The following is a 72,089-nucleotide window of genomic DNA, read 5'->3' on the forward strand; positions in this document are numbered from 1 at the left end:
CTTCTCTTAACCTCTGTGGTGTCACAATGCATTCCAAGCCCTTTTAGGCCACTTGATTTCACAATGAACCATTTGATTCTTGGCCTTCATGGTGTCATAATGGTTCCTTGCTTCTATAGGTCTCCATGCTGTCAGAGTTCATCCGTGGTCCTTTTGCGCCCCCTGGTGTCAAAAGGGATTCTTAGATTCTTAGCCGGCATTGGGTCACAATGGATCCTTGCTTCTCTTTACGCCTGTGGTGTCACAATGCATCCCATGCCCTTTTAGGCCACTTGATGTCACAATGAATCATTTGATTCTTGGCCTCCATGGTGGCATAATTGTACCAGGTTTTAATTGGGCCCCATGCTTTCACAACACATCCCTGCCCCTTTAAGGCCCATTAGTGTCAAAAGGGATCATTAGATTGTTAGCCTGCTTTGGGTCACAGTGGTTCCTTGTTTCTCTTAACCTCTGTGGTGTCACAATGCATCCCATGCCCTTTTAGGCCACTTGATGTCAGAATGAATCATTTGATTCTTGGCCTCCATGGTGTCATAATGGTTCCTTGTTTCTATTGGGCCCCATGCTGTCACAATTCATCCCTGGCCCTTTTACGCCCCCTGGTGTCAAATGGGATCCTGGGATTATTAGCCTCCATTGGTTCACAATGGTTCCTTGCTTCTCTTAACCTCTGTGGTGTCACAATGCATTCCAAGCCCTTTTAGGCCACTTGATGTCACAATGAACAATTTGATTCTTGGCCTCCATGGTGGCGTAATTGTACCAGGTTTTAATTGGTCCCCATGATTTCACAATACATCCCTGCCCCTTTTAGGCCCATTAGTGCCAAAGGGATCATTAGATTGTTAGCCTGCATTGGGTCAAAATGGTTCCTTGTTTCTCTTAACCTCTGTGGTGTCACAATGCATCCCATGCCCTTTTAGGCCACTTGATGTCACAATGAACCATTTGATTCTTGGCCTCCATGGTGTCATAATGGTTCCTTGTTTCTTTTGGGCCCCATGCTGTCACAATTCATCCCTGGCCCTTTTACGCCCCCTGGTTTTCAAATGGGATCCTGGGATTATTAGCCTCCATTGGGTCACAATGGATCCTTGCTTCTCTTAACCCCTGTGGTGTCACAATGCATCCCATGCCCTTTTAGGCCACTTGATGTCACAATGAATCATTTGATTCTTGGCCTCCACGGTGGCATAATAGATCCTTGCTTCTATAGGTTCCCATGCTGTCAGAGTTCATCCGTGGTCCTTTTGCGCCCCTTGGTGTCAAAAGGGATTCTTAGATTATTAGCCTGCATTGGGTCACAATGGTTCCTTGCTTCTCTTAACCCCTGTGGTGTCACAATGCATCCCATGCCCTTTTAGGCCACTTGATGTCACAATGAATCATTTGATTCTTGGCCTCCATGGTGGCATAATAGATCCTTGCTTCTATTGGTCCCCGTGCTGTAACAATCCATCCCTGGCCCTTTTTATACCCCCTGGTGCCACAAGGGATCATGAGATTGTTAGCCTGCATTGGGTCACAATGGTTCCTTGCTTCTCTTAACCTCTGTGCTGTCACAATGCATTCCAAGCCCTTTTAGGCCACTTGATGTCACAATGAACCATTTGATTCTTGGCCTTCATGGTGTCATAATGGTTCCTTGCTTCTATAGGTCCCCATGCTGTCAGAGTTCATCCGTGGTCCTTTTGCGCCCCCTGGTGTCAAAAGGGATTCTTAGATTGTTAGCCTGCATTGGGTCACAATGGTTCCTTGTTTCTCTTAACCCCTGTGGTGTCACAATGCATCGCATGCCCTTTTAGGCCACTTGATGTCACAATGAACAATTTGATTCTTGGCCTCCATGGTGTCATAATGGTTCCTTGTTTCTATTGGGCCCCATGCTGTCACAATTCATCCCTGCCCCTTTTACGCCCCCTGGTGTCAAATGGGATCCTGGGATTATTAGCCTCCATTGGGTCACAATGGATCCTTGCTTCTCTTAACCTCTGTGGTGTCACAATGCATTCCAAGCCCTTTTAGGCCACTTGGTCTTACAATGAACCATTTGATTCTAGGCCTCCATGGTGTCATAATGGTTCCTTGCTTCTATAGGTCCCCATGCTGTCAGAGTTCATCCGTGGTCCTTTTGCGCCCCCTGGTGACAAAAGGGATTCTTAGATTGTTAGCCTTCATTGGGTCACAATGGTTCCTTACTTCTCTTAACCCCTGTGGTGTCACAATGCATCCCATGCCCTTTTAGGCCACTTGATGTCACGATGAAACATTTGATTCTTGGCCTCCATGGTGTCATAATGGTTCCTTGTTTCTATTGGGCCCCATGCTGTCACAATTCATCCCTGGCCCTTTTACGCCCCCTGGTGTCAAATGGGATCCTGGGATTATTAGCCTCCATTGGGTCACAATGGATCCTTGCTTCTCTTAACCCCTGTGCTGTCACAATGCATCCCATGCCCTTTTAGGCCACTTGATGTCACAATGAATCATTTGATTCTTGGCCTCCATGGTGGCATAATAGATCCTTGCTTCTATTGGTCCCCGTGCTGTAACAATCCATCCCTGGCCCTTTTTATACCCCCTGGTGCCACAAGGGATCATTAGATTCTTAGCCTGCATTGGGTCACAATGGATCCTTGCTTCTCTTTACGCCTGTGGTGTCACAATGCATCCCATGCCCTTTTAGGCCACTTGATGTCACAATGAACCATTTGATTCTTGGCCTTCATGGTGTCATAATGGTTCCTTGCTTCTATAGGTCCCCATGCTGTCAGAGTTCATCCGTGGTCCTTTTGCGCCCCCTGGTGTCAAAAGGGATTCTTAGATTGCTAGCCTGCATTGGGTCACAATGGATCCTTGCTTCTCTTAACCCCTGTGGTGTCACAATTCATCCCATGCCCTTTTAGGCCTCTTGATGTCACAATGAATCATTTGATTCTTGGCCTCCCTGGTGCCATAATTGTACCAGGTTTTAATCGGGCCCCATGCTTTCACAATTAATACCTGCCCCTTTTAGGCCCATTGGTGTCAAAAGGGATCATTAGATTGTTAGCCTGCATTGGGTCACAATGGATCCTTGTTTCTCTTAACCTCTGTGGTGTCACAATGCATCCCATGCCCTTTGAGACCACATGATGTCACAATGAACCATTTGATTTTTGGCCTCCATGGTGGCATAATAGATCCTTGATTCTATTGGTCCCCGTGCTGCAATAATTCATCCCTGGCCTTTTTAGGCCCATTGGTGTCACAAGGGATCATTAGATTGTTAGCCTGCATTGGGTCACAATGGTTCCTTGTTTCTCTTAACCTCTGTGGTGTCACAATGCATCCCATGCCCTTTTAGGCCACTTGATGTCACAATGAATCATTTGATGCTTGGCCTCCATGGTGTCATAATGGTTCCTTGTTTCTATTGGGCCCCATGCTGTCACAATTCATCCCTGCCCCTTTTACGCCCCCTGGTGTCAAATGGGATCCTGGGATTATTAGCCTCCATTGGATCACAATGGATCCTTGCTTCTCTTAACCCCTGTGGTGTCACAATGCATCCCATGCCCTTTTAGGCCACTTGATGTCACAATGAATCATTTGATTCTTGGCCTCCACTGTGGCATAATAGATCCTTGCTTCTATTGGTCCCCGTGCTGTAACAATCCATCCCTGGCCCTTTTAGGCCCATTAGTGTCAAAAGGGATCATTAAATTGTTAGCCTGCATTGGGTCACAATGGTTCCTTGTTTCTCTCAACCTCTGTGGTGTCACAATGCATCCCATGCCCTTTTAGGCCACTTGATGTCACAATGAATCATTTGATGCTTGGCCTCTACTGTGGCATAATAGATCCTTGCTTCTATTGGTCCCCGTGCTGTAACAATCCATCCCTGGCCCTCTTTATACCCCCTGGTGCCACAAGGGATCATTAGATTGTTAGCCTGCATTGGATCACAATGGATCCTTGCTTCTCTTAACCCCTGTGGTGTCACAATGCATCCCATGCCCTTTTAGGCCGCATGATGTCACAATGAATTATTTGATTCTTGGCCTCCATGGTTGCATAATAGATCCTTGCTTCTATTGGTCTCCGTGCTGCAATAATTCATCCCTGGCCCTTTTACGCCCCCTGGTGTCAAATGGGATCCTGGGATTATTAGCCTCCATTGGGTCACAATGGATCCTTGCTTCTCTTAACCCCTGTGGTGTCACAATGCATCCCATGCCCTTTTAGGCCACTTGATGTCACAATGAACCATTTGATTCTTGGCCTTCATGGTGTCATAATGGTTCCTTGCTTCTATAGGGCCCCATGCTGTCAGCGTTCATCCGTGGTCCTTTTGTGCCCCCTGGTGTCAAAAGGGATTCTTAGATTGTTAGCCTGCATTGGGTCACAATGGTTCCTTGCTTCTCTTGACCCCTGAGGTGTCACAATGCATCCCATGCCATTTTAGGCCACTTGATGTCACAATGAATCATTTGATTCTTGGCCTCCATGGTGGCGTAATTGTACCAGGTTTTAATTGGGCCCCATGCTTTCACAATACATCCCTGCCCATTTTAGGCCCATTAGTGTCAAAAGGGATCATTAGATTGTTAGCCTGCATTGGGTCACAATGGTTCCTTGTTTCTCTTAACCTCTGTGGTGTCACAATGCATCCCATGCCCTTTTAGGCCACTTGATGTCACAATGAATCATTTGATGCTTGGCCTCCATGGTGTCATAATGGTTCCTTGTTTCTATTGGGCACCATGCTGTCACAATTCATCCCTGGCCCTTTTACGCCCCCTGGTGTCAATTGGGATCCTGGGATTATTAGCCTCCATTGGATCACAATTGATCCTTGCTTCTCTTAACCCCTGTGGTGTCACAATGCATCCCATGCCCTTTTAGGCCACTTGATGTCACAATGAATCATTTGATTCTTGGCCTCCATGGTGCCATAATTGTACCAGGTTTTAATTGGGCCCCATGCTTTCACAATTAATCCCTGCCCCTTTTACGCCCCCTGGTGTCAAAAGGGATTCTTAGATTGTTAGCCTGCATTGGGTCACAATGGATCCTTGCTTCTCTTAACCCCTGTGGTGTCACAATGCATCCCATGCCATTTTAGGCCACTTGATGTCACAATGAATCATTTGATTCTTGGCATCCATGGTGGCATAATAGATCCTTGCTTCTATTGGTCCCCGTGCTGTAACAATCCATCCCTGGCCCTTTTTATACCCCCTGGTACCACAAATGATCATGAGATTGTTAGCCTGCATTGGGTCACAATGGTTCCTTGCTTCTCTTAACCTCTGTGGTGTCACAATGCATTCCAAGCCCTTTTAGGCCACTTGATGTCACAATTAATTATTTGATTCTTGGCCTCCATGGTGGCATAATAGATCCTTGATTCTATTGGTCCCCGTGCTGCAATAATTCATCCCTGGCCCTTTTAGGCCCATTGGTGTCACAAGGGATTCTTAGATTGTTAGCCTGCATTGGGTCACAATGGTTCCTTGATTCTCTTAACCTCTGTGGTGTCACAATGCATTCCAAGCCCTTTTGGGCCACTTGATGTCACAATGAATCATTTGATTCTTGGCCTCCATGGTGCCATAATTGTACCAGGTTTTAATTGGGCCCCATGCTGTCACAATTCATCCCTGGCCCTTTTACGCCCCCTGGTGTCAAATGGGATCCTGGGATTATTAGCCTCCATTGGATCACAATGGATCCTTGCTTCTCTTAACCCCTGTGGTGTCACAATGCATCCCATGCCCTTTTAGGCCACTTGATGTCACAATGAATCACTTGATTCTTGGCCTCCACGGTGGCATAATAGATCCTTGCTTCTATTGGTCCCCGTGCTGTAACAATCCATCCCTGGCCCTTTTTATACCCCCTGGTGCCACAAGGGATCATGAGATTGTTAGCCTGCATTGGGTCACAATGGTTTCTTGCTTCTCTTAACCTCTGTGGTGTCACAATGCATTCCAAGCCCTTTTAGGCCACTTGATGTCACAATGAACCATTTGATTCTTGGCCTTCATGGTGTCATAATGGTTCCTTGCTTCTATAGGTCCCCATGCTGTCAGAGTTCATCCGTGGTCCTTTTTCGCCCCCTGGTGTCAAAAGGGATTCTTAGATTGTTAGCCTGCATTGGGTCACAATGGTTCCTTGCTTCTCTTTACCCCTGTGGTGTCACAATGCATCCCATGCCCTTTTAGGCCACTTGGTGTTACAATGAATCATTTGATTCTTGGCCTCTATGGTGTCATAATATTTCCATGTTTTTACTGTGCCCCATGCTTTCACTATTCATCCCTGGCCCTATTACAACCCCTGGTGTCACAATGGATTATTAGATTGTTAGCCTGCATTGGGTCACAGTGGTTTCTTGCTTCTCTTAACCCCTGTGTTGTCACAATGCATCCCATGTCCTTTTAGGCCACTTGATGTCACAATGAATCATTTGATTCTTGGCCTCCATGGTGTCATAATGGTTCCTTGTTTCTATTGGGCCCCATGCTGTCACAATTCATCCCTGGCCCTTTTACGCCCCCTGGTGTCAAATGGGATCCTGGGATTATTAGCCTCCATTGGGTCACAATGGTTCCTTGTTTCTCTTAACCCCTGTGGTGTCACAATGCATCCCATGCCCTTTTAGGCCACTTGGTGTTACAATGAATTATTTGATTCATGGCCTCTATGGTGTCATAATATTTCCATGTTTTTATTGAGCCCCATGCTTTCACAATTCATCCCTGGGCCTATTACAACCCCTGGTGTGACAATGGATCACTAGATTGTTAGCCTGCAATGGGTCACAATCGTTCCTTGCTTCTCTTAACCCCTGTGGTGTCACAATGCATCCCATGCCCTTTTAGGCCACTTGATGTCACAATGAATCATTTGATTCTTGGCCTCCATGGTGGCATAATTGTACCAGGTTTTACTTGGGCCCCGTGCTTTCACAATTCATCCCTGCCCCTTTTAGGCACATTTGTGTCACAAGGGATCATTAGTTTGTTAGCCTGCATTGGGTTACAATGGTTCCTTGTTTCTCTTAACCCCTGTGCTGTCACAATGCATCCCATGCCCTTTTAGGCCACATGATGTCACAATGAATTATTTGATTCTTGGCCTCCATGGTGTCATAATAGATCCTTGATTCTATTGGTCCCTGTGCTGTAACAATTCATCCCTGGCCCTTTTACGCCCCCTGGTGTCAAATGGGATCCTGGGATTATTAGCCTCCATTGGGTCACAATGGTTCCTTGTTTCTCTTAACCCCTGTGGTGTCACAATGCATCCCATGCCCTTTTAGGCCACTTGGTGTTACAATGAATTATTTGATTCATGGCCTCTATGGTGTCATAATATTTCCATGTTTTTATTGAACCCCATGCTTTCACAATTCATCCCTGGGCCTATTACAACCCCTGGCGTGACAATGGATCTCTAGATTGTTAGCCTGCAATGGGTCACAATGGTTCCTTGCTTCTCTTAACCCCTGTGGTGTCACAATGCATCCCATGCCCTTTTAGGCCACTTGATGTCACAATGAATCATTTGATTCTTGGCCTCCATGGCGGCATAATTGTACCAGGTTTTACTTGGGCCCCATGCTTTCACAATTCATCCCTGCCCCTTTTAGGCACATTTGTGTCACAAGGGATCATTAGTTTGTTAGCCTGCATTGGGTCACAATGGATCCTTGCTTCTCTTAACCCCTGTGCTGTCACAATGCATCCCATGACCTTTTAGGCCACATGATGTCACAATGAATTATTTGATTCTTGGCCTCCATGGTGTCATAATGGTTCCTTGATTCTATTGGTCCCCGTGCTGTAACAATTCATCCCTGGCCCTTGTAGGCCCATTGGTGTCACAAGGGATCATTAGATTGTTAGCCTGCATTGGGTCACAATGGTTCCTTGCTTCTCTTAACCTCTGTGGTGTCACAATGCATCCCATGCCCTTTTAGGCCACTTGATGTCACAATGAATCATTTGATTCTTGGCCTCCATGGTGTCATAATGGTTCCTTGTTTCTATTGCCCCCATGCTGTCACAATTCATCCCTGGCCCTTTTACGCCCCCTGGTGTCAAATGGGATCCTGGGATTATTAGCCTCCATTGGGTCACAATGGATCCTTGCTTCTCTTAACCCCTGTGGTGTCACAATGCATCCCATGCCCTTTTAGGCCACTTGATGACACAATGAATCATTTGATTCTTGGCCTCCATGGTGGCATAATAGATCCTTGCTTCTATTGGTACCCGTGCTGTAACAATCCATCCCTGGCCCTTTTTATACCCCCTGGTGCCACAAGGGATCATTAGATTGTTAGCCTGCATTGGGTCACAATGGTTCCTTGCTTCTCTTAACCTCTGTGGTGTCACAATGCATTCCAAGCCCTTTTAGGCCACTTGATGTCACAATGAACCATTTGATTCATGGCCTTCATGGTGTCATAATGGTTCCTTGCTTCTATAGGTCCCCATGCTGTCAGAGTTCATCCGTGGTCCTTTTGCGCCCCCTGATGTCAATAGGGATATTTAGATTGTTAGTCTGCTTTGGGTCACAATGGTTCCTTGCTTCTCTTAACCTCTGTGGTGTCACAATTCATCCCTGCCCCTTTTAGGCCCATTTGTGTCACAAGGGATCATTAGATTGTTAGCCTGCATTGGGTCACAATGGTTCCATGCTTCTCTTAATCCCTGTGGTGTCACAATGCATTCCAAGCCCTTTTAGGCCACTTGATGTCACAATGAAGCATTTGATTCTTGGCCTCCATGGTGGCGTGATTGTACCAGGTTTTAATTGGGCCCCATGCTTTCACAATACATCCCTGCCCCTTTTAGGCCCATTGGTGTCCAAAGGGATCATTCGATTGTTAACCGCCATTGGGTCACAATGGATCCTTGCTTCTCTTAACCCCTGTGCTGTCACAATGCATCCCATGCCCTTTTAGGCCACATGATGTCACAATGAATTATTTGATTCTTGGCCTCCATCATGGCATAATAGATCCTTGATACTATTGGTCCCCGTGCTGTAACAATTCATCCCTGGCCCTTTTAGGCCCATTGGTGCCACAAGGGATCATTAGATTGTTAGCCTGCATTGGGTCACAATGGTTCCTTGCTTCTCTTAACCTCTGTGGTGTCACAATGCATTCCAAGCCCTTTTAGGCCACTTGGTCTTACAATGAAACATTTGATTCTTGGCCTTCATGGTGTCATAATGGTTCTTTCTTTCTATTGGGCCCCATGCTGTCACAATTCATCCCTGCACGTTTTACGCCCCCTGGTGTCAAATGGGATCCCGGGATTATTAGCCTCCATTGGGTCACAATGGATCCTTGCTTCTCTTAACCCCTGTGGTGTCACAATGCATCCCATGCCCTTTTAGGCCACTTGATGTCACAATGAATCATTTGATTTTTGGCCTCCATGGTGGCATAATTGTACCAGGTTTTAATTGGGCCCCATGCTGTCACAATTCATCCCTGGCCCTTTTACGCCCCCTGGTGTCAAATGGGATCCTGGGATTATTAGCCTCCATTGGGTCACAATGGATCCTTGCTTCTCTTAAGCCCTGTGGTGTCACAATGCATCCCACGCCCTTTTAGGCCACTTGGTGTTACAATGAATCATTTGAGTCTTGGTCTCTATTGTGTCATAATATTTCCATGTTTTTATTGTGCCCCATGCTTTCACAATTCATCCCTGGCCCTATTGCAACCCCTGGTGTCACAAGGGATCATTAGATTGTTAGCCTGCATTGGGTCACAATGGTTCCTTGCTTCTCTTAACATCTGAGTTGTCACAATGCATTCCAAGCCCATTTAGGCCACTTGGTCTTACAATGAACCATTTGATTCTTGGCCTTCATGGTGTCATAATGGTTCCTTGCTTCTATAGGTCCCCATGCTGTCACAGTTCATCCGTGGTCCTTTTGCGCCCCCTGGTGTCAAAAGGGATTCTAAGATTGTTAGCCTGCCTTGGGTCACAATGGTTCCTCGCTTCTCTTAAGCCCTGTGGTGTCACAATGCATCCCATGCCCTTTTAGGCCACTTGATGTCACAATGAATCATTTGATTTTTGGCCTCCATGGTGGCCTAATTGTACCAGGTTTTAATTGGGCCCCATGCTTTCACAATTCATCCCTGGCCCTTTTAGGCTCATTGGTGTCACAAGGGACCATTAGATTGTTAGCCTCCATTGGGTAACAATGGTTCCTTGCTTCTCTTAACCTCTGTGCTGTCACAATGCATTCCATGCCCTTTTAGGCATGACTTGATGTCACAATGAATCATTCGATTCTTGGCCTCCATGGTGACATAATAGATCCTTGCTTCTATTGGTCCCCGTGCTGTAACAATCCATCTCTGGCCATTTTAGGCCCCCTGGTGTCACAAGGGATCATTAGATTGTTAGCCTGCATTGGGTCACAATGGATCCTTGCTTCTCTTAGCCCCTGTGGTGTCACAATGCATCCCATGCCCTTTTAGGCCACTTGGTGTTACAATGAATCATTTGAGTCTTGGCCTCTATTGTGTCATAATATTTCCATGTTTTTATTGTGCCCCATGCTTTCACAATGCATCCCTGGCCCTATTGCAACCCCTGGTGTCACAATGGATCATTAGATTGTTAGCCTCCATTGGGTCACAATGGTTCCTTGCTTCTCTTAACCTCTGTGGTGTCACAATGCATTCCAAGCCCTTTTAGGCCATTTGGTCTTACAATGAACCATTTGATTCTTGGCCTTCATGGTGTCATAATGGTTCCTTGCTTCTATAGGTCCCCATGCTGTCACAGTTCATCCGTGGTCCTTTTGCGCCCCCTGGTGTCAAATGTGATTCTAAGATTGTTAGCCTGCCTTGGGTCACAATGGTTCCTTGCTTCTCTTAGCCCCTGTGGTGTCACAATGCATCCCATGCCCTTTTAGGCCATTTGATGTCACAATGAATGATTTGATTCTTGGCCTCCATGGTGGCATAATTATACCAGGTTTTAATTGGGCCCCATGCTTTCACAATTCATCCCTGGCCCTTTTAGGCCCATTGGTGTCACAAGGGACCATTAGATTGTTAGCCTCCATTGGGTAACAATGGTTCCTTGCTTCTCTTAACCTCTGTGGTGTCACAATGCATTCCATGCCATTTTAGGCCACTTGATGTCAGAATGAATCATTTGATTCTTGGCCTCCATGGTGGCATAATAGTTCCTTGTTTCTATTGGGCCCCATGCTGTCACAGTTCATCCGTGGTCCTTTTGCGCCCCCTGGTGTCAAATGGGATTCTAAGATTGTTAGTCTGCCATGGGTCACAATGGATCCTTGCTTCTCTTAACCCCTGTGGTGTCACAATGCATCCCATGCCCTTTTAGGCATGGCTTGATGTCACAATGAATCATTCGATTCTTGGCCTCCATGGTGACATAATAGATCCTTGCTTCTATTGGTCCCCGTGCTGTAACAATCCATCCCTGGCCATTTTAGGACCACTGGTGTCACAAGGGATCATTAGATTGTTAGCCTGCATTGGGTCACAATGGTTCCTTGCTTCTCTTAACCTCTGTGGTGTCACAATGCATTCCAAGCCCTTTTAGGCCATTTGGTCTTACAATGAACCATTTGATTCTTGGCCTTCATGGTGTCATAATAGTTCCTTGTTTCTATTGGGCCCCATGCTGTCACAGTTCATCCGTGGTCCTTTTGCGCCCCCTGGTGTCAAATGGGATTCGAAGATTGTTAGCCTGCCTTGGGTCACAATGGATCCTTGCTTCTCTTAACCCCTGTGGTGTCACAATGCATCCCATGCCCTTTTAGGCCACTTGATGTCACAATGAATCATTTGATTTTTGGCCTCCATGGTGCCATAATTGTACCAGGTTTTAATTGGGCCCCATGATTTCACAATTCATCCCTGGCCCTTTTAGGCCCATTGGTGTCACAAGGGACCATTAGATTGTTAGCCTCCATTGGGTCACAATGGTTCCTTGCTTCTCTTAACCTCTGTGGTGTCACAATGCATTCCATGCCCTTTTAGGCCACTTGATGTCACAATGAATCATTTGATTCTTGGCCTCCATGGTGTCATAATGGTTCCTTGTTTCTATTGGGCCCCATGCGGTCACAATTCATCCCTGGCCCTTTTACGCCCCCTGGTGTCAAATGGGATCCTGGGATTATTAGCCTCCATTGGGTCACAATGGATCCTTGCTTCTCTTAACCCCTGTGGTGTCACAATGTATTCCATGCCATTTTAGGCCACTTGATGTCACAATGAATCATTTGATTCTTGGCCTCAATGGTGTCGTAATGGTTCCTTGTTTCTATTGGGCCCCATGCTGTCAGAGTTCATCCGTGGTCCTTTTGCACCCCCTGGTGTCAAAAGGGATTCTTAGATTGTTAGCCTGCCTTGGGTCACAATGGTTCCTTGCTTCTCTTAACCCCTGTGGTGTCACAATGCATCCCATGCCCTTTTAGGCCACTTGATGTCGCAATGAATCATTTGATTTTTGGCCTACATGGTGGCATAATTGTACCAGGTTTTAATTGGGCCCCATACTTTCACAATTCATCCCTGGACCTTTTAGGCCCATTGGTGTCACAAGGGACCATTAGATTGTTAGCCTCCATTGGGTCACAATGGTTCCTTGCTTGTCTTAACCTCTGTGGTGTCACAATGCATCCCATGCCCTTTTAGGCCACTTGATGTCACAATGAATCATTTGATTCTTGGCCTCCATGGTGTCATAATGGTTCCTTGTTTCTACTGGGCCCCATGCTGTCACAATTCATCCCTGGCCCTTTTACGCCCCCTGGTGTCAAATGGGATCATTAGATTGTTAGCCTGCATTGGGTCACAATGGTTCCTTGCTTCTCTTAGCCCCTGTGGTGTCACAATGCATCCCATGCCCTTTTAGGCCACTTGGTGTTACAATGAATCATTTGAGTCTTGGTCTCTATTGTGTCATAATATTTCCATGTTTTTATTGTGCCCCATGCTTTCACAATTCATCCCTGGCCCTATTGCAACCCCTGGTGTCACAATGGATCATTAGATTGTTAGCCTGCATTGGGTCTCAATGGTTCCTTGCTTCTCTTAACCTCTGTGGTGTCACAATGCATTCCAAGCCCTTTTAGGCCACTTGGTCTTACAATGAACCATTTGATTCTTGGCCTTCATGGTGTCATAATGGTTCCTTCCTTCTATAGGTCCCCATGCTGTCACAGTTCATCCGTGGTCCTTTTGCGCCCCCTGGTGTCAAAAGGGATTCTAAGATTGTTAGCCTGCCTTGGGTCACAATGGTTCCTTGCTTCTCTTAGCCCCTGTGGTGTCACAATGCATCCCATGCCCTTTAAGGCCACTTGATGTCACAATGAATCATTTGATTCTTGGCCTCCATGGTGTCATAATGGTTCCTTGTTTCTATTGGGCCCCATGCTGTCACAATTCATCCCTGGCCCTTTTACGCCCCCTGGTGTCAAATGGGATCCTGGGAGTATTAGCCTCCATTGGGTCACAATGGATCCTTGCTTCTCTTAACCTCTGTGGTGTCACAATGCATCCCATGCCCTTTTAGGCCACTTGGTGTTACAATGAATCATTTGAGTCTTGGCCTCTATTGTGTCATAATATTTCCATGTTTTTATTGTGCCCCATGCTTTCACAATTCATCCCTGGCCCTATTGCAACCCCTGGTGTCACAATGGATCATTAGATTGTTAGCCTGCATTGGGTCACAATGGTTCCTTGCTTCTCTTAACCTCTGTGGTGTCACAATGCATTCCAAGCCCTTTTAGGCCATTTGGTCTTACAATGAACCATTTGATTCTTGGCCTTCATGGTGTCATAATAGTTCCTTGTTTCTATTGGGCCCCATGCTGTCACAGTTCATCCGTGGTCCTTTTGCGCCCCCTGGTGTCAAATGGGATTCGAAGATTGTTAGCCTGCCTTGGGTCACAATGGATCCTTGCTTCTCTTAACCCCTGTGGTGTCACAATGCATCCCATGCCCTTTTAGGCCACTTGATGTCACAATGAATCATTTGATTTTTGGCCTCCATGGTGGCATAATTGTACCAGGTTTTAATTGGGCCCCATGATTTCACAATTCATCCCTGGCCCTTTTAGGCCCATTGGTGTCACAAGGGACCATTAGATTGTTAGCCTCCATTGGGTCACAATGGTTCCTTGCTTCTCTTAACCTCTGTGGTGTCACAATGCATTCCATGCCCTTTTAGGCCACTTGAGGTCACAATGAATCATTTGATTCTTCGCCTCCATGGTGTCATAATGGTTCCTTGTTTCTATTGGGCCCCATGCTGTCACAATTCATCCCTGGCCCTTTTACGCCCCCTGGTGTCAAATGGGATCCTGGGATTATTAGCCTCCATTGGGTCACAATGGATCCTTGCTTCTCTTAACCCCTGTGGTGTCACAATGTATTCCATGCCATTTTAGGCCACTTGATGTCACAATGAATCATTTGATTCTTGGCCTCAATGGTGTCGTAATGGTTCCTTGTTTCTATTGGGCCCCATGCTGTCAGAGTTCATCCGTGGTCCTTTTGCACCCCCTGGTGTCAAAAGGGATTCTTAGATTGTTAGCCTGCCTTGGGTCACAATGGTTCCTTGCTTCTCTTAACCCCTGTGGTGTCACAATGCATCCCATGCCCTTTTAGGCCACTTGATGTCACAATGAATCATTTGATTTTTGGCCTACATGGTGGCATAATTGTACCAGGTTTTAATTGGGCCCCATACTTTCACAATTCATCCCTGGACCTTTTAGGCCCATTGGTGTCACAAGGGACCATTAGATTGTTAGTCTCCATTGGGTAACAATGGTTCCTTGCTTCTCTTAACCTCTGAGGTGTCACAATGCATTCCATGCCATTTTAGGCCACTTGATGTCACAATGAATCATTTGATTCTTGGCCTCCATGGTGGCATAATGGTTCCTTGTTTCTATAGGTCCCCATGCTGTCACAGTTCATCCGTGGTCTTTTTGCGCCCCCTGGTATCAAATGGGATTCTAAGATTGTTACCCTGCCTTGGGTCACAATGATTCCTTGCTTCTCTTACCCCCTGTGGTGTCACAATGCATCCCATGCCCTTTTAGGCCACTTGAGGACACAATGAATCATTTGATTCTTGGCCTCCATGGTGTCATAATAGTTCCATGTTTTTATTGTTCCGCATGCTTTCACAATTCATCCCTGGCCCTATTGCAACCCCTGGTGTCAAATGGGATCCTGGGATTATTAGCGTCCATTGGGACACAATGGATTCTTGCTTCTCTTAACCCCTGTGGTGTCACAATGCATCCCATGCCCTTTTAGGCCACTTGATGTCACAATGAATCATTTGATTCTTGGCCTCCATGGTGACATAATAGATCCTTGCTTCTATTGGTCCCTGTGCTGTAACAATACATCCCTGGCCATTTTAGGCCCCCTAGTGTCACAAGGGATCATTAGATTGTTAGCCTGCATTGGATCACAATGGTTCCTTGCTTCTCTTAGCCCCTGTGGTGTCACAATGCATCCCATGCCCTTTTAGGCCACTTGGTGTTACAATGAATCATTTGAGTCTTGGCCTCTATTGTGTCATAATATTTCCATGTTTTTATTGTGCCCCATGCTTTCACAATTCATCCCTGGCCCTATTGCAACCCCTGGTGTCACAATGGATCATTAGATTGTTAGCCTGCATTGGGTCACAATGGTTCCATGTTTCTCTTAATCTCTGTGGTGTCACAATGCATTCCATGCCATTTTAGGCCACTTGATGTCACAATGAATCATTTCAATCTTGGCCTACATGGTGTCATAATCGTTCCTTGTTTCTATTGGGCCCCATGCTGTCACAATTCATCCCTGGCCCTTTTACGCCCCCTGGTTTCAAATGGGATCCTGGGATTATTAGCCTCCATTGGGTCACAATGGATCCTTGCTTCTCTTAACCTCTGTGGTGTCACAATGCATCCCATGCACTTTTAGGCATGACTACATGTCACAATGAACCATTTGATTCTTGGCCTTCATGGTGTCATAATAGTTCCTTGTTTCTATTGGGCCCCATGCTGTCACAGTTCATCCGTGGTCCTTTTGCGCCCCCTGGTGTCAAATGGGATTCGAAGATTGTTAGCCTGCCTTGGGTCACAATGGATCCTTGCTTCTCTTAACCCCTGTGGTGTCACAATGCATCCCATGCCCTTTTAGGCCACTTGATGTCACAATGAATCATTTGATTTTTGGCCTCCATGGTGGCATAATTGTACCAGGTTTTAATTGGGCCCCATGATTTCACAATTCATCCCTGGCCCTTTTAGGCCCATTGGTGTCACAAGGGACCATTAGATTGTTAGCCTCCATTGGGTCACAATGGTTCCTTGCTTCTCTTAACCTCTGTGGTGTCACAATGCATTCCATGCCCTTTTAGGCCACTTGATGTCACAATGAATCATTTGATTCTTGGCCTCCATGGTGTCATAATGGTTCCTTGTTTCTATTGGGCCCCATGCGGTCACAATTCATCCCTGGCCCTTTTACGCCCCCTGGTGTCAAATGGGATCCTGGGATTATTAGCCTCCATTGGGTCACAATGGATCGTTGCTTCTCTTAACCACTGTGGTGTCACAATGCATCCCATGCCCTTTTAGGCCACTTGATGTCACAATGAATCATTTGATTCTTGGCCTCCCTGGTGACATAATAGATCCTTGCTTCTATCGGTCCCCGTGCTGTAACAATTCATCCCTGGCCATTTTCGGCCCCCTGGTGTCACAAGGTATCATTAGATTGTTAGCCTGCATTGGGTCACAATGGTTCCTTGCTTCTCTTAGGCCCTGTGGTGTCACAATGCATCCCATGGCCTTTTAGGCCACTTGGTGTTACAATGAATCATTTGAGTCTTGGTCTCTATTGTGTCATAATATTTCCATGTTTTTATGGGGCCCCATGCTTTCACAATTCATCCCTGGCCCTATTGCAACCCCTGTTGCCACAATGGATCATTATATTGTTAGCCTGCCTTGGGTCACAATGATTCCTTGCTTCTCTTACCCCCTGTGGTGTCACAATGCATCCCATGCCCTTTTAGGCCACTTGAGGACACAATGAATCATTTGATTCTTGGTCTCCATGGTGTCATAATAGTTCCATGTTTTTATTGTGCCCCATGCTTTCACAATTCATCCCTGGCCCTATTGCAAACCCTGGTGTCAAATGGGATCCTGGGATTATTAGCCTCCATTGGGACACAATGGATCCTTGCTTCTCTTAACCCCTGTGGTGTCACAATGCATCCCATGCCCTTTTAGGCCACTTGGTGTTACAATGAATCATTTGAGTCTTGGCCTCTATTGTGTCATAATATTTCCATGTTTTTATTGTGCCCCATGCTTTCACAATTCATCCCTGGCCCTATTGCAACCCCTGGTGTCACAATGGATTCTAAGATTGTTAGCCTGCCTTGGGTCACAATGGTTCCTTGCTTCTCTTAACCCCTGTGGTGTCACAATGCATCCCATGCCCTTTTAGGCCACTTGATGTCACAATGAATCATTTGATTTTTGGCCTACATGGTGGCATAATTGTACCAGGTTTTAATTGGGCCCCATACTTTCACAATTCATCCCTGGCCCTTTTAGGCCCCCTGGTGTCAAATGGGATCATTAGATTGTTAGCCTGCATTGGGTCACAATGGTTCCTTGCTTCTCTTAACCCCTGTGGGGTCACAATGCATTCCAAGCCCTTTTAGGCCACTTGGTCTTACAATGAACCATTTGATTCTGGGCCTTCATGGTGTCATAATGGTTCCTTGCTTCTATAGGTCCCCATGCTGTCACAGTTCATCCGTGGTCCTTTTGCGCCCCCTGGTGTCAAAAGGGATTCTAAGATTGTTAGCCTGCATTGGGTCACAATGGTTCCTTGCTTCTCTTAGCCCCTGTGGTGTCACAATGCATCCCATGCCCTTTTAGGCCACTTGATGTCGCAATGAATCATTTGATTTTTGGCCTACATGGTGGCATAATTGTACTAGGTTTTAATTGGGCCCCATACTTTCACAATTCATCCCTGGCCCTTTTAGGCCCCTTGGTGTCACAAGGGACCTTTAGATTGTTAGCCTGCATTGGGTCACAATGGTTCCTTGCTTCTCTTAACCTCTGTGGTGTCACAATGCATTCCATGCCATTTTAGGCCACTTGATGTCACAATGAATCATTTGATTCTTGGCCTCCATGGTGTCATAATGGTTCCTTGTTTCTATTGGGCCCCATGCTGTCACAATTCATCCCTGGCCCTTTTACGCCCCCTGGTGTCAAATGGGATCCTGGGATTATTAGCCTCCATTGGGTCACAATGGATCCTTGCTTCTCTTAACCCCTGTGGTGTCACAATGCATCCCATGCCCTTCTAGGCATGACTTGATGTCACAATGAATTATTTGATTCTTGGCCTCCATGGTGACATAATAAATCCTTGCTTCTATAGGTCCCCATGCTGTCACATTTCATCCGTGGTCCTTTTGCGCCCCCTGGTGTCAAAAGGGATTCTAAGATTGTTAGCCTGCATTGGGTCACAATGGTTCCTTGCTTCTCTTAGCCCCTGTGGTGTCACAATGCATTCCAAGCCCTTTTAGGCCATTTGGTCTTACAATGAACCATTTGATTCTTGGCCTTCATGGTGTCATAATAGTTCCTTGTTTCTATTGGGCCCCATGCTGTCACAGTTCATCCGTGGTCCTTTTGCGCCCCCTGGTGTCAAATGGGATTCGAAGATTGTTAGCCTGCCTTGGGTCACAATGGATCCTTGCTTCTCTTAACCCCTGTGGTGTCACAATGCATCCCATGCCCTTTTAGGCCACTTGATGTCACAATGAATCATTTGATTTTTGGCCTCCATGGTGGCATAATTGTACCAGGTTTTAATTGGGCCCCATGATTTCACAATTCATCCCTGGCCCTTTTACGCCCCCTGGTGTCAAATGGGATCCTGGGATTATTAGCCTCCATTGGGTCACAATGGTTCCTTGCTTCTCTTAACCTCTGTGGTGTCACAATGCATCCCATGCCCTTTTAGGCCACTTGATGTCACAATGAATCATTTGATTCTTGGCCTCCATGGTGACATAATAGATCCTTGCTTCTATTGGTCCCCGTGCTGTAACAATTCATCCCTGGCCATTTTCGGCCCCCTGGTGTCACAAGGTATCATTAGATAGTTAGTCTGCATTGGGTCACAATGGTTCCTTGCTTCTCTTAGCCCCTGTGGTGTCACAATGCATCCCATGCCCTTTTAGGCCACTTGGTGTTACAATGAATCATTTGAGTCTTGGTCTCTATTGTGTCATAATATTTCCATGTTTTTATTGTGCCCCATGCTTTCACAATTCATCCCTGGCCCTATTGCAACCCCTGGTGCCACAATGGATCATTAGATTGTTAGCCTGCCTTGGGTCACAATGGTTCCTTGCTTCTCTTAACCCCTGTGGTGTCACAATGTATTCCATGTCATTTTAGGCCACTTGATGTCACAATGAATCATTTGATTCTTGGCCTCCATGGTGTCATAATGGTTCCTTGTTTCTATTGGGACCCATGCTGTCACAGTTCATCCGTGGTCCTTTTGCACCCCCTGGTGTCAAAATGGATTCTAAGATTGTTAGCCTGCCTTGGGTCACAATGGTTCCTTGCTTCTCTTAACCCCTGTGGTGTCACAATGCATCCCATGCCCTTTTAGGCCACTTGATGTCACAATGAATCATTTGATTTTTGGCCTCCATGGTGGCATAATTGTACCAGGTTTTAATTGGGCCCCATGCTTTCACAATTCATCCCTGGCCCTTTTAGGCCCATTGGTGTCACAAGGGACCATTAGATTGTTAGCCTCCATTGGGTAACAATGGTTCCTTGCTTCTCTTAACCTCTGTGGTGTCACAATGCATTCCAAGCCCTTTTAGGCCACTTGATGTCACAATGAACCATTTGATTCTTGGCCTCCATGGTGTCATAATGGTTCCTTGCTTCTATAGGTCCCCATGCTGTCACAGTTCATCCGTGGTCCTTTTGCGCCCCCTGGTGTCAAATGGGATTCTAAGATTGTTAGCCTGCCTTGGATCACAATGGTTCCTTGCTTCTCTTAACCCCTGTGGTGTCACAATGCATCCCATGCCCTTTTAGGCATGACTTGATGTCACAATGAATCATTTGATTCTTGGCCTCCATGGTGTCATAATAGTTCCATGTTTTTATTGTGCCCCATGCTTTCACAATTCATCCCTGGCCCTATTGCAACCCCTGGTGTCAAATGGGATCCTGGGATTATTAGCCTCCATTGGGACACAATGGATCCTTGCTTCTCTTAGCCCCTGTGGTGTCACAATGCATTCCAAGCCCTTTTAGGCCATTTGGTCTTACAATGAATCATTTGAGTCTTGGCCTCTATTGTGTGATAATATTTCCATGTTTTTATTGTGCCCCATGCTTTCACAATTCATCCCTGGCCCTATTGCAACCCCTGGTGTCACAATGGATCATTAGATTGTTAGCCTGCATTGGGTCACAATGGTTCCTTGCTTCTCTTAATCTCTGTGGTTTCACAATGCATTCCATTCCATTTTAGGCCACTTGATGTCACAATGAATCATTTCAATCTTGGCCTACATGGTGTCATAATAGTTCCTTGTTTCTATTGGGCCCCATGCTGTCACAATTCATCCCTGGCCCTTTTACGCCCCCTGGTGTCAAATGGGATCCTGGGAGTATTAGCCTCCATTGGGTCACAATGGATCCTTGCTTCTCTTAACCTCTGTGGTGTCACAATGCATCCCATGCCCTTTTAGGCCACTTGGTGTTACAATGAATCATTTGAGTCTTGGTCTCTATTGTGTCATAATATTTCCATGTTTTTATTGTGCCCCATGCTTTCACAATTCATCCCTGGCCCTATTGCAACCCCTGGTGCCACAATGGATCATTAGATTGTTAGCCTGCCTTGGGTCACAATGGTTCCTTGCTTCTCTTAACCCCTGTGGTGTCACAATGTATTCCATGTCATTTTAGGCCACTTGATGTCACAATGAATCATTTGATTCTTGGCCTCCATGGTGTCATAATGGTTCCTTGTTTCTATTGGGACCCATGCTGTCAGAGTTCATCCGTGGTCCTTTTGCACCCCCTGGTGTCAAAATGGATTCTAAGATTGTTAGCCTGCCTTGGGTCACAATGGTTCCTTGCTTCTCTTAACCCCTGTGGTGTCACAATGCATCCCATGCCCTTTTAGGCCACTTGATGTCACAATGAATCATTTGATTTTTGGCCTACATGGTGGCATAATTGTACCAGGTTTTAATTGGGCCCCATGCTTTCACAATTCATCCCTGGCCCTTTTAGGCCCATTGGTGTCACAAGGGACCATTAGATTGTTAGCCTCCATTGGGTAACAATGGTTCCTTGCTTCTCTTAACCTCTGTGGTGTCACAATGCATTCCAAGCCCTTTTAGGCCACTTGATGTCACAATGAACCATTTGATTCTTGGCCTCCATGGTGTCATAATGGTTCCTTGCTTCTATAGGTCCCCATGCTGTCACAGTTCATCCGTGGTCCTTTTGCGCCCCCTGGTGTCAAATGGGATTCTAAGATTGTTAGCCTGCCTTGGATCACAATGGTTCCTTGCTTCTCTTAACCTCTGTGGTGTCACAATGCATCCCATGCCCTTTTAGGCATGACTTGATGTCACAATGAATCATTTGATTCTTGGCCTCCATGGTGTCATAATAGTTCCATGTTTTTATTGTGCCCCTTGCTTTCACAATTCATCCCTGGCCCTATTGCAACCCCTGGTGTCAAATGGGATCCTGGGATTATTAGCCTCCATTGGGACACAATGGATCCTTGCTTCTCTTAACCCCTGTGGTGTCACAATGCATCCCATGCCTTTTTAGGCCACTTGGTGTTACAATGAATCATTTGAGTCTTGGCCTCTATTGTGTGATAATATTTCCATGTTTTTATTGTGCCCCATGCTTTCACAATTCATCCCTGGCCCTATTGCAACCCCTGGTGTCACAATGGATCTTTAGATTGTTAGCCTGCATTGGGTCACAATGGTTCCTTGCTTCTCTTAATCTCTGTGGTTTCACAATGCATTCCATTCCATTTTAGGCCACTTGATGTCACAATGAATCATTTCAATCTTGGCCTACATGGTGTCATAATAGTTCCTTGTTTCTATTGGGCCCCATGCTGTCACAATTCATCCCTGGCCCTTTTACGCCCCCTGGTGTCAAATGGGATCCTGGGAGTATTAGCCTCCATTGGGTCACAATGGATCCTTGCTTCTCTTAACCTGTGTGGTGTCACAATGCATCCCATGCCCTTTTAGGCCACTTGGTGTTACAATGAATCATTTGAGTCTTGGCCTCTATTGTGTCATAATATTTCCATGTTTTTATTGTGCCCCATGCTTTCACAATTCATCCCTGGCCCTATTGCAACCCCTGGTGTCACAATGGATCATTAGATTGTTAGCCTGCATTGGGTCACAATGGTTCCTTGCTTCTCTTAACCTCTGTGGTGTCACAATGCATTCCAAGCCCTTTTAGGCCATTTGGTCTTACAATGAACCATTTGATTCTTGGCCTTCATGGTGTCATAATAGTTCCTTGTTTCTATTGGGCCCCATGCTGTCACAGTTCATCCGTGGTCCTTTTGCGCCCCCTGGTGTCAAATGGGATTCGAAGATTGTTAGCCTGCCTTGGGTCACAATGGATCCTTGCTTCTCTTAACCCCTGTGGTGTCACAATGCATCCCATGCCCTTTTAGGCCACTTGATGTCACAATGAATCATTTGATTTTTGGCCTCCATGGTGGCATAATTGTACCAGGTTTTAATTGGGCCCCATGATTTCACAATTCATCCCTGGCCCTTTTAGGCCCATTGGTGTCACAAGGGACGATTAGATTGTTAGCCTCCATTGGGTCACAATGGTTCCTTGCTTCTCTTAACCTCTGTGGTGTCACAATGCATTCCATGCCCTTTTAGGCCACTTGAGGTCACAATGAATCATTTGATTCTTCGCCTCCATGGTGTCATAATGGTTCCTTGTTTCTATTGGGCCCCATGCTGTCACAATTCATCCCTGGCCCTTTTACGCCCCCTGGTGTCAAATGGGATCCTGGGATTATTAGCCTCCATTGGGTCACAATGGATCCTTGCTTCTCTTAACCCCTGTGGTGTCACAATGTATTCCATGCCATTTTAGGCCACTTGATGTCACAATGAATCATTTGATTCTTGGCCTCAATGGTGTCGTAATGGTTCCTTGTTTCTATTGGGACCCATGCTGTCAGAGTTCATCCGTGGTCCTTTTGCACCCCCTGGTGTCAAAAGGGATTCTTAGATTGTTAGCCTGCCTTGGGTCACAATGGTTCCTTGCTTCTCTTAACCCCTGTGGTGTCACAATGCATCCCATGCCCTTTTAGGCCACTTGATGTCACAATGAATCATTTGATTTTTGGCCTACATGGTGGCATAATTGTACCAGGTTTTAATTGGGCCCCATACTTTCACAATTCATCCCTGGACCTTTTAGGCCCATTGGTGTCACAAGGGACCATTAGATTGTTAGTCTCCATTGGGTAACAATGGTTCCTTGCTTCTCTTAACCTCTGAGGTGTCACAATGCATTCCATGCCATTTTAGGCCACTTGATGTCACAATGAATCATTTGATTCTTGGCCTCCATGGTGGCATAATGGTTCCTTGTTTCTATAGGTCCCCATGCTGTCACAGTTCATCCGTGGTCTTTTTGCGCCCCCTGGTATCAAATGGGATTCTAAGATTGTTACCCTGCCTTGGGTCACAATGATTCCTTGCTTCTCTTACCCCCTGTGGTGTCACAATGCATCCCATGCCCTTTTAGGCCACTTGAGGACACAATGAATCATTTGATTCTTGGCCTCCATGGTGTCATAATAGTTCCATGTTTTTATTGTTCCCCATGCTTTCACAATTCATCCCTGGCCCTATTGCAACCCCTGGTGTCAAATGGGATCCTGGGATTATTAGCGTCCATTGGGACACAATGGATTCTTGCTTCTCTTAACCCCTGTGGTGTCACAATGCATCCCATGCCCTTTTAGGCCACTTGATGTCACAATGAATCATTTGATTCTTGGCCTCCATGGTGACATAATAGATCCTTGCTTCTATTGGTCCCCGTGCTGTAACAATACATCCCTGGCCATTTTAGGCCCCCTAGTGTCACAAGGGATCATTAGATTGTTAGCCTGCATTGGATCACAATGGTTCCTTGCTTCTCTTAGCCCCTGTGGTGTCACAATGCATCCCATGCCCTTTTAGGCCACTTGGTGTTACAATGAATCATTTGAGTCTTGGCCTCTATTGTGTCATAATATTTCCATGTTTTTATTGTGCCCCATGCTTTCACAATTCATCCCTGGCCCTATTGCAACCCCTGGTGTCACAATGGATCATTAGATTGTTAGCCTGCATTGGGTCACAATGGTTCCATGTTTCTCTTAATCTCTGTGGTGTCACAATGCATTCCATGCCATTTTAGGCCACTTGATGTCACAATGAATCATTTCAATCTTGGCCTACATGGTGTCATAATCGTTCCTTGTTTCTATTGGGCCCCATGCTGTCACAATTCATCCCTGGCCCTTTTACGCCCCCTGGTGTCAAATGGGATCCTGGGATTATTAGCCTCCATTGGGTCACAATGGATCCTTGCTTCTCTTAACCTCTGTGGTGTCACAATGCATCCCATGCACTTTTAGGCATGACTACATGTCACAATGAACCATTTGATTCTTGGCCTTCATGGTGTCATAATAGTTCCTTGTTTCTATTGGGCCCCATGCTGTCACAGTTCATCCGTGGTCCTTTTGCGCCCCCTGGTGTCAAATGGGATTCGAAGATTGTTAGCCTGCCTTGGGTCACAATGGATCCTTGCTTCTCTTAACCCCTGTGGTGTCACAATGCATCCCATGCCCTTTTAGGCCACTTGATGTCACAATGAATCATTTGATTTTTGGCCTCCATGGTGGCATAATTGTACCAGGTTTTAATTGGGCCCCATGATTTCACAATTCATCCCTGGCCCTTTTAGGCCCATTGGTGTCACAAGGGACCATTAGATTGTTAGCCTCCATTGGGTCACAATGGTTCCTTGCTTCTCTTAACCTCTGTGGTGTCACAATGCATTCCATGCCCTTTTAGGCCACTTGATGTCACAATGAATCATTTGATTCTTGGCCTCCATGGTGTCATAATGGTTCCTTGTTTCTATTGGGCCCCATGCGGTCACAATTCATCCCTGGCCCTTTTACGCCCCCTGGTGTCAAATGGGATCCTGGGATTATTAGCCTCCATTGGGTCACAATGGATCCTTGCTTCTCTTAACCACTGTGGTGTCACAATGCATCCCATGCCCTTTTAGGCCACTTGATGTCACAATGAATCATTTGATTCTTGGCCTCCCTGGTGACATAATAGATCCTTGCTTCTATCGGTCCCCGTGCTGTAACAATTCATCCCTGGCCATTTTCGGCCCCCTGGTGTCACAAGGTATCATTAGATTGTTAGCCTGCATTGGGTCACAATGGATCCTTGCTTCTCTTAGGCCCTGTGGTGTCACAATGCATCCCATGGCCTTTTAGGCCACTTGGTGTTACAATGAATCATTTGAGTCTTGGTCTCTATTGTGTCATAATATTTCCATGTTTTTATGGGGCCCCATGCTTTCACAATTCATCCCTGGCCCTATTGCAACCCCTGTTGCCACAATGGATCATTATATTGTTAGCCTGCCTTGGGTCACAATGATTCCTTGCTTCTCTTACCCCCTGTGGTGTCACAATGCATCCCATGCCCTTTTAGGCCACTTGAGGACACAATGAATCATTTGATTCTTGGTCTCCATGGTGTCATAATAGTTCCATGTTTTTATTGTGCCCCATGCTTTCACAATTCATCCCTGGCCCTATTGCAAACCCTGGTGTCAAATGGGATCCTGGGATTATTAGCCTCCATTGGGACACAATGGATCCTTGCTTCTCTTAACCCCTGTGGTGTCACAATGCATCCCATGCCCTTTTAGGCCACTTGGTGTTACAATGAATCATTTGAGTCTTGGCCTCTATTGTGTCATAATATTTCCATGTTTTTATTGTGCCCCATGCTTTCACAATTCATCCCTGGCCCTATTGCAACCCCTGGTGTCACAATGGATTCTAAGATTGTTAGCCTGCCTTGGGTCACAATGGTTCCTTGCTTCTCTTAACCCCTGTGGTGTCACAATGCATCCCATGCCCTTTTAGGCCACTTGATGTCACAATGAATCATTTGATTTTTGGCCTACATGGTGGCATAATTGTACCAGGTTTTAATTGGGCCCCATACTTTCACAATTCATCCCTGGCCCTTTTAGGCCCCCTGGTGTCAAATGGGATCATTAGATTGTTAGCCTGCATTGGGTCACAATGGTTCCTTGCTTCTCTTAACCCCTGTGGGGTCACAATGCATTCCAAGCCCTTTTAGGCCACTTGGTCTTACAATGAACCATTTGATTCTGGGCCTTCATGGTGTCATAATGGTTCCTTGCTTCTATAGGTCCCCATGCTGCCACAGTTCATCCGTGGTCCTTTTGCGCCCCCTGGTGTCAAAAGGGATTCTAAGATTGTTAGCCTGCATTGGGTCACAATGGTTCCTTGCTTCTCTTAGCCCCTGTGGTGTCACAATGCATCCCATGCCCTTTTAGGCCACTTGATGTCGCAATGAATCATTTGATTTTTGGCCTACATGGTGGCATAATTGTACTAGGTTTTAATTGGGCCCCATACTTTCACAATTCATCCCTGGCCCTTTTAGGCCCCTTGGTGTCACAAGGGACCTTTAGATTGTTAGCCTGCATTGGGTCACAATGGTTCCTTGCTTCTCTTAACCTCTGTGGTGTCACAATGCATTCCATGCCATTTTAGGCCACTTGATGTCACAATGAATCATTTGATTCTTGGCCTCCATGGTGTCATAATGGTTCCTTGTTTCTATTGGGCCCCATGCTGTCACAATTCATCCCTGGCCCTTTTACGCCCCCTGGTGTCAAATGGGATCCTGGGATTATTAGCCTCCATTGGGTCACAATGGATCCTTGCTTCTCTTAACCCCTGTGGTGTCACAATGCATCCCATGCCCTTCTAGGCATGACTTGATGTCACAATGAATTATTTGATTCTTGGCCTCCATGGTGACATAATAAATCCTTGCTTCTATAGGTCCCCATGCTGTCACAGTTCATCCGTGGTCCTTTTGCGCCCCCTGGTGTCAAAAGGGATTCTAAGATTGTTAGCCTGCATTGGGTCTCAATGGTTCCTTGCTTCTCTTAGCCCCTGTGGTGTCACAATGCATTCCAAGCCCTTTTAGGCCATTTGGTCTTACAATGAACCATTTGATTCTGGGCCTTCATGGTGTCATAATAGTTCCTTGTTTCTATTGGGCCCCATGCTGTCACAGTTCATCCGTGGTCCTTTTGCGCCCCCTGGTGTCAAATGGGATACGAAGATTGTTAGCCTGCCTTGGGTCACAATGGATCCTTGCTTCTCTTAACCCCTGTGGTGTCACAATGCATCCCATGTCCTTTTAGGCCACTTGATGTCACAATGAATCATTTGATTTTTGGCCTCCATGGTGGCATAATTGTACCAGGTTTTAATTGGGCCCCATGATTTCACAATTCATCCCTGGCCCTTTTACGCCCCCTGGTGTCAAATGGGATCCTGGGATTATTAGCCTCCATTGGGTCACAATGGTTCCTTGCTTCTCTTAACCTCTGTGGTGTCACAATGCATCCCATGCCCTTTTAGGCCACTTGATGTCACAATGAATCATTTGATTCTTGGCCTCCATGGTGACATAATACATCCTTGCTTCTATTGGTCCCCGTGCTGTAACAATTCATCCCTGGCCATTTTCGGCCCCCTGGTGTCACAAGGTATCATTAGATTGTTAGTCTGCATTGGGTCACAATGGTTCCTTGCTTCTCTTAGCCCCTGTGGTGTCACAATGCATCCCATGCCCTTTTAGGCCACTTGGTGTTACAATGAATCATTTGAGTCTTGGTCTCTATTGTGTCATAATATTTCCATGTTTTTATTGTGCCCCATGCTTTCACAATTCATCCCTGGCCCTATTGCAACCCCTGGTGCCACAATGGATCATTAGATTGTTAGCCTGCCTTGGGTCACAATGGTTCCTTGCTTCTGTTAACCCCTGTGGTGTCACAATGTATTCCATGTCATTTTAGGCCACTTGATGTCACAATGAATCATTTGATTCTTGGCCTCCATGGTGTCATAATGGTTCCTTGTTTCTATTGGGACCCCTGCTGTCACAGTTCATGCGTGGTCCTTTTGCACCCCCTGGTGTCAAAATGGATTCTAAGATTGTTAGCCTGCCTTGGGTCACAATGGTTCCTTGCTTCTCTTAACCCCTGTGCTGTCACAATGCATCCCATGCCCTTTTAGGCCACTTGATGTCACAATGAATCATTTGATTTTTGGCCTACATGGTGGCATAATTGTACCAGGTTTTAATTGGGCCCCATGCTTTCACAATTCATCCCTGGCCCTTTTAGGCCCATTGGTGTCACAAGGGACCATTAGATTGTTAGCCTCCATTGGGTAACAATGGTTCCTTGCTTCTCTTAACCTCTGTGGTGTCACAATGCATTCCAAGCCCTTTTAGGCCACTTGATGTCACAATGAACCATTTGATTCTTGGCCTCCATGGTGTCATAATGGTTCCTTGCTTCTATAGGTCCCCATGCTGTCACAGTTCATCCGTGGTCCTTTTGCGCCCCCTGGTGTCAAATGGGATTCTAAGATTGTTAGCCTGCCTTGGATCACAATGGTTCCTTGCTTCTCTTAACCCCTGTGGTGTCACAATGCATCCCATGCCCTTTTAGGCATGACTTGATGTCACAATGAATCATTTGATTCTTGGCCTCCATGGTGTCATAATAGTTCCATGTTTTTATTGTTCCCCATGCTTTCACAATTCATCCCTGGCCCTATTGCAACCCCTGGTGTCAAATGGGATCCTGGGATTATTAGCGTCCATTGGGACACAATGGATCCTTGCTTCTCTTAACCCCTGTGGTGTCACAATGCATCCCATGCCTTTTTAGGCCACTTGGTGTTACAATGAATCATTTGAGTCTTGGCCTCTATTGTGTGATAATATTTCCATGTTTTTATTGTGCCCCATGCTTTCACAATTCATCCCTGGCCCTATTGCAACCCCTGGTGTCACAATGGATCATTAGATTGTTAGCCTGCATTGGGTCACAATGGTTCCTTGCTTCTCTTAATCTCTGTGGTTTCACAATGCATTCCATTACATTTTAGGCCACTTGATGTCACAATGAATCATTTCAATCTTGGCCTACATGGTGTCATAATAGTTCCTTGTTTCTATTGGGCCCCATGCTGTCACAATTCATCCCTGGCCCTTTTACGCCCCCTGGTGTCAAATGGGATCCTGGGAGTATTAGCCTCCATTGGGTCACAATGGATCCTTGCTTCTCTTAACCTCTGTGGTGTCACAATGCATCCCATGCCCTTTTAGGCCACTTGGTGTTACAATGAATCATTTGAGTCTTGGCCTCTATTGTGTCATAATATTTCCATGTTTTTATTGTGCCCCATGCTTTCACAATTCATCCCTGGCCCTATTGCAACCCCTGGTGTCACAATGGATCATTAGATTGTTAGCCTGCATTGGGTCACAATGGTTCCTTGCTTCTCTTAACCTCTGTGGTGTCACAATGCATTCCAAGCCCTTTTAGGCCATTTGGTCTTACAATGAACCATTTGATTCTTGGCCTTCATGGTGTCATAATAGTTCCTTGTTTCTATTGGGCCCCATGCTGTCACAGTTCATCCGTGGTCCTTTTGCGCCCCCTGGTGTCAAATGGGATTCGAAGATTGTTAGCCTGCCTTGGGTCACAATGGATCCTTGCTTCTCTTAACCCCTGTGGTGTCACAATGCATCCCATGCCCTTTTAGGCCACTTGATGTCACAATGAATCATTTGATTTTTGGCCTCCATGGTGGCATAATTGTACCAGGTTTTAATTGGGCCCCATGATTTCACAATTCATCCCTGGCCCTTTTAGGCCCATTGGTGTCACAAGGGACGATTAGATTGTTAGCCTCCATTGGGTCACAATGGTTCCTTGCTTCTCTTAACCTCTGTGGTGTCACAATGCATTCCATGCCCTTTTAGGCCACTTGAGGTCACAATGAATCATTTGATTCTTCGCCTCCATGGTGTCATAATGGTTCCTTGTTTCTATTGGGCCCCATGCTGTCACAATTCATCCCTGGCCCTTTTACGCCCCCTGGTGTCAAATGGGATCCTGGGATTATTAGCCTCCATTGGGTCACAATGGATCCTTGCTTCTCTTAACCCCTGTGGTGTCACAATGTATTCCATGCCATTTTAGGCCACTTGATGTCACAATGAATCATTTGATTCTTGGCCTCAATGGTGTCGTAATGGTTCCTTGTTTCTATTGGGCCCCATGCTGTCAGAGTTCATCCGTGGTCCTTTTGCACCCCCTGGTGTCAAAAGGGATTCTTAGATTGTTAGCCTGCCTTGGGTCACAATGGTTCCTTGCTTCTCTTAACCCCTGTGGTGTCACAATGCATCCCATGCCCTTTTAGGCCACTTGATGTCACAATGAATCATTTGATTTTTGGCCTACATGGTGGCATAATTGTACCAGGTTTTAATTGGGCCCCATACTTTCACAATTCATCCCTGGACCTTTTAGGCCCATTGGTGTCACAAGGGACCATTAGATTGTTAGTCTCCATTGGGTAACAATGGTTCCTTGCTTCTCTTAACCTCTGAGGTGTCACAATGCATTCCATGCCATTTTAGGCCACTTGATGTCACAATGAATCATTTGATTCTTGGCCTCCATGGTGGCATAATGGTTCCTTGTTTCTATAGGTCCCCATGCTGTCACAGTTCATCCGTGGTCTTTTTGCGCCCCCTGGTATCAAATGGGATTCTAAGATTGTTACCCTGCCTTGGGTCACAATGATTCCTTGCTTCTCTTACCCCCTGTGGTGTCACAATGCATCCCATGCCCTTTTAGGCCACTTGAGGACACAATGAATCATTTGATTCTTGGCCTCCATGGTGTCATAATAGTTCCATGTTTTTATTGTTCCCCATGCTTTCACAATTCATCCCTGGCCCTATTGCAACCCCTGGTGTCAAATGGGATCCTGGGATTATTAGCGTCCATTGGGACACAATGGATTCTTGCTTCTCTTAACCCCTGTGGTGTCACAATGCATCCCATGCCCTTTTAGGCCACTTGATGTCACAATGAATCATTTGATTCTTGGCCTCCATGGTGACATAATAGATCCTTGCTTCTATTGGTCCCCGTGCTGTAACAATACATCCCTGGCCATTTTAGGCCCCCTAGTGTCACAAGGGATCATTAGATTGTTAGCCTGCATTGGATCACAATGGTTCCTTGCTTCTCTTAGCCCCTGTGGTGTCACAATGCATCCCATGCCCTTTTAGGCCACTTGGTGTTACAATGAATCATTTGAGTCTTGGCCTCTATTGTGTCATAATATTTCCATGTTTTTATTGTTCCCCATGCTTTCACAATTCATCCCTGGCCCTATTGCAACCCCTGGTGTCACAATGGATCATTAGATTGTTAGCCTGCATTGGGTCACAATGGTTCCATGTTTCTCTTAATCTCTGTGGTGTCACAATGCATTCCATGCCATTTTAGGCCACTTGATGTCACAATGAATCATTTCAATCTTGGCCTACATGGTGTCATAATCGTTCCTTGTTTCTATTGGGCCCCATGCTGTCACAATTCATCCCTGGCCCTTTTACGCCCCCTGGTGTCAAATGGGATCCTGGGATTATTAGCCTCCATTGGGTCACAATGGATCCTTGCTTCTCTTAACCTCTGTGGTGTCACAATGCATCCCATGCACTTTTAGGCATGACTACATGTCACAATGAACCATTTGATTCTTGGCCTTCATGGTGTCATAATAGTTCCTTGTTTCTATTGGGCCCCATGCTGTCACAGTTCATCCGTGGTCCTTTTGCGCCCCCTGGTGTCAAATGGGATTCGAAGATTGTTAGCCTGCCTTGGGTCACAATGGATCCTTGCTTCTCTTAACCCCTGTGGTGTCACAATGCATCCCATGCCCTTTTAGGCCACTTGATGTCACAATGAATCATTTGATTTTTGGCCTCCATCGTGGCATAATTGTACCAGGTTTTAATTGGGCCCCATGATTTCACAATTCATCCCTGGCCCTTTTAGGCCCATTGGTGTCACAAGGGACCATTAGATTGTTAGCCTCCATTGGGTCACAATGGTTCCTTGCTTCTCTTAACCTCTGTGGTGTCACAATGCATTCCATGCCCTTTTAGGCCACTTGATGTCACAATGAATCATTTGATTCTTGGCCTCCATGGTGTCATAATGGTTCCTTGTTTCTATTGGGCCCCATGCGGTCACAATTCATCCCTGGCCCTTTTACGCCCCCTGGTGTCAAATGGGATCCTGGGATTATTAGCCTCCATTGGGTCACAATGGATCCTTGCTTCTCTTAACCACTGTGGTGTCACAATGCATCCCATGCCCTTTTAGGCCACTTGATGTCACAATGAATCATTTGATTCTTGGCCTCCCTGGTGACATAATAGATCCTTGCTTCTATCGGTCCCCGTGCTGTAACAATTCATCCCTGGCCATTTTCGGCCCCCTGGTGTCACAAGGTATCATTAGATTGTTAGCCTGCATTGGGTCACAATGGTTCCTTGCTTCTCTTAGGCCCTGTGGTGTCACAATGCATCCCATGGCCTTTTAGGCCACTTGGTGTTACAATGAATCATTTGAGTCTTGGTCTCTATTGTGTCATAATATTTCCATGTTTTTATGGGGCCCCATGCTTTCACAATTCATCCCTGGCCCTATTGCAACCCCTGTTGCCACAATGGATCATTATATTGTTAGCCTGCCTTGGGTCACAATGATTCCTTGCTTCTCTTACCCCCTGTGGTGTCACAATGCATCCCATGCCCTTTTAGGCCACTTGAGGACACAATGAATCATTTGATTCTTGGTCTCCATGGTGTCATAATAGTTCCATGTTTTTATTGTGCCCCATGCTTTCACAATTCATCCCTGGCCCTATTGCAAACCCTGGTGTCAAATGGGATCCTGGGATTATTAGCCTCCATTGGGACACAATGGATCCTTGCTTCTCTTAACCCCTGTGGTGTCACAATGCATCCCATGCCCTTTTAGGCCACTTGGTGTTACAATGAATCATTTGAGTCTTGGCCTCTATTGTGTCATAATATTTCCATGTTTTTATTGTGCCCCATGCTTTCACAATTCATCCCTGGCCCTATTGCAACCCCTGGTGTCACAATGGATTCTAAGATTGTTAGCCTGCCTTGGGTCACAATGGTTCCTTGCTTCTCTTAACCCCTGTGGTGTCACAATGCATCCCATGCCCTTTTAGGCCACTTGATGTCACAATGAATCATTTGATTTTTGGCCTACATGGTGGCATAATTGTACCAGGTTTTAATTGGGCCCCATACTTTCACAATTCATCCCTGGCCCTTTTAGGCCCCCTGGTGTCAAATGGGATCATTAGATTGTTAGCCTGCATTGGGTCACAATGGTTCCTTGCTTCTCTTAACCCCTGTGGGGTCACAATGCATTCCAAGCCCTTTTAGGCCACTTGGTCTTACAATGAACCATTTGATTCTGGGCCTTCATGGTGTCATAATGGTTCCTTGCTTCTATAGGTCCCCATGCTGTCACAGTTCATCCGTGGTCCTTTTGCGCCCCCTGGTGTCAAAAGGGATTCTAAGATTGTTAGCCTGCATTGGGTCACAATGGTTCCTTGCTTCTCTTAGCCCCTGTGGTGTCACAATGCATCCCATGCCCTTTTAGGCCACTTGATGTCGCAATGAATCATTTGATTTTTGGCCTACATGGTGGCATAATTGTACTAGGTTTTAATTGGGCCCCATACTTTCACAATTCATCCCTGGCCCTTTTAGGCCCCTTGGTGTCACAAGGGACCATTAGATTGTTAGCCTGCATTGGGTCACAATGGTTCCTTGCTTCTCTTAACCTCTGTGGTGTCACAATGCATTCCATGCCATTTTAGGCCACTTGATGTCACAATGAATCATTTGATTCTTGGCCTCCATGGTGTCATAATGGTTCCTTGTTTCTATTGGGTCCCATGCTGTCACAATTCATCCCTGGCCCTTTTACGCCCCCTCGTGTCAAATGGGATCCTGGGATTATTAGCCTCCATTGGGTCACAATGGATCCTTGCTTCTCTTAACGCCTGTGGTGTCACAATGCATCCCATGCCCTTTTAGGCATGACTTGATGTCACAATGAATCATTTGATTTTTGGCCTCCATGGTGGCATAATTGTACCAGGTTTTAATTGGGCCCCATGATTTCACAATTCATCCCTGGCCCTTTTACGCCCCCTGGTGTCAAATGGGATCCTGGGATTATTAGCCTCCATTGGGTCACAATGGTTCCTTGCTTCTCTTAACCTCTGTGGTGTCACAATGCATCCCATGCCCTTTTAGGCCACTTGATGTCACAATGAATCATTTGATTCTTGGCCTCCATGGTGACATAATAGATCCTTGCTTCTATTGGTCCCCGTGCTGTAACAATTCATCCCTGGCCATTTTCGGCCCCCTGGTGTCACAAGGTATCATTAGATTGTTAGTCTGCATTGGGTCACAATGGTTCCTTGCTTCTCTTAGCCCCTGTGGTGTCACAATGCATCCCATGCCCTTTTAGGCCACTTGGTGTTACAATGAATCATTTGAGTCTTGGTCTCTATTGTGTCATAATATTTCCATGTTTTTATTGTGCCCCATGCTTTCACAATTCATCCCTGGCCCTATTGCAACCCCTGGTGCCACAATGGATCATTAGATTGTTAGCCTGCCTTGGGTCACAATGGTTCCTTGCTTCTCTTAACCCCTGTGGTGTCACAATGTATTCCATGTCATTTTAGGCCACTTGATGTCACAATGAATCATTTGATTCTTGGCCTCCATGGTGTCATAATGGTTCCTTGTTTCTATTGGGACCCATGCTGTCAGAGTTCATTCGTGGTCCTTTTGCGCCCCCTGATTCCACAAGGGATCATTAGATTGTTAGCCTGCATTGGGTCACAATGGTTCCTTGCTTCTCTTAGCCCCTGTGGTGTCACAATGCATCCCATGCCCTTTTAGGCCACTTGGTGTTACAATGAATCATTTGAGTCTTGGCCTCTATAGTGTCATAATATTTCCATGTTTTTATTGTGCCCCATGCTTTCACAATTCATCCCTGGCCCTATTGCAACCCCTGGTGTCACAATGGATCATGAGATTGTTAGCCTGCATTGGGTAACAATGGTTCCTTGCTTCTCTTAACCTCTGTGGTGTCACAATGCATTCCATGCCATTTTAGGCCACTTGATGTCACAATGAATCATTTGATTCTTGGCCTCCATGGTGTCATAATGGTTCCTTGTTTCTATTGGGCCCCATGCTGTCACAATTCATCCCTGGCCCTTTTACGCCCCCTGGTGTCAAATGGGATCCTGGGATTATTAGCCTCCATTGGGTCACAATGGATCCTTGCTTCTCTTAACCCCTGTGGTGTCACAATGCATCCCATGCCCTTTTAGGCCACTTGGTGTTACAATGAATCATTTGAGTCTTGGTCTCCATGGTGACATAATATTTCCATGTTTTTATTGTGCCCCATGCTTTCACAATTCATCCCTGACCCTATTGCAACCCCTGGTGTCACAATGGATCATTAGATTGTTAGCCTGCATTGGGTCACAATGGTTCCTTGCTTCTCTTAACCTCTGTGCTGTCACAATGCATTCCAAGACCTTTTAGGCCACTTGGTCTTACAATGAACCATTTGATTCTTGGCCTTCATGGTGTCATAATGGTTCCTTGCTTCTATAGGTCCCCATGCTGTCACAGTTCATCCGTGGTCCTTTTGCGCCCCCTGGTGTCAAAAGGGATTCTAAGATTGTTAGCCTGCATTGGGTCACAATGGTTCCTTGCTTCTCTTAAGCCCTGTGGAGTCACAATGCATCCCATGCCCTTTTAGGCCACTTGGTGTCACAATGAATCATTTGATTTTTGGCCTACATGGTGGCATAATTGTACAAGGTTTTAATTGGGCCCCATGCTTTCACAATTCATCCCTGTCCCTTTTAGGCCCATTGGTGTCACAAGGGACCATTAGATTGTAAGACTCCATTGGGTAACAGTGGTTCCTTGCTTCTCTTAACCCCTGTGGTGTCACAATGCATCCCATGCCCTTTTAGGCATGACTTGATGTCACAATGAATCATTTGATTCTTGGCCTCCATGGTGACATAATAGATCCTTGCTTCTATAGGTCCCCATGCTGTCACAGTTCATCCGTGGTCCTTTTGCGCCCCCTGGTGTCAAAAGGGATTCTAAGATTGTTAGCCTGCATTGGGTCTCAATGGTTCCTTGCTTCTCTTAGCCCCTGTGATGTCACAATGCATTCCATGCCATTTTCGGCCCCTTGATGTCTCAATGAATCATTTGATTCTTGGCCTCCATGGTGTCATAATTGTTCCTTGTTTCTATAGGTCCCCATGCTGTCACAGTTCATCCGTGGTCCTTTTGCGCCCCCTGGTGTCAAAAGGGATTCTTAGATTGTTAGCCTGCATAGGGTCACAATGGTTCCTTGCTTCTCTTAACCTCTGTGGTGTCACAATGCATCCCATGCCCTTTTAGGCCACTTGATGTCACAATGAATCATTTGATTCTTGGCCTCCATGGTGGCGTAATTGTACCAGGTTTTAAAGGGGCCCCATGCTTTCACAATACATCCCTGCCCCTTTTAGGCCCATTGGTGTCACAAGGGATCATTAGATTGTTAGCCTGCATTGGGTCACAATGGATCCTTGCTTCTCTTAACCCCTGTGCTGTCACAATGCATCCCATGCCCTTTTAGGCCACATGATGTCACAATGAATTATTTGATTCTTGGCCTCCATGGCGGCAAAATAGATCCTTGCTTCTATTGGTCCACGTGCTGTAACAATTCATCGCTGGCCCTTTTAGGCCCATTGGTGTCAAAAGGGATCATTAGATGGTTAGCCTGCATTGGGTCACAATGGTTCCTTGCTTCTCTTAACCTCTGTGGTGTCACAATGCATCCCATGCCCTTTTAGGCCACTTGATGTCACAATGAATCATTTGATTCTTGGCCTCCATGGTGTAATAATGTTTCCTTGTTTCTATTGGGCCCCATGCTGTCACAATTCATCCCTGGCACTTTTACGCCCCCTGGTGTCAAATGGGATCATTAGATTGTTAGCCTCCATTGGGTCACAATGGATCCTTGCTTCTCTTAACCCCTGTGCAGTCACAATGCATCCCATGCCCTTTTAGGCCACTTGATGTCACAATGAATCATTTGATTATTGGCCTCCACGGTGGCATAATAGATCCATGCTTCAATTGGTCCCCATGCTGTCACAATCCATCCCTGGCCCTTTTACGCCCCCTGGTGTCAAATGGGATCCTGGGATTATTAGCCTCCTTTGGGTCACAATGCATCCTTGCTTCTCTTAACCCCTGTGCTGTCACAATGCATCCCATGCCCTTTTAGGCCACTTGATGTCACAATGAATTATTTGATTCTTGGCCTCCATGGTGGCATAATTGTACCGGGTTTTACTCGGGCCCCATGCTTTCACAATACATCCCTGGCCCTTTTAGGCCCATTGGTGTCACAAGGGATCATTAGATTGTTAGCCTGCATTGGGTCACAATGGTTCCTTGCTTCTCTTAACCTCTGTGGTGTCACAATGCATTCCAAGCTCTTTTAGGCCACTTGGTCTTACAATGAACCATTTGATTCTTGGCCTTCATGGTGTCATAATGGTTCCTTGCTTCTATAGGTCCCCATGCTGTCAGAGTTCATCCATGGTCCTTTTGCGCCCCCTGGTGTCAAAAGGGATTCTTAGATTGTTAGCCTGCATTGGGTCACAATGGTTCCTTGCTTCTCTTAACCTCTGTGGTGTCACAATGCATCCCATGCCCTTTTAGGCCACTTGATGTCACAATGAATCATTTGATTCTTGGCCTCCATGATGTCATAATGGTTACTTGTTTCTATTGGGCCCCATGCTGTCACAATTCATCCCTGGCCCTTTTACGCCCCCTGGTGTCAAATGGGATCCTGGGATTATTAGCCTCCATTGGGTCACAATGCATCCTTGCTTCTCTTAACCCCTGTGCTGTCACAATGCATCCCATGCCCTTTTAGGCCACATGGTGTCACAATGAATCATTTGATTCTTGGCCTCCATGGTGGCATAATAGATCCTTGCTTCTATTGGTCCCCGTGCTGTAACAATCCATCCCTAGCCCTTTCTATACCCCCTGGTGCCACAAGGGATCATTAGATTGTTAGCCTGCATTGGGTCACAATGGTTCCTTGCTTCTCTTAACCTCTGTGGTGTCACAATGCATTCCAAGCCCTTTTAGGCCACTTGGTGTTACAATGAATTATTTGAGTCTTGGCCTCTATGGTGTCATAATGTTTCCATATTTTTCTTGGGCCCCATGCTGTCACAATTCATCCCTGGCCCTTTTACGCCCCCTGGTGTCAAATGGGATCCTGGGATTATTAGCCTCCATTGGGTCCCAATGGATCCTTGTTTCTCTTAACCCCTGTGGTGTCACAATGCATCCCATGCCCTTTTAGGCCACTTGATGTCACAATGAATTATTTGATTCTTGGCCTCCATGGTGGCATAATAGATCCTTTTTTCTATTGGTCCCCGTGCTGTAACAATCCATCCCTGGCCCTTTTTATACCCCCTGGTGCCACAAGGGATCATTAGATTGTTAGCCTGCATTGGGTCACAATGGTTCCTTGCTTCTCTTAACCTCTGTGGTGTCACAATGCATTCCAAGCCCTTTTAGGCCACGTGATGTCACAATGAACCATTTGATTCTTGGCCTTCATGGTGTCATAATGGTTCCTTGCTTCTATAGGTCCCCATGCTGTCAGAGTTCATCCGTGGTCCTTTTGCGCACCCGGGTTTCAAAAGGGATTCTTAGATTGTTAGCCTGCATTGGGTCACAATGGTTCCTTGCTTCTCTTAACCCCTGTGGTGTCACAATGCATCCCATGCCCTTTTAGGCCACTTGATGTCACAATGAATCATTTGATTTTTGGCCTCCATGGTGGCATAATTGTACCAGGTTTTACTTGGGCCCCATGCTTTCACAATTCATCCCTGCCCCTTTTAGGCCCATTGGTGTCAAAAGGGATCATTAGATTGTTAGCCTGCATTGGGTCACAATGGATCCTTGCTTCTCTTAACCCCTGTGCTGTCACAATGCATCCCATGCCCTTTTAGGCCACTTGATGTCACAATGAATCATTTGCTTCTTGGCCTCCATGGTGTCATAATGTTTCCTTGTTTCTATTGGGCCCCATGCTGTCACAATTCATCCCTGGTGCATTTACGCCCCCTGGGGTCAAATGGGATCCTGGGATTATTAGCCTCCATTGGGTCACAATGGATCCTTGCTTCTCTTAACCCCTGTGGTGTCACAATGAAGCCCATGCCCTTTTAGGCCACTTGATGTCACAATGAATCATTTGATACTTGGCCTCCATGGTGGCATAATAGATCCTTGCTTCTATTGGTCCCCGTGCGGTAACAATCCAGCCCTGGCCCTTTTTATACGCTCTGGTGCCACAAGGGATTATTAGATTGTTAGCCTGCATTGGGTCACAATGGATCCTTGCTTCTCTTAACCCCTGTGGTGTCACAATGCATCCCATGCCCTTTTAGGCCACTTGGTGTTACAATGAAATATTTGAGTCTTGGCCTCTATGGTGTCATAATGGTTCCCAGCTTCTATAGTTCCCCAAGCTGTCACAGTTCATCCGTGGTCCTTTTACGCCCCCTGGAGTCAAAAGGGATTCATAGATTGTTAGCCTGCATTGGGTCACAATGGTTCCTTGCTTCTCTTAATCCCTGTGGTGTCACAATGCATCCCATGCCCTTTTAGGCCACTTGGTGTTACAATGAATCATTTGATTCTTGGCCTCCATGGTGGCATAATAGATCCTTGCTTCTATTGGTCCCCGTGCTGTAACAATCTATCCCTGGCCCTTTTTATACCCCCTGGTGCCACAAGGGATCATTAGATTGTTAGCCTGCATTGGGTCACAATGGTTCCTTGCTTCTCTTAACCTCTGTGGTGTCACAATGCATTCCAAGCACATTTAGGCCACTTGGTCTTACAATGAACCATTTGATTCTTGGCCTTCATGGTGTCATAATGGTTCCTTGCTTCTATAGGTCCCCATGCTGTCAGAGTTCATCCGTGGTCCTTTTGCGCACCCGGGTTTCAAAAGGGATTCTTAGATTGTTAGCCTGCATTGGGTCACAATGGATCCTTGCTTCTCTTAACCCCTGTGCAGTCACAATGCATCCCATGCCCTTTTAGGCCACTTGATGTCACAATGAATCATTTGATTATTGGCCTCCACGGTGGCATAATAGATCCATGCTTCAATTGGTCCCCATGCTGTCACAATCCATCCCTGGCCCTTTTACGCCCCCTGGTGTCAAATGGGATCCTGGGATTATTAGCCTCCTTTGGGTCACAATGCATCCTTGCTTCTCTTAACCCCTGTGCTGTCACAATGCATCCCATGCCCTTTTAGGCCACTTGATGTCACAATGAATTATTTGATTCTTGGCCTCCATGGTGGCATAATTGTACCGGGTTTTACTCGGGCCCCATGCTTTCACAATACATCCCTGGCCCTTTTAGGCCCATTGGTGTCACAAGGGATCATTAGATTGTTAGCCTGCATTGGGTCACAATGGTTCCTTGCTTCTCTTAACCTCTGTGGTGTCACAATGCATTCCAAGCTCTTTTAGGCCACTTGGTCTTACAATGAACCATTTGATTCTTGGCCTTCATGGTGTCATAATGGTTCCTTGCTTCTATAGGTCCCCATGCTGTCAGAGTTCATCCATGGTCCTTTTGCGCCCCCTGGTGTCAAAAGGGATTCTTAGATTGTTAGCCTGCATTGGGTCACAATGGTTCCTTGCTTCTCTTAACCTCTGTGGTGTCACAATGCATCCCATGCCCTTTTAGGCCACTTGATGTCACAATGAATCATTTGATTCTTGGCCTCCATGATGTCATAATGGTTACTTGTTTCTATTGGGCCCCATGCTGTCACAATTCATCCCTGGCCCTTTTACGCCCCCTGGTGTCAAATGGGATCCTGGGATTATTAGCCTCCATTGGGTCACAATGCATCCTTGCTTCTCTTAACCCCTGTGCTGTCACAATGCATCCCATGCCCTTTTAGGCCACATGGTGTCACAATGAATCATTTGATTCTTGGCCTCCATGGTGGCATAATAGATCCTTGCTTCTATTGGTCCCCGTGCTGTAACAATCCATCCCTAGCCCTTTCTATACCCCCTGGTGCCACAAGGGATCATTAGATTGTTAGCCTGCATTGGGTCACAATGGTTCCTTGCTTCTCTTAACCTCTGTGGTGTCACAATGCATTCCAAGCCCTTTTAGGCCACTTGGTGTTACAATGAATTATTTGAGTCTTGGCCTCTATGGTGTCATAATGTTTCCATATTTTTCTTGGGCCCCATGCTGTCACAATTCATCCCTGGCCCTTTTACGCCCCCTGGTGTCAAATGGGATCCTGGGATTATTAGCCTCCATTGGGTCCCAATGGATCCTTGTTTCTCTTAACCCCTGTGGTGTCACAATGCATCCCATGCCCTTTTAGGCCACTTGATGTCACAATGAATCATTTGATTCTTGGCCTCCATGGTGGCATAATAGATCCTTTTTTCTATTGGTCCCCGTGCTGTAACAATCCATCCCTGGCCCTTTTTATACCCCCTGGTGCCACAAGGGATCATTAGATTGTTAGCCTGCATTGGGTCACAATGGTTCCTTGCTTCTCTTAACCTCTGTGGTGTCACAATGCATTCCAAGCCCTTTTAGGCCACGTGATGTCACAATGAACCATTTGATTCTTGGCCTTCATGGTGTCATAATGGTTCCTTGCTTCTATAGGTCCCCATGCTGTCAGAGTTCATCCGTGGTCCTTTTGCGCCCCCTATTGTCAAAAGGGATTCTTAGATTGTTAGCCTGCATTGGGTCACAATGGTTCCTTGCTTCTCTTAACCCCTGTGGTGTCACAATGAATCCCATGCCCTTTTAGGCCACTTGATGTCACAATGAATCATTTGCTTCTTGGTCTCCATGGTGACATAATTCTACCAGGTTTTAATTGGGCCCCATGTTTCACAATTAATCTCTGGCCCTTGTAGGCCCATTGGTGTCACAAGGGATCATTAGATTGTTAGCCTCCCTTGGGTCACAATGGTTCCTTGCTTCTCTTAACCTCTGTGGTGTTACAATGCATTCCATGACCTTTTAGGCCACTTGATGTCACAATGAATCATTTGATTCTTGGCCTTCATGGTGTCATAATGGTTCCTTGTTTCTATTGTGCCCCATGCTGTCACAATTCATCCCTGGCCCTTTTACGCCCCCTGGGGTCAAATGGGATCCTGGGACTATTAGCCTCCATTGGGTCACAATGGATCCTTGCTTCTCTTAACCCCTGTGGTGTCACAATGAAGCCCATGCCCTTTTAGGCCACTTGATGTCACAATGAATCATTTGATACTTGGCCTCCATGGTGGCATAATAGATCCTTGCTTCTATTGGTCCCCGTGCGGTAACAATCCAGCCCTGGCCCTTTTTATACGCTCTGGTGCCACAAGGGATTATTAGATTGTTAGCCTGCATTGGGTCACAATGGATCCTTGCTTCTCTTAACCTCTATTGCGTCACAATGCATCCCATGCCCTTTTAGGCCACTTGATGTCACAATGAATCATTTGATTCTTGGCCTCCACGGTGGCATAATAGATCCTTGCTTCTATTGGTCCCCGTGCTGTAACAATCTATCCCTGGCCCTTTTTATACCCCCTGGTGCCACAAGGGATCATTAGATTGTTAGCCTGCATTGGGTCACAATGGTTCCTTGCTTCTCTTAACCTCTGTGGTGTCACAATGCATTCCAAGCACATTTAGGCCACTTGGTCTTACAATGAACCATTTGATTCTTGGCCTTCATGGTGTCATAATGGTTCCTTGCTTCTATAGGTCCCCATGCTGTCAGAGTTCATCCGTGGTCCTTTTGCGCACCCGGGTTTCAAAAGGGATTCTTAGATTGTTAGCCTGCATTGGGTCACAATGGTTCCTTGCTTCTCTTAACCCCTGTGGTGTCACAATGCATCCCATGCCCTTTTAGGCCACTTGATGTCACAATGAATCATTTGATTTTTGGCCTCCATGGTGGCATAATTGTACCAGGTTTTACTTGGGCCCCATGCTTTCACAATTCATCCCTGCCCCTTTTAGGCCCATTGGTGTCAAAAGGGATCATTAGATTGTTAGCCTGCATTGGGTCACAATGGATCCTTGCTTCTCTTAACCCCTGTGCTGTCACAATGCATCCCATGCCCTTTTAGGCCACTTGATGTCACAATGAATCATTTGCTTCTTGGCCTCCATGGTGTCATAATGTTTCCTTGTTTCTATTGGGCCCCATGCTGTCACAATTCATCCCTGGTGCATTTACGCCCCCTGGGGTCAAATGGGATCCTGGGATTATTAGCCTCCATTGGGTCACAATGGATCCTTGCTTCTCTTAACCCCTGTGGTGTCACAATGAAGCCCATGCCCTTTTAGGCCACTTGATGTCACAATGAATCATTTGATACTTGGCCTCCATGGTGGCATAATAGATCCTTGCTTCTATTGGTCCCCGTGTGGTAACAATCCAGCCCTGGCCCTTTTTATACGCTCTGGTGCCACAAGGGATTATTAGATTGTTAGCCTGCATTGGGTCACAATGGATCCTTGCTTCTCTTAACCCCTGTGGTGTCACAATGCATCCCATGCCCTTTTAGGCCACTTGGTGTTACAATGAAATATTTGAGTCTTGGCCTCTATGGTGTCATAATGGTTCCCAGCTTCTATAGTTCCCCAAGCTGTCACAGTTCATCCGTGGTCCTTTTACGCCCCCTGGAGTCAAAAGGGATTCATAGATTGTTAGCCTGCATTGGGTCACAATGGTTCCTTGCTTCTCTTAATCCCTGTGGTGTCACAATGCATCCCATGCCCTTTTAGGCCACTTGGTGTTACAATGAATCATTTGATTCTTGGCCTCCATGGTGGCATAATAGATCCTTGCTTCTATTGGTCCCCGTGCTGTAACAATCTATCCCTGGCCCTTTTTATACCCCCTGGTGCCACAAGGGATCATTAGATTGTTAGCCTGCATTGGGTCACAATGGTTCCTTGCTTCTCTTAACCTCTGTGGTGTCACAATGCATTCCAAGCACATTTAGGCCACTTGGTCTTACAATGAACCATTTGATTCTTGGCCTTCATGGTGTCATAATGGTTCCTTGCTTCTATAGGTCCCCATGCTGTCAGAGTTCATCCGTGGTCCTTTTGCGCACCCGGGTTTCAAAAGGGATTCTTAGATTGTTAGCCTGCATTGGGTCACAATGGTTCCTTGCTTCTCTTAACCCCTGTGGTGTCACAATGCATCCCATGCCCTTTTAGGCCACTTGATGTCACAATGAATCATTTGATTTTTGGCCTCCATGGTGGCATAATTGTACCAGGTTTTACTTGGGCCCCATGCTTTCACAATTCATCCCTGCCCCTTTTAGGCCCATTGGTGTCAAAAGGGATCATTAGATTGTTAGCCTGCATTGGGTCACAATGGATCCTTGCTTCTCTTAACCCCTGTGCTGTCACAATGCATCCCATGCCCTTTTAGGCCACTTGATGTCACAATGAATCATTTGCTTCTTGGCCTCCATGGTGTCATAATGTTTCCTTGTTTCTATTGGGCCCCATGCTGTCACAATTCATCCCTGGTGCATTTACGCCCCCTGGGGTCAAATGGGATCCTGGGATTATTAGCCTCCATTGGGTCACAATGGATCCTTGCTTCTCTTAACCCCTGTGGTGTCACAATGCAGCCCATGCCCTTTTAGGCCACTTGATGTCACAATGAATCATTTGATACTTGGCCTCCATGGTGGCATAATAGATCCTTGCTTCTATTGGTCCCCGTGCGGTAACAATCCAGCCCTGGCCCTTTTTATACGCTCTGGTGCCACAAGGGATTATTAGATTGTTAGCCTGCATTGGGTCACAATGGATCCTTGCTTCTCTTAACCCCTGTGGTGTCACAATGCATCCCATGACCTTTTAGGCAACTTGGTGTTACAATGAAATATTTGAGTCTTGGCCTCTATGGTGACATAATTTTTCCATGTTTTTATTGGGCCCCATGCTTTCACAATTCATCCCTGGCCCTATTACAACCCCTGGTGTCACAATGGATCACAAGATTGTTAGCCTGCATTGGGTCACAATGGTTCCTTGCTTCTCTTAACCTCTGTGGTGTCACAATGAATTCCAAGCCCTTTTAAGACACTTGGTCTTACAATGAACCATTTGATTCTTGACCTTCATGGTGTCATAATGGTTCCTTGCTTCTGTAGGTCCCAATGCTGTCAGAGTTCATCCGTGGTCCTTTTGCGCCCCCTGGTGTCAAAAGGGATTCTTAGATTGTTAGCCTGCATTGGGTCACAATGGTTCCTTGCTTCTCTTAACCCCTGTGCTGTCACAATGCATCCCATGCCCTTTTAGGCCACTTGATGTCACAATGAATCATTTGATTCTTGGCCTCCATGGTGGCATAATTGTACCAGGTTTTACTTGGGCCCCATGCTTTCACAATACATCCCTGCCCCTTTTAGGCCCATTGGTGTCACTAGGGATCATTAGATTGTTAGCCTGCATTGGGTCACAATGGTTCCTTGCTTCTCTTAACCTCTGTGGTGTCACAATGCATTCCAAGCCCTTTTAGGCCACTTGGTCTTACAATGAACCATTTGATTCTTGGCCTTCATGGTGTCATAATGGTTCCTTGCTTCTATAGGTCCCCATGCTGTCAGAGTCCATCCGTGGTCCTTTTTCGCCCCCTGGTGTCAAAAGGGATTCTTAGATTGTTAGCCTGCTTTGGGTCACAATGGTGCCTTGCTTCTCTTAACCCCTGTGGTGTCACTATGCATCCCATGCCCTTTTAGGCCACTTGATGTCACAATGAATCATTTGATTCTTGGCCTCCATGGTGGCGTAATTGTACCAGGTTTTAATTGGGCCCCGTGCTTTCACAATACATCCCTGCCCCTTTTAGGCCCATTGGTGTCAAAAGGGATCATTAGATTGTTAGCCTCCATTGGGTCACAATGGATCCTTGCTTCTCTTAACCCCTGTGGTGTCACAATGCAGCCCATGCCCTTTTAGGCCACTTGATGTCACAATGAATCATTTGATACTTGGCCTCCATGGTGGCATAATAGATCCTTGCTTCTATTGGTCCCCGTGCGGTAACAATCCAGCCCTGGCCCTTTTTATACGCTCTGGTGCCACAAGGGATTATTAGATTGTTAGCCTGCATTGGGTCACAATGGATCCTTGCTTCTCTTAACCCCTGTGGTGTCACAATGCATCCCATGACCTTTTAGGCAACTTGGTGTTACAATGAAATATTTGAGTCTTGGCCTCTATGGTGACATAATTTTTCCATGTTTTTATTGGGCCCCATGCTTTCACAATTCATCCCTGGCCCTATTACAACCCCTGGTGTCACAATGGATCACAAGATTGTTAGCCTGCATTGGGTCACAATGGTTCCTTGCTTCTCTTAACCTCTGTGGTGTCACAATGAATTCCAAGCCCTTTTAAGACACTTGGTCTTACAATGAACCATTTGATTCTTGACCTTCATGGTGTCATAATGGTTCCTTGCTTCTGTAGGTCCCAATGCTGTCAGAGTTCATCCGTGGTCCTTTTGCGCCCCCTGGTGTCAAAAGGGATTCTTAGATTGTTAGCCTGCATTGGGTCACAATGGTTCCTTGCTTCTCTTAACCCCTGTGCTGTCACAATGCATCCCATGCCCTTTTAGGCCACTTGATGTCACAATGAATCATTTGATTCTTGGCCTCCATGGTGGCATAATTGTACCAGGTTTTACTTGGGCCCCATGCTTTCACAATACATCCCTGCCCCTTTTAGGCCCATTGGTGTCACTAGGGATCATTAGATTGTTAGCCTGCATTGGGTCACAATGGTTCCTTGCTTCTCTTAACCTCTGTGGTGTCACAATGCATTCCAAGCCCTTTTAGGCCACTTGGTCTTACAATGAACCATTTGATTCTTGGCCTTCATGGTGTCATAATGGTTCCTTGCTTCTATAGGTCCCCATGCTGTCAGAGTCCATCCGTGGTCCTTTTGCGCCCCCTGGTGTCAAAAGGGATTCTTAGATTGTTAGCCTCCTTTGGGTCACAATGGTGCCTTGCTTCTCTTAACCCCTGTGGTGTCACTATGCATCCCATGCCCTTTAAGGCCACTTGATGTCACAATGAATCATTTGATTCTTGGCCTCCATGGTGGCGTAATTGTACCAGGTTTTAATTGGGCCCCGTGCTTTCACAATACATCCCTGCCCCTTTTAGGCCCATTGGTGTCAAAAGGGATCATTAGATTGTTAGCCTCCATTGGGTCACAATGGATCCTTGCTTCTCTTAACCCCTGTGCTGTCACAATGCATCCCATGCGCTTTTAGGCCACATGATGTCACAATGAATTATTTGATTCTTGGCCTCCATGGTGGCATAATAGATCCTTGCTTCTATTGGTCCCCGTACTGTAACAATTCATCGCTGGCCCTTTTAGGCCCATTGGTGTCACAAGGGATCATTAGATTGTTAGCCTGCATTGGGTCACAATGGTTCCTTGCTTCTCTTAACCTCTGTGGTGTCACAATGCATCCCATGCCCTTTTAGGCCACTTGATGTCACAATGAATCGTTTGATTCTTGGCCTCCATGGTGTCATAATGGTTCCTTGTTTCTATTGGGCCCCATGCTTTCACAATACATCCCTGCCCCTTTTAGGCCCATTGGTGTCAAAAGGGATCATTAGATTGTTAGCCTCCATTGGGTCGCAATGGATCCTTATTTCTCTTAACCCCTGTGCTGTCACAATGCATCCCATGCCCTTTTAGGCCACTTGATGTCACAATGAATCATTTGATTCTTGGCCTCCATGGCGGCATAATAGATCCTTGCTTCTATTGGTCCCCGTGCTGTAACAATCCATCCCTGGCCCTTTTTATACCCCCTGGTGCCACAAGGGATCATTAGATTGTTTGCCTCCATTGGGTCACAATGGTTCCTTGCTTCTCTTATCCTCTGTGGTGTCACAATGCATTCCAAGCCCTTTTAGGCCACTTGGTCTTACAATGAACCATTTGATTCTTGACCTTCATGGTGTCATAAGGGTTCCTCGCTTCTATAGGTCCCCATGCTGTCAGAGTTCATCCGTGGTCCTTTTGCGCCCCCTGGTGTCAAAAGGGATTCTTAGATTGTTAGCCTGCATTGGGTCACAATGGTTCCTTGCTTCTCTTAACCTCTGTGGTGTCACAATGCATCCCATGCACTTTTAGGCCACATGATGTCACAATGAATCATTTGATTCTTGGCCTCCATGGTGGCATAATAGATCCTTGATTCTATTGGTCCCCGTGCTGTAACAATCCATCCCTGGCCCTTTTTATACCCCCTGGTGCCACAAGGGATCATTAGATTGTTAGCCTGCTTTGGGTCACAATGGTGCCTTGCTTCTCTTAACCCCTGTGGTGTCACTATGCATCCCATGCCCTTTTAGGCCACTTGATGTCACAATGAATCATTTGATTCTTGGCCTCCATGGTGGCGTAATTGTACCAGGTTTTAATTGGGCCCCGTGCTTTCACAATACATCCCTGCCCCTTTTAGGCCCATTGGTGTCAAAAGGGATCATTAGATTGTTAGCCTCCATTGGGTCACAATGGATCCTTGCTTCTCTTAACCCCTGTGGTGTCACAATGCAGCCCATGCCCTTTTAGGCCACTTGATGTCACAATGAATCATTTGATACTTGGCCTCCATGGTGGCATAATAGATCCTTGCTTCTATTGGTCCCCGTGCGGTAACAATCCAGCCCTGGCCCTTTTTATACGCTCTGGTGCCACAAGGGATTATTAGATTGTTAGCCTGCATTGGGTCACAATGGATCCTTGCTTCTCTTAACCCCTGTGGTGTCACAATGCATCCCATGACCTTTTAGGCAACTTGGTGTTACAATGAAATATTTGAGTCTTGGCCTCTATGGTGACATAATTTTTCCATGTTTTTATTGGGCCCCATGCTTTCACAATTCATCCCTGGCCCTATTACAACCCCTGGTGTCACAATGGATCACAAGATTGTTAGCCTGCATTGGGTCACAATGGTTCCTTGCTTCTCTTAACCTCTGTGGTGTCACAATGAATTCCAAGCCCTTTTAAGACACTTGGTCTTACAATGAACCATTTGATTCTTGACCTTCATGGTGTCATAATGGTTCCTTGCTTCTGTAGGTCCCAATGCTGTCAGAGTTCATCCGTGGTCCTTTTGCGCCCCCTGGTGTCAAAAGGGATTCTTAGATTGTTAGCCTGCATTGGGTCACAATGGTTCCTTGCTTCTCTTAACCCCTGTGCTGTCACAATGCATCCCATGCCCTTTTAGGCCACTTGATGTCACAATGAATCATTTGATTCTTGGCCTCCATGGTGGCATAATTGTACCAGGTTTTACTTGGGCCCCATGCTTTCACAATACATCCCTGCCCCTTTTAGGCCCATTGGTGTCACTAGGGATCATTAGATTGTTAGCCTGCATTGGGTCACAATGGTTCCTTGCTTCTCTTAACCTCTGTGGTGTCACAATGCATTCCAAGCCCTTTTAGGCCACTTGGTCTTACAATGAACCATTTGATTCTTGGCCTTCATGGTGTCATAATGGTTCCTTGCTTCTATAGGTCCCCATGCTGTCAGAGTCCATCCGTGGTCCTTTTGCGCCCCCTGGTGTCAAAAGGGATTCTTAGATTGTTAGCCTCCTTTGGGTCACAATGGTGCCTTGCTTCTCTTAACCCCTGTGGTGTCACTATGCATCCCATGCCCTTTTAGGCCACTTGATGTCACAATGAATCATTTGATTCTTGGCCTCCATGGTGGCGTAATTGTACCAGGTTTTAATTGGGCCCCGTGCTTTCACAATACATCCCTGCCCCTTTTAGGCCCATTGGTGTCAAAAGGGATCATTAGATTGTTAGCCTCCATTGGGTCACAATGGATCCTTGCTTCTCTTAACCCCTGTGCTGTCACAATGCATCCCATGCGCTTTTAGGCCACATGATGTCACAATGAATTATTTGATTCTTGGCCTCCATGGTGGCATAATAGATCCTTGCTTCTATTGGTCCCCGTACTGTAACAATTCATCGCTGGCCCTTTTAGGCCCATTGGTGTCACAAGGGATCATTAGATTGTTAGCCTGCATTGGGTCACAATGGTTCCTTGCTTCTCTTAACCTCTGTGGTGTCACAATGCATCCCATGCCCTTTTAGGCCACTTGATGTCACAATGAATCGTTTGATTCTTGGCCTCCATGGTGTCATAATGGTTCCTTGTTTCTATTGGGCCCCATGCTTTCACAATACATCCCTGCCCCTTTTAGGCCCATTGGTGTCAAAAGGGATCATTAGATTGTTAGCCTCCATTGGGTCGCAATGGATCCTTATTTCTCTTAACCCCTGTGCTGTCACAATGCATCCCATGCCCTTTTAGGCCACTTGATGTCACAATGAATCATTTGATTCTTGGCCTCCATGGCGGCATAATAGATCCTTGCTTCTATTGGTCCCCGTGCTGTAACAATCCATCCCTGGCCCTTTTTATACCCCCTGGTGCCACAAGGGATCATTAGATTGTTTGCCTCCATTGGGTCACAATGGTTCCTTGCTTCTCTTATCCTCTGTGGTGTCACAATGCATTCCAAGCCCTTTTAGGCCACTTGGTCTTACAATGAACCATTTGATTCTTGACCTTCATGGTGTCATAAGGGTTCCTCGCTTCTATAGGTCCCCATGCTGTCAGAGTTCATCCGTGGTCCTTTTGCGCCCCCTGGTGTCAAAAGGGATTCTTAGATTGTTAGCCTGCATTGGGTCACAATGGATCCTTGCTTCTCTTAACCTCTGTGGTGTCACAATGCATCCCATGCACTTTTAGGCCACATGATGTCACAATGAATCATTTGATTCTTGGCCTCCATGGTGGCATAATAGATCCTTGATTCTATTGGTCCCCGTGCTGTAACAATCCATCCCTGGCCCTTTTTATACCCCCTGGTGCCACAAGGGATCATTAGATTGTTAGCCTCCATTGGGTCACAATGGTTCCTTGCTTCTCTTAACCCCTGTGGTGTCACTATGCATCCCATGCCCTTTTAGGCCACTTGATGTCACAATGAATCATTTGATTCTTGGCCTCCATCGTGGCCTAATTGTACCAGGTTTTAATTGGGCCCCATGCTTTCACAATTCATCCCTGGCCCTTTTACGCCCCCTGGTGTCAAATGGGATCCTGGGATTATTAGCCTCCATTGGGTCACAATGGATCCTTGCTTCTCTTAACCCCTGTGGTGTCACAATGCATCCCATGCCCTTTTAGGCCACATGATGTCACAATGAATTATTTGATTCTTGGCCTCCATGGCGGCATAATAGATCCTTGTTTCTATTGGTCTCCGTGCTGTAACAATTCATCCCTGGCCCTTTTAGGCCCATTGGTGTCACAAGGGATCATTAGATTGTTAGCCTGCATTGGGTCACAATGGTTCCTTGATTCTCTTATCCTCTGTGGTGTCACAATGCATTCCAAGCCCATTTAGGCCACTTGGTCTTACAATGAACCATTTGATTCTTGGCCTTCATGGTGTCATGATGGTTCCTCGCTTCTATAGGTCCCCATGCTGTCAGAATCCATCCGTGGTCCTTTTGCGCCCCCTGGTGTCAAAAGGGATTCTTAGATTGTTAGCCTGCATTGGGTCACAATGGTTCCTTGCTTCTCTTAACCCCTGTGGTGTCACAATGCATCCCATGCCCTTTTAGGCCACATGATGTCACAATGAATCATTTGATTCTTGGCCTCCATGGTGGCATAATAGATCCTTGCTTCTATTGGTCCCACTGCTGTAACAATCCATCCCTGGCCCTTTTTATACCCCCTGGTGCCACAAGGGATCATTAGATTGTTAGCCTGCATTGGGTCACAATGGTTCCTTGCTTCTCTTAACCCCTGTGGTGTCACTATGCATCCCATGCCCTTTTAGGCCACTTGATGTCACAATGAATCATTTGATTCTTGGCCTCCATGGTGTCATAATATTTCCTTGTTTCTATTGGGCCCCATGCTTTCACAATACATCCCTGCCCCTTTTAGGCGCATTGGTGTCAAAAGGGATCATTAGATTGTTAGCCTGCATTGGGTCACAATGGATCCTTGCTTCTCTTAACCCCTGTGGTGTCACAATGCATCCCATGCCCTTTTAGGCCACTTGATGTCACAATGAATCATTTGATTCTTGGCCTCCATGGTGTCATAATGGTTCCTTGTTTCTATTGGGCCCCATGTTGTCACAATTCATCCCTGGCCCTTTTACGCCCCCTGGTGTCAAATGGGATCCTGGGATTATTAGCCTCCATTCGGTCACAATGCATCCTTGCTTCTCTTAACCCCTGTGGTGTCACAATGCATGCCATGCCATTTTAGGCCACTTGATGTCACAATGAATCATTTGATTCTTGGCCTCCATCGTGGCATAATTGTACCAGGTTTTAATTGGGCCCCATGCTTTCACAATTCATCCCTGGCCCTTTTACGCCCCCTGGTGTCAAATGGGATCCTGGGATTATTAGCCTCCATTGGGTCACAATGGATCCTTGCTTCTCTTAACCCCTGTGGTGTCACAGTGCATCCCATGCCCTTTTAGGCCACTTGATGTCACAATGAATCATTTGATTCTTGGCCTCCATGGCGGCATAATAGATCCTTGTTTCTATTGGTCTCCGTGCTGTAACAATTCATCCCTGGCCCTTTTAGGCCCATTGGTGTCACAAGGGATCATTAGATTGTTAGCCTGCATTGGGTCACAATGGTTCCTTGATTCTCTTATCCTCTGTGGTGTCACAATGCATTCCAAGCCCATTTAGGCCACTTGGTCTTACAATGAACCATTTGATTCTTGGCCTTCATGGTGTCATGATGGTTCCTCGCTTCTATAGGTCCCCATGCTGTCAGAATCCATCCGTGGTCCTTTTGCGCAACCTGGTGTCAAAAGGGATTCTTAGATTGTTAGCCTGCATTGGGTCACAATGGTTCCTTGCTTCTCTTAACCCCTGTGGTGTCACAATGCATCCCATGCCCTTTTAGGCCACATGATGTCACAATGAATCATTTGATTCTTGGCCTCCATGGTGGCATAATAGATCCTTGCTTCTATTGGTCCCACTGCTGTAACAATCCATCCCTGGCCCTTTTTATACCCCCTGGTGCCACAAGGGATCATTAGATTGTTAGCCTGCATTGGGTCACAATGGTTCCTTGCTTCTCTTAACCCCTGTGGTGTCACTATGCATCCCATGCCCTTTTAGGCCACTTGATGTCACAATGAATCATTTGATTCTTGGCCTCCATGGTGTCATAATATTTCCTTGTTTCTATTGGGCCCCATGCTTTCACAATACATCCCTGCCCCTTTTAGGCGCATTGGTGTCAAAAGGGATCATTAGATTGTTAGCCTGCATTGGGTCACAATGGATCCTTGCTTCTCTTAACCCCTGTGGTGTCACAATGCATCCCATGCCCTTTTAGGCCACTTGATGTCACAATGAATCATTTGATTCTTGGCCTCCATGGTGTCATAATGGTTCCTTGTTTCTATTGGGCCCCATGTTGTCACAATTCATCCCTGGCCCTTTTACGCCCCCTGGTGTCAAATGAGATCCTGGGATTATTAGCCTCCATTCGGTCACAATGCATCCTTGCTTCTCTTAACCCCTGTGGTGTCACAATGCATGCCATGCCATTTTAGGCCACTTGATGTCACAATGAATCATTTGATTCCTGGCCTCCACGGTGGCAGAATGGTTCCTTGTTTCTATTGGGCCCCATGCTTTCACAATACATCCCTGCCCCTTTTAGGCCCATTGGTGTCACAAGGGATCATTAGATTGTTAGCCTGCATTGGGTCACAATGGTTCCTTGCTTCTCTTAACCCCTGTGGTGTCACAATGCGTCCCATGCCCTTTTAGGCCACTTGATGTCACAATGAATCATTTGATTCTTGGCCTCCATGGTGTCATAATGGTTCCTTGTTTCTATTGGGCCCCATGCTTTCACAATACATCCCTGCCCCTTTTAGGCGCATTGGTGTCAAAAGGGATCATTAGATTGTTAGCCTCCATTGGGTCACAATGGTTCCTTGCTTCTCTTAACCCCTGTGCTGTCACAATGCATCCCATGCCCTTTTAGGCCACTTGATGTCACAATGAATCATTTGATTCTTGGCCTCCACGGCGGCATAATAGATCCTTGATTCTATTGGTCCCCGTGCTGTACCAATCCATCCCTGGCACTTTTTATACCCCCTGGTGCCACAAGGGATCATTAGATTGTTAGCCTGCATTGGGTCACAATGGTTCCTTGCTTCTCTTAACCTCTGTGGTGTCACAATGCATCCCATGCCCTTTTAGGACACTTGATGTCACAATGAATCATTTGATTCTTGGCCTCCATCGTGGCATAATGGTTCCTTGTTTCTATTGGGCCCCATGCCTTCACAATTCATCCCTGGCCCTTTTACGACACCTGGTGTCAAATCGGATCCTGGGATTATTAGCCTCCATTGGGTCACAATGGAACCTTGCTTCTCTTAACCCCTGTGCTGTCACAATGCATCCCATGCCCTTTTAGGCAACTTGATCTCACAATGAATCATTTGATTCTTGGCCTCCATGGTGGCATAATAGATCCTTGCTTCTATTGGTCCCCGTGCTGTAACAATCCATCCCTGGCCGTTTTTATAACCCCTGGTGCCACAAGGGATCATTAGATTGTTAGCCTGCATTGGGTCACAATGGTTCCTTGCTTCTCTTAACCTCTGTGGTGTCACAATGCATCCCATGCCCTTTTAGGCCACTTGATGTCACAATGAATCATTTGATTCTTGGCCTCCATGGTGTCATAATGGTTCCTTGTTTCTATTGGGCCCCATGCTTTCACAATACATCCCTGCCCCTTTTAGGCGCATTGGTGTCAAAAGGGATCATTAGATTGTTAGCCTCCATTGGGTCACAATGGATCCTTGCTTCTCTTAACTCCTGTGGTGTCACAATGCATCCCATGCCCTTTTAGGCCACTTGATGTCACAATGAATTATTTGATTCTTGGCCTCCATGGTGTCATAATGGTTCCTTGTTTCTATTGGGCCCCATGCTGTCACAATTCATCCCTGGCCCTTTTACGCCCCCTGGTGTCAAATGGGATCCTGGGATTATTAGCCTCCATTCGGTCACAATGCATCCTTGCTTCTCTTAACCCCTGTGGTGTCACAATGCATCCCATGCCCTTTTAGGCCACTTGATGTCCAATGAATCATTTGATTCTTGGCCTCCACGGTGTCATAATGGTTCCTTGTTTCTATTGGGCCCCATGCTGTCACAATTCATCCCTGGCCCTTTTACGCCCCCTGGTGTCAAATGGGATCCTGGGATTATTAGCCTCCATTGGGTCACAATGGATCCTTGTTTCTCTTAACCCCTGTGCTGTCACAATGCATCCCATGCCCTTTTAGGCCACATGATGTCACAATGAATCACTTGATTCTTGGCATCCATGGTGTCATAATGGTTCCTTGTTTCTATTGGTCCCCGTGCTGTAACAATCCATCCCTGGCCCTTTTTATACCCCCTGGTGCCACAAGGGATCATTAGATTGTTAGCCTGCATTGGGTCACAATGGTTCCTTGCTTCTCTTAACCCCTGTGCTGTCACAATGCATCCCATGCCCTTTTAGGCCACTTGATGTCACAATGAATCATTTGATTCTTGGCCTCCATGGTGTCATAATGGTTCCTTGTTTCTATTGGGCCCCATGCTTTCACAATACATCCCTGCCCCTTTTAGGCCCATTGGTGTCAGAAGGGATCATGAGATTGTTAGCCTGCATTGGGTCACAATGGATCCTTGCTTCTCTTAACCCCTGTGCTGTCACAATGCATCCCATGCCCTTTTAGGCCACATGATGTCACAATGAATTATTTGATTCTTGGCTTCCATGGTGGCATAATAGATCCTTGCGTCTATTGGTCCCCGTGCTGTAACAATCCATCCCTGGCCCTTTTAGGCCCATTGGTGTCACAAGGGATCATTAGATTGTTAGCCTGCATTGGGTCACAATGGTTCCTTGCTTCTCTTAACCTCTGTGGTGCCACAATGCATACCATGCCCTTTTAGGCCACTTGATGTCACAATGAATCATTTGTTTCTTGGCCTCCATGGTGTCATAATGGTTCCTTGTTTCTATTGGGCCCCATGCTGTCACAATTCATCCCTGGCCCTTTTACGCCCCCTGGTGTCAAATGGGATCCTGGGATTATTAGCCTACATTGGGTCACAATGGATCCTTGCTTCTCTTAACCCCTGTGCTGTCACAATGCATACCATGCCCTTTTAGGCAACTTGATTTCACAATGAATCATTTGATTCTTGGCCTCCATGGTGGCATAAGAGATCCTTGCTTCTATTGGTCCCCGTGCTGTAACAATCCATCCCTGGCCCTTTTTATACCCCCTGGTGCCACAAGGGATCATTAGATTGTTAGCCTGCATTGGGTCACAATGGATCCTTGCTTCTCTTAACCCCTGTGGTGTCACAATGCATCCCATGCCCTTTTAGGCCACTTGATGTCACAATGAATCATTTGATTCTTGGCCTCCATGGTGGCATAATTGTACCAGGTTTTAATTGGGCCCCATGCTTTCATAATTCATCCCTGCCCCTTTTAGGCCCATTGGTGTCAAAAGGGATCATTAGATTGTTAGCCTGCATTGGGTCACAATGGATCCTTGCTTCTCTTAACCCCTGTGCTGTCACAATGCATCCCATGCCCTTTTAGGCCGCATGACGTCACAATGGATCATTTGATTCTTGGCCTCCAAGGCGGCATAATAGATCCTTGCTTCTATTGGTCCCCGTGCTGTAACAATCCATCACTGGCCCTTTTTATACCCCCTGGTGCCTCAAGGGATCATTAGATTGTTAGCCTGCATTGGGTCACAATGGTTCCTTGCTTCTCTTAACCTCTGTGGTGTCACAATGCATCCCATGCCCTTTTAGGCCACTTGATGTCACAATGAATCATTTGATTCTTGGCCTCCATGGTGGCATAATTGTACCAGGTTTTAATTGGGCCCCATGTTTTCACAATTCAGCCCTGCCCCTTTTAGGCCAATTGGTGTCAAAAGGGATTATTAGATTGTTAGCCACCATTGGGTCACAATGGATCCTTACTTCTCTTAACCCCTGTGCTGGCACAATGCATCCCATGCCCTTTTAGGCCACATGATGTCACAATGAATTATTTGATTCTTGGCCTCCATGGTGGCATAATGGTTCCTTGCTTCTATTGTTCCCCGTGCTGTCACAATTCATCCCTGGCCCTTTTAGGACCATTGGTGTCACAAGGGATCATTAGATTGTTAGCCTGCATTGGGTCACAATGGTTCCTTGCTTCTCTTAACCTCTGTGGTGTCACAATGCATTCCAAGCCCTTTTAGGCCACTTGATGTCACAATGAATCATTTGATTCTTGGCCTTCATGGTGGCATAATGGTTCCTTGCTTCTATAGGTCCCCATGCTGTCACAATTCATCCCTGGCCCTTTTACGCCCCCTGGTGTCAAATGGGATCCTGGGATTATTAGCCTCCATTGGGTCACAATGGATCCTTGCTTCTCTTAACCCCTGTGCTGTCACAATGCATCCCATGCCCTTTTAGGCCACTTGATGTCACAATGAATCATTTGATTCTTGGCCTCCATGGTGGCATAATAGATCCTTGCTTCTATTGGTCCCCGTGCTGTAACAATCCATCCCTGGCCCTTTTTATACCCCCTGGTGCCACAAGGGATCATTAGATTGTTAGCCTGCATTGGGTCACAATGGTTCCTTGCTTCTCTTAACCTCTGTGGTGTCACAATGCATTCCAAGCCCTTTTAGGCCACTTGGTCTTACAATGAACCATTTGATTCTTGGCCTTCATGGTGTCATAATGGTTCCTTGCTTCTATAGGTCCCCATGCTGTCAGAGTTCATCCGTGGTCCTTTTGCGCCCCCTGGTGTCAAAAGGGATTCTTAGATTGTTATCCTGCATTGGGTCACAATGGTTCCTTGCTTCTCTTAACCTCTGTGGTGTCACAATGCATTCCAAGCCCTTTTAGGCCACTTGATGTCACAATGAATCATTTGATTCTTGGCCTCCATGGTGTCATAATGGTTCCTTGCTTCTATTGGTCCCCGTGCTGTAACAATCCATCCCTGGCCCTTTTTATACCCCCTGGTGCCACAAGGGATCATTAGATTGTTAGCCTGCATTGGGTCACAATGGTTCCTTGCTTCTCTTAACCTCTGTGGTGTCACAATGCATTCCAAGCCCTTTTAGGCCACTTGATGTCACAATGAACCATTTGATTCTTGACCTTCATGGTGTCATAATGGTTCCTTGCTTCTATAGGTCCCCATCCTGCCAGAGTCCATCCGTGGTCCTTTTGCGCCCCCTGGAGTCAAAAGGGATTCTTAGATTGTTAGCCTGCATTGGGTCACAATGGATCCTTGCTTCTCTTAACCCCTGTAGTGTCACAATGCATCCCATGCCCTTTTAGGCCACTTGATGTCACAATGAATTATTTGATTCTTGGCCTCCATGGTGTCATAATGGTTCCTTGTTTCTATTGGGCCCCATGCTGTCACAATACATCCCTGGCCCTTTTACGCCCCCTGGTGTCAAATGGGATCCTGGGATTATTGGCCTCCATTTGGTCACAATGCATCCTTGCTTCTCTTAACGCCTGTGGTGTCACAATGCATCCCATGCCCTTTTAGGCCACTTGATGTCACAATGAATCATTTGATTCTTGGCCTCCACGGTGGCATAATAGATCCTTGCTTCTATTGTTCCCCGTGCTGTAACAATCCATCCCTGGCCCTTTTTATACCCCCTGGTGCCACAAGGGATCATTAGATTGTTAGCCTGCATTGGGTCACAATGGTTCCTTGCTTCTCTTAACCTCTGTGGTGTCACAATGCATTCCAAGCCCTTTTAGGCCACTTGGTCTTACAATGAACCATTTGATTCTTGGCCTTCATGGTGTCATAATGGTTCCTTGCTTCTATAGGTCCCCATGCTGTCAGAGTCCATCCGTGGTCCTTTTGCGCCCCCTGGTGTCAAAAGGGATTCTTAGATTGTTAGCCTGCATTGGGTCACAATGGTTCCTTGCTTCTCTTAACCCTTGTGCTGTCACAATGCATCCCATGCCCTTTTAGGCCACCTGATGTCACAATGAATCATTTGATTCTTGGCCTCCACCGTGGCATAATAGATCCTTGCTTCTATTGGTCCCCATGCTTTCACAATTCATCCCTGCCCCTTTTAGGCTCATTGGTGTCACAAGGGATCATTAGATTGTTAGCCTCCATTGGGTCACAATGGATCCTTGCTTCTCTTAACCCCTGTGGTGTCACAATGCATCCCATGCCCTTTTAGGCCACTTGATGTCACAATGAATTATTTGATTCTTGGCCACCATGGTGGCATAATTGTACCAGGTTTTACTTGGGCCCCATGCTTTCAGAATTCATCCCTGCCACTTTTAGGCCCATTGGTGTCACAAGGGATCATTAGATTGTTAGCCTGCATTGGGTCACAATGGATCCTTGCTTCTCTTAACCCCTGTGGTGTCACAATGCATCCCATGCCCTTTTAGGCCACTTGATGTCACAATGAATCATTTGATTCTTGGCCTCCATGGTGGCATAATTGTACCAGGTTTTAATTGGGCCCCATGCTTTCACAATACATCCCTGCCCCTTTAAGGCCCATTGGTGTCAAAAGGAATCATTAGATTGTTAGCCTGCATTGGGTCACAATGGATCCTTGCTTCTCTTAACCCCTGTGCTGTCACAATGCATCCCATGCCCTTTTAGGCCACTTGATGTCACAATGAATCATTTGATTCTTGGCCTCCACGGTGGCGTAATAGATCCTTGCTTCTATTGGTCCCCGTGCTGTAACCATCCATCCCTGGCCCTTTTTATACCCCCTGGTGCCACAAGGGATCATTAGATTATTAGCCTGCATTGGGTCACAATGGTTCCTTGCTTCTCTTAACCTCTGTGGTGTCACAATGCATCCCAGGCCCCTTTAGGCCACTTGATGTCACAATGAATCATTTGATTCTTGGCCTCCATGGTGTCATAATGGTTCCTTGTTTCTATTGGGCCCCATGCTGTCACAATTCATCCCTGGCCATTTTTATACCCCCTGGTGCCTCAAGGGATCATTAGATTGTTAGCCTGCATTGGGTCACAATGGTTCCTTGCTTCTCTTAACCTCTGTGGTGTCACAATGCATTCCAAGCCCTTTTAGGCCACTTGATGTCACAATGAACCATTTGATTCTTGACCTTCATGGTGTCATAATGGTTCCTTGCTTCTATAGGTCCCCATCCTGCCAGAGTCCATCCGTGGTCCTTTTGCGCCCCCTGGAGTCAAAAGGGATTCTTAGATTGTTAGCCTGCATTGGGTCACAATGGATCCTTGCTTCTCTTAACCCCTGTAGTGTCACAATGCATCCCATGCCCTTTTAGGCCACTTGATGTCACAATGAATTATTTGATTCTTGGCCTCCATGGTGTCATAATGGTTCCTTGTTTCTATTGGGCCCCATGCTGTCACAATACATCCCTGGCCCTTTTACGCCCCCTGGTGTCAAATGGGATCCTGGGATTATTGGCCTCCATTTGGTCACAATGCATCCTTGCTTCTCTTAACGCCTGTGGTGTCACAATGCATCCCATGCCCTTTTAGGCCACTTGATGTCACAATGAATCATTTGATTCTTGGCCTCCACGGTGGCATAATAGATCCTTGCTTCTATTGTTCCCCGTGCTGTAACAATCCATCCCTGGCCCTTTTTATACCCCCTGGTGCCACAAGGGATCATTAGATTGTTAGCCTGCATTGGGTCACAATGGTTCCTTGCTTCTCTTAACCTCTGTGGTGTCACAATGCATTCCAAGCCCTTTTAGGCCACTTGGTCTTACAATGAACCATTTGATTCTTGGCCTTCATGGTGTCATAATGGTTCCTTGCTTCTATAGGTCCCCATGCTGTCAGAGTCCATCCGTGGTCCTTTTGCGCCCCCTGGTGTCAAAAGGGATTCTTAGATTGTTAGCCTGCATTGGGTCACAATGGTTCCTTGCTTCTCTTAACCCTTGTGCTGTCACAATGCATCCCATGCCCTTTTAGGCCACCTGATGTCACAATGAATCATTTGATTCTTGGCCTCCACCGTGGCATAATAGATCCTTGCTTCTATTGGTCCCCATGCTTTCACAATTCATCCCTGCCCCTTTTAGGCTCATTGGTGTCACAAGGGATCATTAGATTGTTAGCCTCCATTGGGTCACAATGGATCCTTGCTTCTCTTAACCCCTGTGGTGTCACAATGCATCCCATGCCCTTTTAGGCCACTTGATGTCACAATGAATTATTTGATTCTTGGCCACCATGGTGGCATAATTGTACCAGGTTTTACTTGGGCCCCATGCTTTCAGAATTCATCCCTGCCACTTTTAGGCCCATTGGTGTCACAAGGGATCATTAGATTGTTAGCCTGCATTGGGTCACAATGGATCCTTGCTTCTCTTAACCCCTGTGGTGTCACAATGCATCCCATGCCCTTTTAGGCCACTTGATGTCACAATGAATCATTTGATTCTTGGCCTCCATGGTGGCATAATTGTACCAGGTTTTAATTGGGCCCCATGCTTTCACAATACATCCCTGCCCCTTTTAGGCCCATTGGTGTCAAAAGGAATCATTAGATTGTTAGCCTGCATTGGGTCACAATGGATCCTTGCTTCTCTTAACCCCTGTGCTGTCACAATGCATCCCATGCCCTTTTAGGCCACTTGATGTCACAATGAATCATTTGATTCTTGGCCTCCACGGTGGCGTAATAGATCCTTGCTTCTATTGGTCCCCGTGCTGTAACCATCCATCCCTGGCCCTTTTTATACCCCCTGGTGCCACAAGGGATCATTAGATTATTAGCCTGCATTGGGTCACAATGGTTCCTTGCTTCTCTTAACCTCTGTGGTGTCACAATGCATCCCAGGCCCCTTTAGGCCACTTGATGTCACAATGAATCATTTGATTCTTGGCCTCCATGGTGTCATAATGGTTCCTTGTTTCTATTGGGCCCCATGCTGTCACAATTCATCCCTGGCCATTTTTATACCCCCTGGTGCCTCAAGGGATCATTAGATTGTTAGCCTGCATTGGGTCACAATGGTTCCTTGCTTCTCTTAACCTCTGTGGTGTCACAATGCATTCCAAGCCCTTTTAGGCCACTTGATGTCACAATGAACCATTTGATTCTTGACCTTCATGGTGTCATAATGGTTCCTTGCTTCTATAGGTCCCCATCCTGCCAGAGTCCATCCGTGGTCCTTTTGCGCCCCCTGGAGTCAAAAGGGATTCTTAGATTGTTAGCCTGCATTGGGTCACAATGGATCCTTGCTTCTCTTAACCCCTGTAGTGTCACAATGCATCCCATGCCCTTTTAGGCCACTTGATGTCACAATGAATTATTTGATTCTTGGCCTCCATGGTGTCATAATGGTTCCTTGTTTCTATTGGGCCCCATGCTGTCACAATTCATCCCTGGCCCTTTTACGCCCCCTGGTGTCAAATGGGATCCTGGGATTATTGGCCTCCATTTGGTCACAATGCATCCTTGCTTCTCTTAACGCCTGTGGTGTCACAATGCATCCCATGCCCTTTTAGGCCACTTGATGTCACAATGAATCATTTGATTCTTGGCCTCCACGGTGGCATAATAGATCCTTGATTCTATTGTTCCCCGTGCTGTAACAATCCATCCCTGGCCCTTTTTATACCCCCTGGTGCCACAAGGGATCATTAGATTGTTAGCCTGCATTGGGTCACAATGGTTCCTTGCTTCTCTTAACCTCTGTGGTGTCACAATGCATTCCAAGCCCTTTTAGGCCACTTGGTCTTACAATGAACCATTTGATTCTTGGCCTTCATGGTGTCATAATGGTTCCTTGCTTCTATAGGTCCCCATGCTGTCAGAGTCCATCCGTGGTCCTTTTGCGCCCCCTGGTGTCAAAAGGGATTCTTAGATTGTTAGCCTGCATTGGGTCACAATGGTTCCTTGCTTCTCTTAACCCTTGTGCTGTCACAATGCATCCCATGCCCTTTTAGGCCACCTGATGTCACAATGAATCATTTGATTCTTGGCCTCCACCGTGGCATAATAGATCCTTGCTTCTATTGGTCCCCATGCTTTCACAATTCATCCCTGCCCCTTTTAGGCTCATTGGTGTCAAAAGGGATCATTAGATTGTTAGCCTCCATTGGGTCACAATGGATCCTTGCTTCTCTTAACCCCTGTGGTGTCACAATGCATCCCATGCCCTTTTAGGCCACTTGATGTCACAATGAATTATTTGATTCTTGGCCACCATGGTGGCATAATTGTACCAGGTTTTACTTGGGCCCCATGCTTTCAGAATTCATCCCTGCCACTTTTAGGCCCATTGGTGTCACAAGGGATCATTAGATTGTTAGCCTGCATTGGGTCACAATGGATCCTTGCTTCTCTTAACCCCTGTGGTGTCACAATGCATCCCATGCCCTTTTAGGCCACTTGATGTCACAATGAATCATTTGATTCTTGGCCTCCATGGTGGCATAATTGTACCAGGTTTTAATTGGGCCCCATGCTTTCACAATACATCCCTGCCCCTTTTAGGCCCATTGGTGTCAAAAGGAATCATTAGATTGTTAGCCTGCATTGGGTCACAATGGATCCTTGCTTCTCTTAACCCCTGTGGTGTCACAATGCATCCCATGCCCTTTTAGGCCACATGATGTCACAATGAATTATTTGATTCTTGGCCTCCATGGTGGCATAATAGATCCTTGATTCTATTGGTCCCCGTGCTGTAACAATTCATCCCTGGCCCTTTTAGGCCCATTGGTGTCACAAGGGATCATTAGATTGTTAGCCTGCATTGGGTCACAATGGTTCCTTGCTTCTCTTAACCTCTGTGGTGTCACAATGCATCCCATGCCCTTTTAGGCCACTTGATGTCTCAATGAATCATTTCATTCTTGGCCTCCATGGTGTCATAATGTTTCCTTGTTTCTATTGGGCCCCATGCTGTCACAATACATCACTGGCCCTTTTACGCCCCCTGGTGTCAAATGGGATCCTGGGATTATTAGCCTCCATTGGGTCACAATTCATCCTTGCTTCTCTTAACCCCGGTGGTGTCACAATGCATCCCATGCCCTTTTAGGCCACTTGATGTCACAATGAATCATTTGATTCTTGGCCTCCACGGTGGCATAATAGATCCTTGCTTCTATTGGTCCCCGTGATGTAACAATCCATCCCTGGCCCTTTTTATACCCCCTGGTGCCACAAGGGATCATTAGATTGTTAGCCTGCATTGGGTCACAATGGTTCCTTGCTTCTCTTAACCTCTGTGGTGTCACAATGCATTCCAAGCCCTTTTAGGCCACTTGGTCTTACAATGAACCATTTGATTCTTGGCCTTCATGGTGGCATAATGGTTCCTTGCTTCTATATGTCCCCATCCTGCCAGAGTCCATCCGTGGTCCTTTCTCGCCCCCTGGTGTCAAAAGGGATTCTTAGATTCTTAGCCTGCATTGGGTCACCATGGATCCTTGCTTCTCTTAACCCCTGTGGTGTCACAATGCATCCCATGCCCTTTTAGGCCACTTGATGTCACAATGAATCATTTGATTCTTGGCCTCCATGGTGGCATAATTGTACCAGGTTTTAATTGGGCCCCATGCTTTCACAATACATCCCTGCCCCTTTTAGGCCCATTGGTGTCAAAAGGAATCATTAGATTGTTAGCCTGCATTGGGTCACAATGGATCCTTGCTTCTCTTAACCCCTGTGCTGTCACAATGCATCCCATGCCCTTTTAGGCCACTTGATGTCACAATGAATCATTTGATTCTTGGCCTCCACGGTGGCGTAATAGATCCTTGCTTCTATTGGTCCCCGTGCTGTAACCATCCATCCCTGGCCCTTTTTATACCCCCTGGTGCCACAAGGGATCATTAGATTATTAGCCTGCATTGGGTCACAATGGTTCCTTGCTTCTCTTAACCTCTGTGGTGTCACAATGCATCCCAGGCCCCTTTAGGCCACTTGATGTCACAATGAATCATTTGATTCTTGGCCTCCATGGTGTCATAATGGTTCCTTGTTTCTATTGGGCCCCATGCTGTCACAATTCATCCCTGGCCATTTTTATACCCCCTGGTGCCTCAAGGGATCATTAGATTGTTAGCCTGCATTGGGTCACAATGGTTCCTTGCTTCTCTTAACCTCTGTGGTGTCACAATGCATTCCAAGCCCTTTTAGGCCACTTGGTCTTACAATGAACCATTTGATTCTTGGCCTTCATGGTGGCATAATGGTTCCTTGCTTCTATATGTCCCCATCCTGCCAGAGTCCATCCGTGGTCCTTTCTCGCCCCCTGGTGTCAAAAGGGATTCTTAGATTGTTAGCCTCCATTGGGTCACAATAGATCCTTGCTTCTCTTAACCCCTGTGGTGTCACAATGCATCCCATGTCCTTTTAGGCCACTTGATGTCACAATGAATTATTTGATTCTTAGCCACCATGGTGGCATAATTGTACCAGGTTTTACTTGGTCCCCATGATTTCACAATTCATCCCAGCCCCTTTTAGGCCCATTGGTGTCACAAGGGATCAATAGATTGTTAGCCTGCATTGGGTCACAATGGTTCCTTGCTTCTCTTAACCTCTGTGTTCTCACAATGCATCCCATGCCCTTTTAGGCCACTTGATGTCACAATGAATCATTTGATTCTTGGCCTCCATGGTGGCATAATTGTACCAGGTTTTAATTGGGCCCCATGCTTTCACAATACATCCCTGCCCCTTTTAGGCCCATTGGTGTCAAAAGGAATCATTAGATTGTTAGCCTGCATTGGGTCACAATGGATCCTTACTTCTCTTATCCCCTGTGCTGTCACAATGCATCCCATGCCCTTTTAGGCCACATGATGTCACAATGAATTATTTGATTCTTGGCCTCCATGGCGGCATAATAGATCCTTGCTTCTATTGGTCCCCGTGCTGTAACAATTCATCCCTGGCCCTTTTAGGCCCATTGGTGTCACAACGGATCATTAGATTGTTAGCCTGCATTGGGTCACAATGGTTCCTTGCTTCTCTTAACCTCTGTGGTGTCACAATGCATCCCATTCCCTTTTAGGCCACTTGATGTCACAATGAATCATTTGAGTCTTGGCCTCCATGGTGTCATAATGGTTCCTTGTTTATATTTGGGCCCCATGCTGTCACAATTCATCCCTGGCCCTTTTACGCCCCCTGGTGTCAAATGGGATCCTGGGATTATTAGCCTCCATTGGGTCACAATGCATCCTTGCTTCTCTTAACCCCTGTGGTGTCACAATGCATCCCATGCCCTTTTAGGCCACTTGATGTCACAATGAATCATTTGATTCTTGGCCTCCACGGTGGCATAATAGATCCTTGCTTCTATTGGTCCCCGTGCTGTAACAATCCATCCCTGGCCCTTTTTATACCCCCTGGTGCCACAAGGGATCATTAGATTGTTAGCCTGCATTGGGTCACAATGGTTCCTTGCTTCTCTTAACCTCTGTGGTGTCACAATGCATTCCAAGCCCTTTTAGGCCACTTGATGTCACAATGAACCATTTGATTCTTGACCTTCATGGTGTCATAATGGTTCCTTGCTTCTATAGGTCCCCATCCTGCCAGAGTCCATCCGTGGTCCTTTTGCGCCCCCTGGAGTCAAAAGGGATTCTTAGATTGTTAGCCTGCATTGGGTCACAATGGATCCTTGCTTCTCTTAACCCCTGTAGTGTCACAATGCATCCCATGCCCTTTTAGGCCACTTGATGTCACAATGAATCATTTGATTCTTGGCCTCCATGGTGGCATAATTGTACCAGGTTTTACTTGGGCCCCATGCTTTCACAATTCATCCCTGCCCCTTTTAGGCCCATTGGTGTCACAAGGGATCATTAGATTGTTAGCCTGCATAGGGTCACAATGGATCCTTGCTTCTCTTAACCCCTGTGGTGTCACAGTGCATCCCATGCCCTTTTAGGCCACTTGATGTCACAATGAATCATTTGATTCTTGGCCTCCATGGTGGCGTAATTGTACCAGGTTTCTATTGGGCCCCATGCTTTCACAATACATCCCTGCCCCTTTTAGGCCCATTGGTGTCAAAAGGAATCATTAGATTGTTAGCCTGCATTGGGTCACAATGGATCCTTGCTTCTCTTAACCCCTGTGCTGTCACAATGCATCCCATGCCCTTTTAGGCCACTTGATGTCACAATGAATTATTTGATTCTTGGCCTCCATGGTGTCATAATGGTTCCTTGTTTCTATTGGGCCCCATTCTGTCACAATTCATCCCTGGCCCTTTTACGCCCCCTGGTGTCAAATGGGATCCTGGGATTATTGGCCTCCATTTGGTCACAATGCATCCTTGCTTCTCTTAACCCCTGTGGTGTCACAATGCATCCCATGCCCTTTTAGGCCACTTGATGTCACAATGAATCATTTGTTTCTTGGCCTCCACGGTGGCATAATAGATCCTTGCTTCTATTGGTCCCCGTGCTGTAACAATCCATCCCTGGCCCTTTTTATACCCCCTGGTGCCACAAGGGATCATTAGATTGTTAGCCTGCATTGGGTCACAATGGTTCCTTGCTTCTCTTAACCTCTGTGGTGTCACAATGCATTCCAAGCCCTTTTAGGCCACTTGGTCTTACAATGAACCATTTGATTCTTGGCCTTCATGGTGTCATAATGGTTCCTTCCTTCTATAGGTCGCCATGCTGTCAGAGTCCATCCGTGGTCCTTTTGCGCCCCCTGGTGTCAAAAGGGATTCTTAGATTGTTAGCCTGCATTGGGTCACAATGGTTCCTTGCTTCTCTTAACCCTTGTGCTGTCACAATGCATCCCATGCCCTTTTAGGCCACCTGATGTCACAATGAATCATTTGATTCTTGGCCTCCACCGTGGCATAATAGATCCTTGCTTCAATTGGTCCCCATGCTTTCACAATTCATCCCTGCCCCTTTTAGGCTCATTGGTGTCACAAGGGATCATTAGATTGTTAGCCTCCATTGGGTCACAATGGATCCTTGCTTCTCTTAACCCCTGTGGTGTCACAATGCATCCCATGCCCTTTTAGGCCACTTGATGTCACAATGAATTATTTGATTCTTGGCCACCATGGTGGCATAATTGTACCAGGTTTTACTTGGGCCCCATGCTTTCAGAATTCATCCCTGCCACTTTTAGGCCCATTGGTGTCACAAGGGATCATTAGATTGTTAGCCTGCATTGGGTCACAATGGATCCTTGCTTCTCTTAACCCCTGTGCTGTCACAATGCATCCCATGCCCTTTTAGGCCACTTGATGACACAATGAATCATTTGATTCTTGGCCTCCATGGTGGCATAATAGATCCTTGCTTCTATTGGTCCCCGTGCTGTAACAATTCATCCCTGGCCCTTTTAGGCCCATTGGTGTCACAAGGGATCATTAGATTGTTAGCCTGCATTGGGTCACAATGGTTCCTTGCTTCTCTTAACCTCTGTGGTGTCACAATGCATTCCATGCCCTTTTAGGCCACTTGATGTCACAATGAATCATTTGATTCTTGGCCTCCATGGTGGCATAATTGTACCAGGTTTTAATTGGGCCCCATGCTTTCACAATACATCCCTGCCCCTTTTAGGCCCATTGGTGTCAAAAGGAATCATTAGATTGTTAGCCTGCATTGGGTCACAATTGATCCTTACTTCTCTTATCCCCTGTGCTGTCACAATGCATCCCATGCCCTTTTAGGCCACATGATGTCACAATGAATTATTTGATTCTTGGCCTCCATGGCGGCATAATAGATCCTTGCTTCTATTGGTCCCCGTGCTGTAACAATTCATCCCTGGCCCTTTTAGGCCCATTGGTGTCAAAAGGAATCATTAGATTGTTAGCCTGCATTGGGTCACAATGGATCCTTGCTTCTCTTAACCCCTGTGCTGTCACAATGCATCCCATGCCCTTTTAGGCCACTTGATGTCACAATGAATTATTTGATTCTTGGCCTCCATGGTGTCATAATGGTTCCTTGTTTCTATTGGGCCCCATGCTGTCACAATTCATCCCTGGCCCTTTTACGCCCCCTGGTGTCAAATGGGATCCTGGGATTATTGGCCTCCATTTGGTCACAATGCATCCTTGCTTCTCTTAACCCCTGTGGTGTCACAATGCATCCCATGCCCTTTTAGGCCACTTGATGTCACAATGAATCATTTGTTTCTTGGCCTCCACGGTGGCATAATAGATCCTTGCTTCTATTGGTCCCCGTGCTGTAACAATCCATCCCTGGCCCTTTTTATACCCCCTGGTGCCACAAGGGATCATTAGATTGTTAGCCTGCATTGGGTCACAATGGTTCCTTGCTTCTCTTAACCTCTGTGGTGTCACAATGCATTCCAAGCCCTTTTAGGCCACTTGGTCTTACAATGAACCATTTGATTCTTGGCCTTCATGGTGTCATAATGGTTCCTTGCTTCTATAGGTCCCCATGCTGTCAGAGTCCATCCGTGGTCCTTTTGCGCCCCCTGGTGTCAAAAGGGATTCTTAGATTGTTAGCCTGCATTGGGTCACAATGGTTCCTTGCTTCTCTTAACCCTTGTGCTGTCACAATGCATCCCATGCCCTTTTAGGCCACCTGATGTCACAATGAATCATTTGATTCTTGGCCTCCACCGTGGCATAATAGATCCTTGCTTCTATTGGTCCCCATGCTTTCACAATTCATCCCTGCCCCTTTTAGGCTCATTGGTGTCACAAGGGATCATTAGATTGTTAGCCTCCATTGGGTCACAATGGATCCTTGCTTCTCTTAACCCCTGTGGTGTCACAATGCATCCCATGCCCTTTTAGGCCACTTGATGTCACAATGAATTATTTGATTCTTGGCCACCATGGTGGCATAATTGTACCAGGTTTTACTTGGGCCCCATGCTTTCAGAATTCATCCCTGCCACTTTTAGGCCCATTGGTGTCACAAGGGATCATTAGATTGTTAGCCTGCATTGGGTCACAATGGATCCTTGCTTCTCTTAACCCCTGTGGTGTCACAATGCATCCCATGCCCTTTTAGGCCACTTGATGTCACAATGAATCATTTGATTCTTGGCCTCCATGGTGGCATAATTGTACCAGGTTTTAATTGGGCCCCATGCTTTTACAATACATCCCTGCCCCTTTTAGGCCCATTGGTGTCAAAAGGAATCATTAGACTGTTAGCCTGCATTGGGTCACAATGGATCCTTGCTTCTCTTAACCCCTGTGCTGTCACAATGCATCCCATGCCCTTTTAGGCCACTTGATGACACAATGAATCATTTGATTCTTGGCCTCCATGGTGGCATAATAGATCCTTGCTTCTATTGGTCCCCGTGCTGTAACAATTCATCCCTGGCCCTTTTAGGCCCATTGGTGTCACAAGGGATCATTAGATTGTTAGCCTGCATTGGGTCACAATGGTTCCTTGCTTCTCTTAACCTCTGTGGTGTCACAATGCATCCCATGCCCTTTTAGGCCACTTGATGTCTCAATGAATCATTTGATTCTTGGCCTCCATGGTGTCATAATGGTTCCTTGTTTCTATTGGGCCCCATGCTGTCACAATACATCCCTGGCCCTTTTACGCACCCTGGTGTCAAATGGGATCCTGGGATTATTAGCCTCCATTGGGTCACAATGCATCCTTGCTTCTCTTAACCCCTGTGGTGTCACAATGCATCCCATGCCCTTTTAGGCCACTTGATGTCACAATGAATCATTTGATTCTTGGCCTCCACGGTGGCATAATAGATCCTTGCTTCTATTGGTCCCCGTGATGTAACAATCCATCCCTGGCCCTTTTTATACCCCCTGGTGCCACAAGGGATCATTAGATTGTTAGCCTGCATTGGGTCACAATGGTTCCTTGCTTCTCTTAACCTCTGTGGTGTCACAATGCATTCCAAGCCCTTTTAGGCCACTTGGTCTTACAATGAACCATTTGATTCTTGGCCTTCATGGTGGCATAATGGTTCCTTGCTTCTATAGGTCCGCATCCTGCCAGAGTCCATCCGTGGGCCTTTCGCGCCCCCTGGTGTCAAAAGGGATTCTTAGGTTGTTAGCCTCCATTGGGTCACAATGGATCCTTGCTTCTCTTAACCCCTGTGGTGTCACAATGCATCCCATGTCCTTTTAGGCCACTTGATGTCACAATGAATTATTTGATTCTTAGCCACCATGGTGGCATAATTGTACCAGGTTTTAATTGGGCCCCATGATTTCACAATTCATCCCTGCCCCTTTTAGGCCCATTGGTGTCACAAGGGATCATTAGATTGTT

Source organism: Cinclus cinclus, chromosome 7, assembly GCF_963662255.1.
Source record: "Cinclus cinclus chromosome 7, bCinCin1.1, whole genome shotgun sequence".
NCBI lineage: Eukaryota > Metazoa > Chordata > Aves > Passeriformes > Cinclidae > Cinclus > Cinclus cinclus.